At 43.6% G+C, this 71768-nt stretch overlaps 2 protein-coding genes and 1 long non-coding RNA gene across 10 annotated transcripts in view; all 3 read left to right on the top strand.

The window, feature by feature from the left end:
- Positions 1-16469: 16469 nt before the first annotated feature.
- CDCA4 (cell division cycle associated 4) lies at positions 16470-26135 on the top strand. Of its 3 annotated transcripts, none has more exons than XM_038407368.2 (3): positions 16470-16588; positions 20879-20956; positions 23491-26135. In XM_038407368.2, the coding sequence occupies exons 2-3, from the start codon at positions 20918-20920 to the stop codon at positions 24244-24246; spliced, it is 795 nt and encodes a 264-aa protein (XP_038263296.1). In that variant the 5' UTR covers positions 16470-16588; positions 20879-20917; the 3' UTR covers positions 24247-26135. The 3 variants fall into 3 exon arrangements, with proteins under 3 accessions (XP_038263296.1, XP_038263298.1, XP_038263297.1); XM_038407370.2 differs by lacking the exon at positions 16470-16588 and adding an exon at positions 17132-18521; XM_038407369.2 differs by lacking the exon at positions 16470-16588 and adding an exon at positions 18549-19167.
- Positions 26136-39217: 13082 nt separating this feature from the next.
- LOC122460848 lies at positions 39218-55838 on the top strand. The gene is made up of 3 exons (XR_006282410.1): positions 39218-39356; positions 47480-47483; positions 55826-55838. It is a non-coding gene; the product is annotated as an uncharacterized LOC122460848 (long non-coding RNA).
- Positions 55839-59248: 3410 nt separating this feature from the next.
- LOC119857426 (SERTA domain-containing protein 2-like) overlaps positions 59249-71768 on the top strand; it is a 21907-nt gene continuing 9387 nt past the window's right edge. For 2 of the 6 annotated variants that reach the window (XM_043517760.1, XM_043517759.1), the window contains exons 1-2: positions 59249-59428; positions 62565-62688. The gene's annotated coding sequence lies outside the window, so the exon portion shown is untranslated. Of the gene's footprint in view, positions 59429-62564; positions 62689-69919; positions 70555-70647; positions 70832-71768 lie in introns of those variants that run through there. The other 4 variants (XM_038406320.2, XM_043517761.1, XR_006282409.1 and 1 more) reach the window with 3 other exon arrangements.

The following is a 71768-nucleotide window of genomic DNA, read 5'->3' as shown; positions in this document are numbered from 1 at the left end:
GCCAAATCAAGTCATGGGAATTAGGCTTGAGTAAAGATTGACTTTAAAACCTTGTAGGAATCTTTACATGCCTGAGTGATCTGATTGTCTGTCAAAGCCTCTTCCCATCTTCCCCCACTGCAGCAATTAAGGTAGGTTGGGGGCACCTGCTGAGAGTATGGGGCTTTCTGAGCAGAGGACCACAAGCCTGGATGGCTATGACAGCCTGCAGCATCCCAGACCTAGCAAAGTTTCAGGGCACCATCTGTCCTGCATTCCTTCATTTAACTTTGGGTTGATTTTTTTTGCTTTGTGAATACTTCTGGTGGCGGCAGCAGTTTATGCTAATACTACCCACTGCAGGTAGCTTTGTTTACTGCATCATTCGAACATTTGCAAGTAAGCATCCAACATGCTATACTGATAGATGCTCCATGAGCTATTGAAATACGCCAGGTTATTGCCCATTAGCGATGCATAAAATCCTGTCTGTTTCTTTAATCCTTCCTTTCAACTCAAATCTTTCCTTGACAAGAGTTTTGGTGACTGTCAGTCCATAGCCCCTTGGGGAATAGTACATTTACTGCAAGTTAGGAGATATGTTTGCAGCGTTTGCAGCGTTAACAGGAATATCTTCAGAGAAGACTGACACCTAAACAGTACATACAAATAGGCTACCACTAATCTGACTACTGTACAAATCTAAAACAAATATTACTCATAATTACTCAGGTTAATGGACTCCCTGATCTCCTGAGGTTTAATTATGGACGTCATGATATACATATGTGGGGGTGGGGAATAGCCCAGAATAAAAGGGAAGTGAAAGCCAGAGCACCCTCTGTGGGGCAGGGAAGAAGTCTTTGCCAGGTCTGTGGAGAGGTGGATGAAAGTCCTGCAGGTCAATTGGAAGGGGAGATTTACCGAACCCTATTGCAAAAGAAGACAAGGCTTTGGGAGACCATCTCCAGTACTTCTCGGAACTCCACATACCACATGGGGCTTTGTAAATGCACTTTTCCTTATGACTCAGCCAGGGGGCTTCCCAAGAGCTAACAGAATTATTATGTCAGTGTTTCTCTAGTCAAAGAATCACATTGCCTGACTAGAAATTTCAGTCTCACATGAGGAAGTCAGTAATTGTAATAAGGTTTTGGGCTTTGTGCTGCCATGTTATTCAATGTCAGATTTAAAAAAATTATTAAAACTAATGTTAAAAAAATATATATAGTACACAGGTTAAGAAAAGAGTGTCTGTACATCTGGGTATAGTGCTTAGATTATCCACAATACAAAGTTTGTTTTAAAAAGTCATAAGATACATATCATGCATAATCAGCAATAACCCAAATTAAGGTGAATACATTTAACAATACAGTTTAGATATTAGAATCCAAATACTCAGGTACATCACTCATGAAAAGTTATACAGAGAGTTGGTTGTAGAAAGCAAATATAGGAATGAGTGTAGATTGTCCTTCAGTAATTGAGCATTTAGGGTAGATTGTCCATTTGGAAAATACAATCCATGACGAAAGTATTTCAGATACTTTCCCCGCTGCGCTTCTCATCAGCACTCCAGGTCATCCCTCCTGGTATTGCCGATGTCTGGGGATGTGTTTTATGGAGATATCCCTCCACCACCTGATGGCATCCGACACCATGAGTTGCTGCATCAGCCAAGTGTAGTGCTAGAACTGGATTCCCTCCTTTACAGAATAGCCTCTAATTTATTTTTCTTCAAGGTGAAAAACTGTTTTTTTATCAAATATCCACAGCATAAAGGGAATCAAATCTTATCACATCCATCTCGTGTGTGAGGACATATAAAGCAATTACAGACAACTTGACTTGAGGTTGAAACAAAATTCTGGATCCAGACACCCCTGAAGTCAGTGGAAGATTGGATCTGAATCTGAACCTTGTGGCTGGTGTCTAGAATCAGGATCATAGAAATGTAGGGCTGGAAGTGCCCTCAAGAGGTCATCTAGTCCAGCCCCCTGTGCTGAGGCATGATCAAGTACACCTAGAGCATTCATGTACCGGGTCATCCCTGGGCCTTTTCTTTTCCTTACATTGGTTCAGGGTCCTCTCCTGAAGATGCCTGGATGGCTACCTTGGTCTGGCGGAGCTGGAAAGTCTTGCCAAGAAATTGAAAGAACATATTTTTTTGTCCATGGAAAGAAAGAAAAGAATCCTCGCTCTACAGTGATCCCCACCCCTCAAACCTCCGGACTTTGGGAAAATTCCTGTCTGGATTCAAACATTCTGACTCAGGTTTGCCTCTCTATTGTAATTGACGATGCTGTAAAATGATCAGTAGTTATAACAGATAACCTTAACTTCTCTACGCCCCAGCATTAAGCATCCAGTTCACTAACAGTGATGTAGCCCCTCCCCCGTTCACTCGCCCAGTATAAGGTTGTTCAAAATAGGGAAGCCTGTTTTGCGACTTTTTACACACCTTTGAGAAACTGGGCCTGAGGCTCCTTTGTGTGCTCTGCGTTGTGTGTCAGTATGTGTTCACCTGAGACCAGACCCAGGGCTGTCCTTAGGCATAGGCGGTTGTGTAGGGTACCCGAAAATTTGGGGCACCCCTGGGTCTTAGTGTCCACCCCTCCGCCTCTTCCTATCCCTGTTCTGACCCTTCTTGCAGGCTCCCACCACAGCTGGCTGCTACAGGTTGGTGAGTCTTCCCCCTGAGGATAATGACAAGTTTCAGAGTACCAGCTGTGTTAGTCTGTATTCGCAAAAAGAAAAGGAGTACTTGTGGCACCTTAGAGACTAACAAATTTATTAGAGCATAAGCTTTCGTGAGCTACAGCTCACTTCATCGGATGCATTTGGTCAAATGCATCCGATGAAGTGAGCTGTAGCTCACGAAAGCTTATGCTCTAATAAATTTGTTAGTCTCTAAGGTGCCACAAGTACTCCTTTTCTTTTTCCTCCTGAGGGGATCTAGTACTTAAAAGTGAAAAAGCCTTCCAGCCTGCTAGACCTATTAGCACAACACTGAAACTGTTAAAGAGCCATTCAAATGGTAATGAAACCATTTCACAGGCATTTGCCAACCCCCAGGTATATACTGTCAGTTTCTGGATTTACTGACAAAAATAGTTGTGCATTACTGTAATATTTACTCAGAACATGTTAGTCTACGGGACCTTAGTTTAAAATTTGCTTTAAAAATATTTCATCAGTGTGTTGCTGAAGATTATGAAATCACATCTCTAAAAAATCTTTGCATAGATTTTTAGATGCACAAGCTGTGTATTCATCTTCAGCCTTAAATGCTTGGCTCTTCATCCATATAGTTTTTTTTAAATATATCCTTCAAAAGACCACCCTTATCTAAAATACACATGTGAGCCCCGGCTGCCGTCAGGCAGAGGGGCACCAGTTTAATAATACTGCATAGGGCCCCATAAATCCTAAGGACGGCCCTGACCAGACCCACTCAGATACCAGGAACAGAGCTTTATTCCGCAAAGAACATAGAACAGGATTTCAGTCCAGCAGCCTCCTCTCTGCTTGCCAGCTACATGTTCCCGGCTCACTCAGTCAGTGCTGAGACCTCCTGCTGGGGCAGGGTCAGAGGTACATCCTGGCAGTAACCAGGAAGTTCTCCCAACATGCCACAGTTTGTAGTCCACAACTTGTAGTTCCCAGTTGAATTGTTGAAGCACAAGGGATCTTGGGCTACGCAGAGATAACATTATATACAAGGAATGCATCATTCATATTATTTTCATTGTTGCTTCTTTTTAATTATTATGACATAATATTATGGCCTGTGTCAAACAGACGATGGACACAGTAGAGGCTGTGGAGAGTGACAGCACTGCCTCCATCCAGACCCCCCCCATACTGTGGTATGCCTATGTAAGGGGACTGTTGCCCCCTTACTAACATTCAGTGGGGGTGTTTTAATTGCTAGATCCCAGTAATAAAAGGGGGGAAGGGCGATGGGGAATCAGGACCCTGAGACTGACAGCCCCCAGGAACAATGGGGAGAGGCCAATGCTCCAGGTCAGCCTGAATGACAGGGCGGGCAGGCTAATCAGGGAGTCAGGAGGCCAGGGAGGTCCCGTCCTCCGTGTGAGCTGGATTTGCCTGGGTCAGACAGAGTAGGGCTGAGCTAAGGCGAAAGCAGGGGCCTGAGCTAAGCTGGGGAGCAGAGATGGGCCAGATCCAGAGAGAGCAGACCCTGTCCTGGGAGCAGAGCTGCAGCCCCAAAGCCAGAGGCCCAACCCAGAGAGAGCAGACTTGTCCTGGGAGCAGAGCTGCAGCAACCAGAGCCAGAGGAGCCAGAAAAGCAGCCCAGGAAGCAAGTCAGTGCTGGGAGCAGAGTCACAGAAGCAGCCTGCCGAGCAGACCTGTCTTGGGAGCAGAGCTGCAGCAACCAGAGGCAGAGGGGCCAAAGAAACAGCCCAGGGAGCTGGAGGCAGAGCAGCAGCAGCAGTGCAGAGACAGAGTGGTGCAGCTGGGTGCGGTGAGCAGCTGGGGAGAGCGAGGGGGACCCTGGGCAGCAGGCCCAGCACAGGGAGACGCCTCGGCCAAGGGGCTCTGCAGGCCAAGCTTGGATCGTAACCCCGACAGGGCGGGGGCAACACTGGGAAGAAGGGTCCTACCACTTAGAGCCTGAGAGCGTGTGGCCACCACCAGAGCAAGCGTCCAACCCACAGCATCCCTGCAGCACAGCCAGGGCTGGAGAAGAAGGCCTGGGACTGACAAGGAACAGACTGAACTGCCCTGACGTTCCAGAGACACTGTTTGTGGTGATCCCTGCCACAGAGCGGGTTGATGTGTTTCCTTTAACCTATCCCATTTTTCCTTATTCTTTTTAAAATTAATTGTTGATTAAATAACTTTAACTTGTATGTACTGGTCAGTGGGTCAGAGAAGTGCCCAGTGCAGAGAGAGTACCCCAGAGTGGGGACACCTTGCCCCTGTCCTAAGTGACTACAGCACAGTTGGGGGTCGAGCCCCCCAGGAATCCTGGGCCCAGCCTTGTTGGGGTTACAAGGACTCTGCCGGACAGAAGAGTGGAAGGGCAGTCCTCAAGGGCAGGGAGGCCGCTGGGTAAAGGAAGCGGGAGCGAGGACTCAGATCCTTTAGCTAGCCCACTTCACTGGGGTAGTGCAGAAGCCAGGAAAGTTCCCCACAAGAGCGGGACTAATCCCCCGCTTACACCTACAAAGGGAACCCATAAGATCCCCTGGGCGATGTGGAAGTGTATCCTCAGGGAGTTTCCTCTCAGTTCCATGTACCTGTGGTCTCTTTAGCCAGTGTAAGTCAAGCACTGGTCTCTAAACTTTAAATGATTATTATTAACCTGGTACAAGAAAGTATAACTGTTTTGATATACAAAGCAAAAAGGCCTGGCCTTAAAGTGTTTTGAAATTGTCTAGCTGGCAGCTTTATTGTCAATTTGGCTTCCATATGTAGATAAGGGAAAAGAAACGTAAACAAAAAGATCTGATTGATACTGCATTTTAATGCATGGAAAGTCATGTTTCAATAACAGTGAACAAGGCCACACGAGGGCACCAAACCCTAATCTATTTCATCTCACTTCTAGGACATGCTGGACCTTTCAGCAGAGGGAAAAAAATGAGCATCTCTCTTCATTTTTCTTTGTCTATCACAAATTCTCAGGCTGCACGATGCTAAGGTTTAAAAAAATGAGAGCAAGGAAATATAAAAGGCGAATCTAATCTATGCTGTGACAAGAATTTTAAGTCATAGGTCTATGGGGAAAAATAAATCACAAATTTAAAAAATTAAAAATAGGGATCTGTATTTGTTTTTAAGAATTAAACCTTTAAAGGCTAGAGACCTGGGTTCAAGAAAGGGGACAATTTCAGCACCTCCAACTGGCTGGGATTGAAAATGTAATGATGCTCTGAATGTGAAGGTATCTGCTGAGCCATATGTAAGGTGGGATTGTGATATTTATCAATCTAAGGCAGTGGTTCTCAATCTGTCCCAAAGGATGAGTCCATTGTACAACAAGAAAATTTTGAGACTTCCTTTTTATCTAACAGTAAAGAAAGGGAGAGTGGGTGCAACCTGCCTGGATCTCTTTCTGACTCCCTCTGGGTTGCAAACCCATGATGTAAAGCATTTGTGTGGAGCCAATCACCTTGGTATCTCAACACTAAACAACTATTGAAATAGCAATCCAAAGAAAGAATCCAGGTACACTGGCATCATTGTCTATTGCAGGGTTACCAACTCTTTTATCGCAAGTCTTGTAATATTTGGAGTTTTTCTTAAACCTCAAGGTGCTGAAATTAAGGGATTGCATGAGAATCTCAGAGGTTAAAGTACATATCTAGCCCTTGTGGTTGCATAGAAACCTTGGAAACTTGAGCCAAGTGCACTCTACAGGCTCAGAAACCAAAAGGCAAAGAAAAATAACAATGTATTATTTTGGAAAAAGAGTCACAATTTTTAGCCATGCTCATGATTTTGGGGCCTGATTTCTGCTTTTTAACTCTTGGGATTTGTGAGACTGCACTAACTCGGCCACCACATCGCTCATTTGTATTGTGCCTTTCATAGAAAACTCTTCCGCATATGATTCTACACCACTGGAAATACTGATTTTTGAAAGCAGAACAGTGCTCTGGAATCACTGTCTTACTAAAACATTGTGAAACCAAAAGCTGGAGAACAGCAACGTGCAGCACCAAAGCCGGTGTCTCAGAATGACTGCATGATAAGAGAATTACTTTGTTAACCTTTCCTCTCCAGATTGTATTTGTTTCAGTCTGTTTTGTTCCTAGGGGATTTGCCCTTCCCAAAAGACAACAGAGTAGGCTGACAAAAAAGATGCAAAATATAATCACATCAACATTCATTTCTAAACTGACAAACTCTTTTGAAGACAATATAGTACCTATGTTACTGCAAAGTCAGGAGCACTGACAAGCTACCTGTGTTTTATGAGCTAGTCCGTGCTATTTAATAGTGGATTTTTAGTTGCTATGGCAACTGTCATATCCTATGATATTTATGCTGTGATATGGTGGAACACTTTTTTTAAGCAACACAGGGATGCACAGCATACAAGTGTCAAGTATTTAAAAATACATGTTTAAAAAAAATACCAGTTATGAAGTGAACAGGTATGTTGTTAGAAGTTCTTTCTAACGTGATGCTTTGCAACAACAGAACAAGTCCTCCCCTTACAGTAATAAACCAAACTACAGTGATTATCCAGGAGAGTGCTCTGGGATGTTAAAAGAAAGCCCTAAACAATCTGCAGCATTTTTATATGGTTTCTTTGCTGACTAGTACTATGTAATGCACACACCATCACCAATAACTACCTTGTGGACTAGTTTCATCACACAGCTTGCAGGTGTATGTAATGACCTCATCAGAGTTGTTAGCAGAGACTGAATCTTCTGAACAAAAAACACAAGCCTCTCCCACTGGAGTTAAAGGAGAAACTCTGTTACCTGACAACAATAAGAGCTTCTAATCACTAGAGGGGGACATGACACAGGTAGCCAGCATGTGACGTGCCATTGTAGCTAAATTTCTGAAAACTCACACTGCTGCTTCTGGATGAACACCCTAAGAGGAAATAGGCTTCTTGATATCTTCTTGGTAGGGCAAGCTCTTTCTTGAAAAGCAGACTGACCATATCTAGCCAGAGATCAAGACTTGTATGCCCTACTTTCAGTAAACGAAGTAGCAAAAAGATCAATGTTGAAGTGGAAGCACCTCAAAGAGTTACTGGAAGAGGAGAGCACTGATACCATAGACCAGAAAATGTTGTTAGAAAGACTAATGGGGTTAGAAGAAGGGAGAGTATGGAGCTAATAGATTTAGGATGGGGGAGAAAGGAGGAACAATATTTTACCCAAGGAATGTAGCTTATATGTGAGACAGAACATTTCTACTGGAGCATGTTAACAACATATCAGTGTCCATCTGGCCCACTTTCATCCAGCGCAGGCCCTTTTCTGTTGTCTCCTCATTGGCTGGAATGCAGCTGGAGCCTTATTCCAGCTCCATCTCTTTTTGAACCCTTTAATAGGTGGAGTATGCAGCCTTCCAAAGCTTATAGCCGTCATGTGCCCAGCTGAACTACTGCAATAACAGGGCCTACATCCTAGGCAATGGTCATATTTAACTAGTCTTTCTTCTGGTTCTGGATTCTTTAGCTTGATCCCTGCCCTAGGAAGGTGAGAGTCTGCAGAAGTTCTTCTGAATTGTTTTACCATATTAACAAAGACTACTGGCTATTTTTAAGGCAATCCAGCCTAGCTATATGAGGTTTAAAGAACACAACATACTTCCTACCAGACACCCTCCTGGTCTGCTGCTGTGCCAAATTAAACAAAGGACGCATGATCAGCTTCCCTTGATGCAAAACAAACCCTAAATGCATTAGTCAAGCTCTGTAACTGACAGATCAATGACTGGACTAAATGGGCTACTAGTCTGATCTGAAGCAGTAACTGCTAACCCCCACATTCACAGGTAAGACTAAGTACAGCTGCAGAGTACAGTAGTTTGATGGGGAGTTCTTTAATACAGTTGTAGGCAGGGGTTGTTTGATCAGTCAAGCAGTGGTATTGTCTAAAACCATTAGTTTCTTCAAAACTTAACCTTTCTTGTTTTTTTAAGTTGGTTTCTAGCCCCTATGGGTCCAAACAAAACGTGTTAGTATTGCAACACCCATATTTTCATGTTCTCTGTGTATATCTATCTTCCTACTGTATTTTCCACTGCATGCCTCCGATGAAGTGGGTTTTAGCCCACGAAAGCTTATGCCCAAATAAATTTGTTAGTCTCTAAGGTGCCACAAGGACTCCTCGGTTTTATTTTTCTTTTGCTCAATGGGGTAGTAATTCTGTCTCATCTAAGCCCCTAGTCTGCAAACACTTAAGAAGGTGCATAACTTTGTTCACAGCAGTCCGATTGACTTAAGTTTGTGTGTAACTGTAGCGACATGAGTAAAGCTACTAAGTGTTTACAGGCCTGGGACTCATGACAGTAAATGAAGTGTCAGCATTACCTATTTCAGTGTTTCATGTCAGCAGAAACTTTTTGCTGGTGTGGGGGGTGCCACGATTCAGGGCAAGTGTGCACCTGTATTGCTCCCTCAGGCTCCAGGTTCCTCACTATCACCTCTCAGATGGAGACCTGGCTCACTCTCTCCCCTGAGCAGGATTTTTCCAAGCTGCACGGTTTCCTGCCTGCTCTGTGTTATTCCCAGCAACCCAGACTACCTTAACAGGCCAGCGTCTGTGCTTTGCTCTCTCTTTAGAAGCTATAAACTGTGTAATTGCCCACAGTTATAAGTTACCACGCAGCTCCTTCTAAGCACATTTATTCTTAAAGTGAAATAATTACAAAGAAAACATATAAAAATGATAAAATTTCCCATATGCATGCTACAAACCTATGAGAGCTCACCCATCAGTCTTATGGGGCCTCAGTAGGCCAAGTCCCTCCAAACTTCCCCAGGAAGAATTTGGGACCCTCCTTGGACAGAAGGTTTAAACTCCAGTTTAAACTGTCCTTTCTTTCAGAGGGGTAGCCATGTTAGACTGTAACTACAAAAACAATGAGTAGTCCAGGAGCACCTTAAAGACTAATAGATTTATTTGGGCATAAGCTTTTGTGGGTAAAAAACCCCACTTCTTTTTACCCATGAAAGCTTATGCCCAAATAAATCTGTTAGTTTTTAAGGTGCCACCGGACTCCACTTTATTTTTGTCCTTTCTTTGTTAGTCTCTGGAGAATCCAGTTTGAACCAGTATATATGGGTCTTTCCAGGTGGTGGTACCTCTCTGGAGGTGTTACAACCTGAGTGAATTTTTCTAATCAACCCCCCACTGTTAGTAGTTCCTGGAGGACTGTTGTCACCCTGCAACAAACAACTGCATACAATCCCTGACCCACAATTATACATAAACTTAATACAGTAAAATCTCCCAAAGTGCAGGAAATTGCCATATCTGTCACAGTCAGAACTTAAGCTCAAAAATTTTTGTTTATATTCATTATTATTTGTATTGCAGTAGCAGTCAGGGGTTCCAGTATGGATCAGGGACCCATTGTGCAAAGCTAATATTTCTCAATCTTTTCAGGTGGGCAATTCCTTATTTAAAGTCAAAATTTTTCACGATCCTCTTACAGCTACTGTAAAGAGTAAAAAGGTATCAGTGATAACAAAGCTAACTTATATAATTTCTTTGTGAGTGTGTTTTCAGAGACTGACAAAGAATTCTTGACCTTGAAGGATAAGGGTGGGCAAGGAGAGGGGGAAAGAGATTTTTTTGATTTACATTGTAATAAAATTTTCAATGCCTCTCAACCCCCTCCTCAACTGACTTTTGTGACACCCCTTCTCAGCGTCATAACTAGGGTGACCATATTTCCCAAAGGGAAAACGGGACACCATGCTGGCTTGGCCTGAGCCCTCTCCCTCTCCCCCAGTGCGAGACAGGGGTTGCTGGAACCTTCCCTTCCCCCCCTCCCAGTGGCTGGGGTCTCTAGAACCCTGTCTGCCCCCCTGCAAGGGGCTGACATCACTGCTTGCCCCCTTATATTCCTCCATACACTACACTTTTTTGACAAAAGTGGGCATTTGTCCCGTTTGCTCTTGCCAACTGATCAAGTCAGCAAGAGCAAACAGGACAAATGCCCACTTTTGCCAAAAAAAGTTGGGATGGCCAGGACAGGGCTTAAAAAAGCAGCTGTCTCAGCCAAAATGGGATATACCATCACCCTAGTCACCCTAGTTGAGAAACATTGCTAAGAGATGTACAAACACCTAGTACAATGGAAGACGGTGCCCAAAGGAAACACTTTAAGGAGTTTGCTCTCCTGAAAATGACTGCGGTCTAAGGATCTCACCCTGTAAGCACATGGGTGTGTGACTAACTTAACTCATAGGAGTATTTTCATTAGTTGCTCATGTGTGTAAGCAGGAGCAGGATCAGATCTGATGCCAGGCTGATGGGAAGTTAATTTCTGTTTTATTAGTAAAAAGAAAAGGAGGACTTGTGGCACCTTAGAGACTAACAAATTTATTTGAGCGTAAGCTTTCGTTTATTAGTATTTGTATTGCAGTAGCACTGAGGTGTTCCAGTCACAGATCAGGACTCTGTCACCCTCATCGCTGTACAAACTCAACATCTAGTTAGTTTAAAAAAGAGAAGAACTACTTCAGGCCCAGGCGCTGAGTTTCCTAGTCATTTTGGTGGTTTTACAAACAGTTTCCTATGTTTAAACTGGTTTTTCCTCCCATGTTGCTGTGTGAAAGTCCCACCAACACCGGACTGGCTGAGTGACAACACTGTAGGCAGGTGATCCAGTTCCCAGCTTTAGCCCATAATGCTCAGCCCAGCATGGGCTCACACAGTTGGGTAGGGAGGTGGCGGGCAGGCTGTAGCTTTCAGCAGCGCTCGTTAGCATCTGTGTCCCCGGCAGGTCACGGAACCCAGCACAGGCTAGCACAGAGCAAGGAGGTGGGGCTGCTGCTCCCAGCAGAGCCAGCTCACATGGTGGCGAGAATAAGGGCTAACACTGGACGGAGGTGCTGCAGCCTGCTGGAACCTGGAAGTTGGAGAAGTCGCTCTTAGCCCAGCCTGTCGCTCATTCAAGTCGGGGAAGAGATATAACAGCTCCTAGCTCTGCTAGTCCCCGCCCAAAAGTTCACAGAACAGCTCCGTGTGACTCAAAAGCTTGTCTCGTCAATACAAGTTGGTCCAATAAAAGCTATTACCTCACCCACCTTGTCTCTCTAATAACCTGTGACACACACCTACAACTAAAGTACATACATAAAGGAAGAGAGGGATCCAGTCCCTCCTGCAACTAAGGCAGGTGGGAGAAGGTGAAAATCCTCAGCCCAGCCAGGTAGCAAGCAGGGGACTGGCTACAGGAGGCTGGCCAAGCTGAACGTGTCCAGCCTTGCACTGTGGGGGCCCAGTTAAGCTAGCCCCCCTGCCGTTAGGCAGGGGAAGGGCTTAATTCAGTGCTGGATTCTTCCTTCTCAGGACACATGACTCAATTCCTCCTCCCTCACCCTTCAGCTTTGTGTTGCCTGTCAAGATAGCTACAGAGGGGCACATGGTGTCCCAGGACAGAGCTGCAGAATGCTCCTCACAGGCTACTAGCCATTTCTGATTTGCTGGCAACATAAAGTCCTATGTCCTATCTGTTCATTGAAGATAAATGATTTTTAAGCATTCCCTCTTATGCTGGAGTAGAAAGTGTTTTGATTTCAGTTTCCTCTATCAAGCTGTGGCAGACATTTCTCTTTGTTTTTTCATGGTGCTTTGTTTCCCCTTAGTCTTTGCCTCTGACTTCTAGTCATAGATTCTGCTTTTGCTAAGGGTTGTCTTAGCTGTGAATATTTCACTGTGCTGAGGGAGCCTGCTAATGTGAAAGTTCTGTATAGGAAACTAGCAGTCTAGCTTTTTGTATAAAAGTTCTTTATTGGTTCTTCTTATTAGTTCTTTCCAATATAAGAGAGTATGGTTCAGTGTGGTGGATGGGTGGGTGGAAAGGGTAGGTGACACAGCCTTTATTGCTTTATTTTTATCTTTTTGATGCTTTGTTCTCTAGTAAATGTCTTGGGTTACATTGTTTTGTATCGGTTTATCCAGATCATACCATTGTGATTTTCTAGGTTTTATTTCTCATGTATAAAGGAAACACAAGGATTGTTTATTTTTTTTCCTAAAAATATAAGTCTTGTCATGCTTTGACTAGAGATCTGCCATGGGAGCTTCCTCAGACCTTAACAGAAGAGATAGAAGGTTGAATCTATCACAGTTTTTTTCCCTGGCCTTATGTCAGTTTTCATTGACAAAATCAGAGTTTTAAACAGTAAAACTCCTTCACTGCTCAGTCTCCTGTTATATCAGAATCTAACTAGGTCCCTCATTTTGCTGGAGAACTTTTTGAAAGTTTGGAGATGTTGAGACCTGATATTTCTAACTTAAACGAAAAAATAATGTTGAGAGGAAAATCTTTAGTCCTTTTATATACATGTTTATGCCCTTTGTTTATCACTTTTTTTCTTTGCATTTTACTTTACCATCTTGGTCCTGCAAAGAACCACACCTACTGAACCCTGTAACCCTGCTCTATGCTAGCACAAGGGTAGCCCTTTCAGGGCTTACTGCAGGACGAGGGCCTAAATTCTTTGCAACTAGGCCAGAAGGATTTGGTTTCTGTCTGTCTGAATGTGTGGCAGTTTTTCCTCCATGATATCACTTTCTTTTCTTTTAACATTTTGACTGGGAATTCTGCACCATGCTGTGGTAAGAGCAGGGCAGATTAGACCCAAGAATAAAAAAGACATTACAATTTTTGGCCTAACTCTGTTCCCTAACTCTGTTCTGGCTAATTTTACTCTGTGCATGCCATTATTACTTGTTTTCAACTTTCCCTACACCTAATCTCCAAGTTCTATTTTATTTCTTGCTCCTTCTAGTCCGTCCTACTCCTCCTCTCCGTTTTCAGAATTTAATTTTCTGTCCTACATTCTCCTCCTCACATCTTCCCTCAAGGCTGCAGATCCTCTTTCTACCAGCTGAGGGCCAGAAACAGCAGAGAAGCTTTCAGCTGTGCGCTAGACCTGACTTGCCCTTCCTTTCTGATTAATTGAGAGCCAACCATGGGTAGGAAGCTGGGGAAAGTTTACAGCAGCTAAGCGTTAGGAACAAAGTGTTTGCAGAGGACAACAACATCAAGACTGAATCAGTATCGCCAACTCCAAGTGTTCAAAAATGAGATTTTAAAAATAATATATTTGGGTTCTTTTTATTTGCCTCTTGAGAGTTTTGCATTTTCAAGACTGTCTCCACAACTGTGAGAGGTTTCAGAGTAGCAGCCGTGTTAGTCTGTATTCGCAAAAAGAAAAGGAGTACTTGTGGCACCTTAGAGACTAAGAAATTTATTTGAGCATAAGCCTTCGTGAGCTACAGCTCACTTCATTGGATCCATTCAGTGGATATATCTGATGAAGTGAGCTGTAGCTCACGAAAGCTTATACTCAAATAAATTTGTTAGTCTCTCAGGTGCCACAACTACTCCTTTTCTTTTCACAACTATGAGAGTTGCAAGCTTAATTTAAAAAAATTTAAAGCTGATATTTTCACATAATCACCTGAGTCTAGGAGCTGAGGCTTTAAGAAAAACACCACATATTGCATGACTCTGCTCAAATCCTGAGATATGGTGGCACTATGAGATTAGTAGATTGGCTAGAGAAAAATAATTCGGTGTGTGAAAATGTTTGAGTCTTGAAGGTAACATTAAGAGAAGAATGAAAACCATGTGCAGTCAGGATAGGGATTTGAGATATGTTCAGCTTAGAAAGGAGATGACTAAATGGGAAGATGAGAAAGGTCTATAAAATCATTAATCGTATGGAGCAAGAATAGGGAAGTGTTATTTGCCCCTTCACATACCACAAGACCTCAGGGTCACCTGATAAAATTGATAGGTAGCAGGTTCAAAACAAACATAAGGAAGTACTTCTTCACACAACACACAGTCAACTTGTGAAACTCATTGCCAACGGATGTTGTGAAGGCCTCAAATGGGCTCAAAAAAGAATTAGATAAGTTCCTGGAGGATAGGTCCATTAATGACTCTTAGCCAAGATCATCAGGGCTGCAGCCTCATGCTCTGGGTGTCCCTAAACCAGTGTTTTTCAAACCATGGGTCGTGACTGACAACTGAGTCGCGGCATGTAAGGCGTTGGGTCGCCTTGCTCTGGTCAGCACCGCCGACCGGGACGTTAAAAGTCCTGTCAGCAGTGCTGCCCAGCTAAGGCAGGCTAGTGCCTACTTTTTCTGACACCACGCTATACCCCGGAAGCGACCAGCAGTGAATCCGGCTTCTAGGAGCGGGGGCCACAGGGTTCTGTGCACTGCTTGAGCACCAGCTCTGCATTCCCATCGGCTGGCAACTGGCCAAGAGGAACGGTGGCGGAAAGCGGTGCCTGCGAGTGAGAGTCGCGCTGAGCCATTTGTGTGCCTCCACCTAGGAGCCAGATCTGCTGCTGGCTGCTTCCGGGGTGCAGCACGGTCTATGGTGCACTCCGGAAGTGCTGACCCCAAAGCCCTCAGCCCCAGTCCAGAGCCCTGACCTTCTCCTGCACCAGCCCAGAGGCCCCTCCCACACCCTGAACCCCTTATCCCCAGCCCCCCCTGCATCGCTCACCCCCGCACCCCAAACCTCTGCCCTAGCCCTGAGCCTCTCCCACACCCGAAACCCCTCATCCCCAGCTCCACTAGGTCGCAGGCATCAACAATTTTCTTCAACTGGGTCCCCAGAAAAAAAGTTTGAAAACCACTGCCCTAAGCCAAAAGAAAAGGAGTACTTGTGGCACCTTAGGGACTAACAAATTTATTTGAGCATAAGCTTTCGTGAGCTACAGCTCACTTCATTGGATGCATTTGGCCACCAAATAAATTTGTTAAAATGCATCCGATGAAGTGAGCTGTAGCTCACGAAAGCTTATGCTCAAATAAATTTGTTAGTCTCTAAGGTGCCACAAGTACTCCTTTTCTTTTGCGAATACAGACTAACACGGCTGCTACTCTGAAACCTGCCCTAAGCCACCAGCTGCTAGAAGCTGAGACTGGACGACAGCGGAAGGCTCACTCAATAATTGCCCTGCTCTGTTCATTCCCTCTGAAGCACCTGGCAGGGGCCACTGGCAGAAGAACAGGATACTGAGCTAGCCTGACCATTGTCTGACCCAGTGCAACTGTCTTGTATGTTCCCTTGCGGTTCCGGCCATAGGTGCTGGAGGTGTTGCTGTGTCACAGAAGGGCCAGGCAAGGAATTTGTGAGTTGGCCAGACGCGCTAGGTTTCACGCTGTGAGCGGAGGAGCCCCCAGCAAGGGGGAAAGCACTAAGCAGAGGGCACACCGTGCCTTTTGTCCCATCCTCTCATTACTACAGGATGCAAGCAAAAGGGCGGGTGCCCTGGTGAGATGGGGGCTCCTCTGCCACCACCTCCTGGTGGGCACGTGGAAGGAAGGATGGATGGATGGATGGATGGATGGATGGATCACAGGGCTGCTCTCAGCCAGGCCCCACTTCTGCTGGCATTGGAATCAATGGCCACGAGCCCAGGCAAGTCAATGAGGCAGAACCAGACGCAGGCCCGCCTAGCCCATTGGCAGCTATTTGAACACTAGACTCCACCTCGTCCTTTCCCTCAGCCAGTTACAGCTAAGGGGCGGGTCTGGGCTCCATGGTAACCCCTCAGCCAATCGCACGTTAGGGGGAGGGTGGGGCTGAGCGCCATAGTAACCCTCACCCAATGGAAGGCTGGACCCCATGAGGGCGGGGCTACACGGTCAGGAGACAGCCAATGACGGTCAGCAGTTGGCCGTGGGCGGGGCTTCATGGTGGAGGCGTTCCCCAATGGCAGGCCTGGTAGGGGAGGGGCGGGCGGCCGTTTCTTTGTGGGCTTTGACAATAAGATGGCGGGTGGGGGGAAGGCGGGGCTGGCCCGTGTGCTTGGTCCCGCCCCCTCTCTCAGGCGCGGAGCGGTCGGTGAGGCGGGAGCCGGGCTCGGGTTGGGGGAGGAGCGGGCGGCGACGAGGCGGTGAGTAGGCTCGGGCTGAGCGCCCTGCGGGCCCGGGATTAGCCGCCGCCGGGGCTTGTCGTTGCCGCGCGGGCAGAGGCTGGGGCGCCGGGTCTGGAGGCGGAGAAGAGCCCGGGGTGGAGGTGGATTCAAAATGGCGGCGGATCTCCCCTCCCCGGGGTCCCAGGGCAGAGCGGGGCGACGAGCAGCAGCACCAGCTGCCGCCGCCCAGGGTCTCTTCGGAGCGGGGTGGGCCGCTTTGCGGCGGGGAAGGCGCCCCCCCGAGTACTCCACAGCCTCCGCTCACTGCTCCCTTTCGCCCCCCATTCTCCCTGCCCCTCCCCCCCCCGCGCGTGCTGCCCCGCAGGTCCCGCGCACTCGCCCTCCCCCACCTTCACCCTGGCCAGCGGCTCCCCACACCCCCCCCCCGCCCCCCAGTCCCTAATCCCCGCCGCAGCACTTTGCTCCTCCCCCACCTCCTTCCTCCAGGGCGGTGCTTCCCCCCCACCCCCACATCCTCTGCCATCATCGCCACCACAGACCGCCTCTGTAGTTCTGGGAGAGGGACTCCTGCTGCCCCGAGGGGCCGGCTCTTAGGGGAGTGGGCCACTGCCCTGCCTCCCCCCGGGGGGACCTCTGTAACCCCGGGGGGATGCCCCCCCCAGCTATACACACCTCTGCACTTTTCCTGCCCTATCACCACCACAGGCACCTTTTTACTCTTTCCACTACAGTGAGCTGCAGCTCACGAAAGCTTATGCTCCAATAAATTTGTTAGTCTCTAAGGTGCCACAAGTACTCCTTTTCTTTTTGCGAATACAGACTAACACGGCTGCTACTCTGAAACTACATCATCTGTACGTTAGGTGGAAGACTAGACTATCCTTTTGTCCCATCCTCTCGTTATCATTCTGTACATCCCTGTATTCCCACATCCATCACACACAACTCTGTATGGCTAGGGGATGGGTGACCTGGCACTGTCCCCACCCTGGTCCTAAGGGCTGCCTTTTCTTGCAACCACACGCTCTACTTGGGTATTGTGTCTCAGAAATGGGGTTTGTGCAGTCTTTATAACTTAGCAAAATCTGGACCTAAATTCAGTGGTAAGGTCCCTGTTTCTACAGCTAACTGGAAACTCTGTGCCAGATTCAAGTAAACTTAAAATTTAACTATTTTAATGAATTAAATACATTAATAATACTGTTCTTTGAACTACTTCTTTTTATATTCAATCCAATGTATTTTATGCTATTCTTCAAATTTTCAGATGTCCGTATGCTGCAGATTTTTGTTTTGACATATCTGTATTATAGGCGCTGTCGAAGATTAACCACAAAATCGAGGGGCTTTTGGCATACAGGAAAACAGAACAGTTTGGGCCCACATGTAGTAGAGTGCTAGGGAAAGGATGTAACTCTTCTTCCCCTTTTTAGGCAAGGTTAAAGTTTACTTGAAATTGTTGGGGGGTGGGGAACTTGAACTTCTAGCTTCCAAACAGACACCTCTTGACTTCATCTGTCACTGTGTCCAACAGCAGTGGACCAAGCACACTTGTTGAATTGCTCTGATATAGTGATCAGCAGAGAAACAAGTGTTTACAATTAAATTTATTAGCCCTGTCTTCACTGTACAGTTAGGTCAACATAAGGCAGCTTATGTCTACCTATGTCAATATACACACTACAGCCTTGCTCCCACTGATGTAAGTGTACTACCACACTGAATATAACTCCCCCTCCACGAGAGGCATAGGGGTTGTGTCCATGTAGTTAGATGACCTATAGACACTGCATTACCTATAACAGTCATTGGCTGTTGGTCTCCACTCCAAACTGGGCTGCCTAAGGTCCCACCCCGCACCGTCCCGGGTCCTTGCTCCCGGCTCAGAGCCTGGCTTCCCCAGCTCTCAGCCCCCCACGCTGCCCCTCCTCAGTCAGTGGAAGCACTCCAGGTGAGGAGAGACGCCACGGACAGAAGGAGTGTGGTAGTATAAGTTGACCTAACTTAGGTTGATTTAAGATTGTAATGTAGATATGTACTTAGTTTTTACAGTTAACACCCTTTTGCGATGAATGGCCAGTTCATAACTACTATGGATTCTGTGCAGGAAAAACAGCAAGATGTGTATTTTATATTTGCATGCTTTTTAAAAAAAAACAAAAAAAACAGAAGGGCTAAAAACTAGGTTTTTAAATTAAATTTTAGATTCTGGGGCACAGTTGTGTGTATTGGTGGAATTTGCAGTAGGCTTTGCTACCATATAACTATGAAAAATAGGACTCATCTAAGAGGATGCAAAGAGAATCTATTTGTTTTGTGAGCAAAGATTTTTTGCTCCTGGGAACGATGTAAAATCACATGCAACAGGTCGTGTATAATTTTCTTGTGTTGGGTACATGTTCCTTTCCCAGTATGTATTACTGAAGTTCCAGTTTGACTGGGCTGAAACCATCTCTATAGTATCAATTTGTCCTTTAGTTTCTGGACCTGATAATGAATCCTCCCCGCCATCCTTTTATCGAAGGCTCATGTTCTCTTCAGCAGGCATTCCCATTTCATTCAGTTGTTTTGGCAGGTGATGGTGACTGTCTTCTGAAGTAAGACTTTATTTTCTAGAATCCTCAAATATCTAAATAGTAGTAGAAAACACTCTTATCTTGGTTACTTATTCTCAGATCTGCAGCATCTTTTAATGTTGCTTGATCTTTACTAGAATGTCTTGATTTTATTTTAAGAGGGTTCAGTCAGATTCAGGATGCAGATGGCTACTATATAGTCCAGATGCATTCTGTAACAGATTGCCCTTAGGGTGTACAACTGGTAAAAAGTAGAATTTATTGGGAAAATACTTCCCCTCCCCTCCCCTTCTTATTTAACTGAGCTGGGGTCACTGAATTCTTATCTATGACAGATGTTTCTAGAAGAAAATTTGGGTTATTTTTGTACTTTACCCTTGAAGCTTTCAGAATTTCAAATGAATTAGCTATTTTTTTTTCCTGATCTGGTAACTCTAGAACAAAGGACGTTCATAGTCAATATGTTAAGAGGTCTATCAAACTTCATTTAGCCCCAAATTTGTTTTGAAAGTCTACTTGCTTTTATGAACAAAACACATTTTTCCTACGCTATTTGCTAGCTAATCTATCAGCTTGCAAGGCAAATTTTAGTCACAAAGTTCTCATGGCTGCTGCTGTAGGAAAACTCACCTCCTTGATTTCGCAGCTTACCACTTACATTTGCTTTATATAATCTTTATGTAGGATGGGAGAAGAGTGACAAAATCAGCAATATAGTGTACCCCGATTATTCAAGTAGCATGAGGCAGGCAGCTGTTACGTGGATAATTGGGAGCTCAGTTAATAGAGAGGGTAGGAGACATGCAGAGGCCGGCTCCTTGCAGTCCTGGCCGAGGGTTTCTGCTCTGTCCCGCTTGCTCCCATGACAGTGGGGCTGCAGAAGGCTTCCTGCGCTGCCACGACCAGTGACACCTAATCCTTGCACATGTGGGGCAGAGCAGAAATCCCTGGCCAAGACTTTGCTCTGCCCTGCCAAGAATTCAACCTTCCTTGCGCCTATAAGGATCAAGTGTCACTGGCCCGGTGACTGTGCAGGAAGTTCTGAAGCTCTGCTGTCACAACCCTGCTCTTTCACACTCCTGTGACAGCAGGGCTGCAAAGGGCTCCCTGCACTGCTGCAGGACCATTCAGCAGCTCGGAGCTTGTTGTCCTTTTCCTTCTTGCAGCCCTGGCTGGGGGTCTCCAGTAACCAAACCTCTGCCTTATCTCCCTACATCAGATACAGCAGGGACAAGGAAGGGATTTGGTCAATATGGAGGTTTGGATAATAGGGTTTCAGGTAAAGGGGAGTATACTGTATGTTTTTCCTTTTGTTTTACAGAGATTTGTCTTTTCTCCCCCTTATGTAATTTTAATATATATTTCAATACCCCCAAGTGACCACTAAATAGTTTGTTTACTATTTCAATAGCTGAGAAAAAGGAAGAAGAATGGTGCAGTGGTTAGGGTATTAGACTAGGACTTCCTGGGTTTAAGTCCTTACTTTCATACAGACTTCCTGTATGACTTGGGCAAATCACTCAGCCTCTGTGATCAAAATCTGTACAATGGGGATAATAGCATTGCCCTGCCTCACAGGTGTGTTATGAGGATCAGTTCATTAAAGTTTGTGAAGTGCTCAGATAATCAAGTAATGGAGACTATAGGTACCTGTATAATAGCAAACAAAGGATGAAATTTTGCTGTGTACCTCCTGTAACTGACTGACTTCCTGTCTCCTGCTGCCTGGTAGGAGCTATAACACTTGCTGTATGGAATCTTGTTCTATAGCATGGGAGAAGAGGAAGGACTCCACCAAACGCAGTTACTGGTATGTAACTTTTTTAAACCAGCTATATTTTGTACAGTCTCAGAAACTGGGCAACAAGATTCTATAGTTATGATAGGTTTCAGAGTAGCAGCTGTGTTAGTCTGTATCCACAAAAAGAACAGGAGTACTTGTGGCACCTTAGAGACTAACAAATTTATTAAAGGATAAGCTTTTGTGGGCTACAGCCCACTTCATTGGATGCATAGAATGGAACATATAGTAAGAAGATGTACATACATACAGAGAAGGTGGAAGTTGCCATACAAACTGTAAGAGGCTAATTAATTAAGATGAGCTATTATCAGTAGGAGAAAAAAACTCTTTTGTAGCTGTAATCAATTTAGACAGTTGACAAGAAGGTGTGAGGATAGATTCAAAGTATCCTTTGTTAGTCTCTAAAGTGCCACAGATTGTTAGTCTCTAAGGTGCCACAAGTACTCCTGTTCTTTTTATAGTTATAATGTGGGTTATCAATTTGCAAATGAATCAATGCAATAGAAACTAGTGGGACATTTTGGCAAAATCTGTTTTTTTGTTTTTTGTTTTGTTTTTTAAATTGAAGGATTTCTCATTTAGTTTCATCTCTGCTTGGTGTTCTTCCTATATTTTAATTCCCCCACAAAAAGCAGTAAGGTAGAGTTAAGGTTGCAGATGCTCAATATTGTTGTTGCTCCACATTTTTTTCCATTCAGTGAGTTTAGTTTTCAAATATCAAATGTTTGAAAAACAGTTTATTGGTCAGTTAGGGTCCTATATATCCCTTACAATAACATTACAGGTTTCAGAGTAGCAGCCGTGTTAGTCTGTATTCGCAAAAAGAAAAGGAGTACTTGTGGCACCTTAGAGACTAACAAATTTATTAGAGCATAAGCTTTCGTGAGCTACAGCTCGCTTCATCGGATGCATTTGGCGGCCAAATGCATCCGATGAAGTGAGCTGTAGCTCACGAAAGCTTATGCTCTAATAAATTTGTTAGTCTCTAAGGTGCCACAAGTACTCCTTTTCTTTTTGTGAATAACATTACAGTTAAACTAAAAAACGTAGCAAACCAGGAAATGCAGAATTAAGGTGACATTAACCACACAAGCTTGGGGTGAATAGCCCCGATGTGCACTGCTTTCTAGAATTTTCCAGTATCCCACAAACAAGGCATACTTACCCCAAGAGTGTGTATGTGTCCAAATGGACACTTGATTTCTGAGAACCACAATTTACCAGGGCAAGTATCTTTATTCTGTGTGGAATTTTAAAGTGAGGTGCCTACAGAACCATAGTATCAGCGGTGTAATATATTAATGATCTAAAAAAGGGGTGAACACTTGGGTGACATACTCTTTTTTAGTGAACATTGTATTGTAAGGAATTTTAGAAGCCCTTAAAACTAGAACAGAATGGCAAATTAAAGTCAATGTAAATACAGTCTAACATGTTGAAAGGAACAATTAACCCAAAATCCAACACATGACAAGGTAAACTAACCACTCAGGAAAAAGACATGGAGGAGAGCTTATAGAAAAACATCTGCTCGGTGCACAATAGCAATCAGAAACCTAAAATGAGAGATTAGGGTGTATTGAGAGAAGTAGAGAAGAATACCTCCCCCATGACATTTTCAGTTAGTACACTTTCAATTTGAATAATTTGTTTAGGTTTCGTTACCCCTTCCAAAAAAGGGGGAGGGGGGGAAATGTCTGACATAAACCATACTGGGTCAGACCAGTGGTTCATCTAGCTCAGTATCCTGTCTCTGAAAGTGGCCAGTGCCAGATGTTTCGGAGGATATGAAAAGAACAGGTTAACTTTGAGTGATCCATCTGGTGTCACAGTCAGTTTTTTGGCAGTCAGAGGTTTAGGGACACCCAGAGGATGGGGTTGTGTCCCTGATGGTCTTGACTTATAGCCATCGATGGACCTATCCTCCATGAGCTTTAGTTCTTTTTTTGACCCTAGACATGCTAAGACTTCTATATGAGAAGAGATTAAGAAGGGATACTATAAAGGTTTATTGAATAGTAAATTATGTAGTGAACATCATGTGTGCACTTTGCTTACCCTGACTGTTACATTAGAATCAGGGGACTCCCATTGAAATTCAAGGCTAATTTAATTTTTTTTTTTCTTTTAAGCACCTAACAAAATACCTTGTGGCACTCACTACTCTAAGATGTGGTCAATATCAGTAAAATTCAGAGAACATGTGTATGCTTACCAGACCAGTAGCTGCAGTTAGACTAGATAGCTAACACTCACATTTCAGAAGATAAATCCATCACTGACTGGCTGCCTGTAGTTTGAAACAGACTTTCCCATGTAGGTATGTTGCTGTAAAATTGTCCATTGTGGTTTACACATCCCTCTGAAGCATCTTGTACCAGATACGTCATTGCTAACACCTGGTATGACAGTTCTTGTGTTAAGTGATTTTTAATTGTTTCTTAAATGAAAGATTCTAAAGTTTTTGCAGTAGTTTCTGCAGTGTCTAACTTGTTAGGTCACTGGATTGTGCTAAAGAGTCTCTCATTTTTTCTCAACAGGACACAATGTTTGTGCGAGGATTGAAGAGAAAATGTTTTGATGGTGAAGAAGATATTGAAGGAACTCTGGCTGGTTTTAAGGCTATCCCTTCATATAATCTTCAACGACAGTCACTTTTAGATATGTCTTTGGTCAAACTTCAATTATGCCACATGCTTGTTGAGCCTAATCTTTGTCGTTCGGTACTTATAGCCAATACGGTGCGGCAAATCCAAGAGGAAATGACTCAGGATGGGACTTGGCAGATGATAAATACACAGAGTGCAGGTCAGACTTCTCTAGACCGTCTAGTTTCAACAGATATCCTTTGCCGTTCATCCAAGGAACAAGCTGAAGGAAAGCTTGTTCCAGTTTATAGTACCTTCACTAAAGACTGTGAGGGTACCCAGTCACAAGATAATTCAGAAATTATGTCAACAGTTACATCACCACAAGCTCCAAGAAACCTGCAAAGTAACATGTGGGAAATGGAGAATCCACAAGAAAATAGAGGAAACTTTCAAAAATCATTAGATCAAATATTTGAGACGTTGGAGAATAAAAGTCCTAATACAGTTGAAGATCTGTTTTCAGAAGTTGACAATTCTTACTATGACCTTGATACAGTATTAACAGGAATGATGAGCAACACAAAAATGGGACACTGTGATGTGCTCGAAACATTTCCTTCTCAGACAACCGCAAATTCTAACTCTAACTGTAAATCTGATCTTAATGAGCTGGATCATATTGTGGAGATCCTTGTTGAATCTTGAAACTGTCTTCTGCACATTTAACAAAGATCCTTCAAGGAAACAGAGGACTTGTGGAAACAATTTTTTCAGATAGTTTATTCTATCGAAACTGCACATGTATTTTATTAAAAAAAAATATATAAAGCACTTCATATTGCAAAATGTTAATTTTTGAAGTTAACATGCAATTTGTAGTGTCATTCTGTTTTGTCCATTTAACTGTGTAAATACATACTGTAAATGGTTTTAAGTTGGGGCCCAAGGCTTTCAGAATTGGGCTTTTTTGCCAACCTTTCCTAGCCTTTGAAGGGGGTGTCTCTTCAGTGAGAGGGTTTCTCTCACTATCTTTTGTTTTCCTTCTCCCTTTTCCCCCACTAAGAGGCAGCAGTTAAGAGAGAGACTGGGTTCTCCTTTACCTCCTGATTCTGGATCAACACTTCATTCCTACTACAACTTAATTCCTTCCCTATCAACTTCCACTATCAACTTCCACAACTTCCCAGTTACCGCAGGGCTTTTGAAGAGCAATATGCAATAGTTCCCATTATCATAGTTTTTATGTCTGTTTTTGCTAAAATTTTCTGTTTAAATATAGTTTTAAAGTGTTTATCAATGTTTAGATTTTTTCCAGCTATTTTCCTAAAATATATTTTTTACTATAAATGTCCTATCAGCTGCTAATTTAGCAACTTTTAATCATAAATATTTGCAGTTGATGTATTTTTGAAAGACTTACAAGAAGGGATTTGTTTTTTACCATGAGCTACCTTATGTAGTTCAGTAAAGTGTGTGTAAATGTAAATATACGTTTTATACATTTCATTAAAATGTAAGTGCTGTTTTCATGATTCTGTTTTATAGAGTAGTACTTTACTAAACTAAGAATTGTACAGTTATGCTTTTTATACAACTTGAGCATCATTAGAGGAAAAGCTCTGATACAGCTAGATGCAATTACAGTTCAAACCACATTTTTGTTAATTTCAGACCTAAATTATATAGGTTTTTATTTATGTATATTTATATGTAAATGTCATCAAGTGAATTGTTTATCACTGAAGTCTACCATCAAATAGTTGTTTATATAACTGTCTTGCGTTAATTACTACAAAAAGTATTACTAGAGGCCTTTAAATCTCTAATGATGTGTTCTGATGTCTTGTCTAAATTAGTATGTCCCACCCTTACCTAGACTTTCTTGTCAACTTATTTTTGATTAACAGAAGTTAATATAATGTGGTTAGCATTTCCTTTCTTTAAGGACTTACACACTCGTTTTAGAGTGTGTGTAATCCATCTTGTCCCTAGGGGCACTTTTGGGGAGGGGATGGACCAAATGTGGCATACATTTTTTTTGCTATAAAATGAGCAATTTTTACCTTGGTAAACTGGTGCTAGAAAGAAATCCAAAGTACATTATAGGAAACTAAGGGAAAAGAGATGTTTTCCTGGAACCTTTTGGTATTGGCTGTGTTGGGGGAAGAGATCGCAGATACACCAGTGAAAATTGAACTATCAAGGGACTGAGTATAACATGGAAAAAATAAACATTTTTGTGTTTAGCAAACTTTTTTGTCTTCCACAGGTGATCTGACGTATTTCATGATTCTCAAATCCCTTAACTAGAGATTTTAAGTACATTCCAGTTCCTCACTTCCATGAAACTTATTTCTAAATATAAATGCTTCTGTTTCTAGCTGAATGCGTCTTTAACGTAGAATTTTAATAATTTAAGTGCTTTTGAAAATGGCTGGTTGAAAAAGCAGTATTGTATAGCTAAGTTTTCCCACCACAGTAGATGGGTGAATATTTTTAACTCCAGTTTGTGTCAGACCACACCATATGTGTGTGAGCTTTCAGTGAACTTGAAAATGTTTTTTGTATTAAACTTGGACATGGGGTGATCTTTATGTTCTCAGTAGTAAAACATTGCTTTCATAATTCCAAACGGACAGTGAGTTTGTATTAAAGAACTAGCTGAATGAAGCACTGCATGAAAACTTGCAAGTTAAATTGGTACGACTTAGCTGGATTGAAAAGGTACTATAGAGGGCTCAAATATTTAAGAATTTTTAGATTAGAAAATATTTGCATCACACACAAATTAGGTGACACAGCAGGTAATCCTTATTAAACTGGATATAAGTGCTGTAACCTTCCTCTTTATTTATAGACAATTATTTGACTACAATAAACAAAACCTAGGTTTTATGTTGCAATTAGTGTGCACCACAGCGTGGATGGTGATGACTCCTTCCTAAATCTAATGATGCCCATGGAAATTTGCTTAAGTTGCCTGTTTTCTGTATGGACCCGAAGGGTGAGTGAGTTAGGGTTAAACATCTGAGGCATCTCTCCCTAGATACTCAAAAGGCATACAGAGGCACGTTAGTGTAGCTGTAACCCAACTACCTTTTGTGACTTTGAAAATCTCCCCCAGGATTATTTGATATTTAAACATTCGTAATTGATTTTTCTGTCTTCAGCAGGTGGAAGTTGCTGATGTTTTTCCTTGAAGAGTTAGCTTTTTCAAGAATGCTTATATGTTAAATTACAGATGCAGGGAAGATGTATGTATTCAGCATTCTGTATAATGACTGAGCTAGGATGTGTCTACAGTTGTGTATGGGACTTGTCAAATATGTAAGTGCACAAATGTTAAATGCAGCATAGCTGTACTAAGCATCTTAACAAGCATGTTCTATGAACTGAAAGAATAAATTTTTCTATTATGCAATTATACATAGCTGTTAGTCTTTCCAACTAAGCTAAGCATTCTCTGCCCATTAAACTATCTGCTTTGGCTAAGCTATGTATTTATAGAATTGGCCTGTCAAAAGATATATGCATCTTATTTCACTTGACTCCTAAAATTAACTTGTTGGTTTTGAATATGTAATGTTGCATGCCTGTTACCCTAAACTGAGGCCCAGATTTTTAAATGTATTTAGGCATTGCTGCGCCTTGGATTTAGGCTCCTAAGTGCCTAAATCCCTTTTGAAAATGAGTGACTCCTAAATCAGTTAGGCATTGCAATGCTGAGCATAGTAATGCTTAAATACCTTTAACAATCTGGTCCTGAGTACTTAGCAGGAACTTGAAAAGAATACATGCTTATGAAGAGATTTGCTAGATTATGTTTTGGTCACACCTTGAAGCTCCATTTCTAGACTTTCCCAGAAGTTTCCAGCCAATGTTAACACAAGGGTTGTTTCATTGCTACTGGTATTTTGTTTGAGCTGAGACTAGTCCACTCTTCCCATGCCTCCAACTTGTTTCTGTTGTAATTCTGTTAACTCTATTTATTCTCTAGTCCATTTAGTCATTTATGTGCTTGTTCCAAGATAATTGGTTTTGTAGTGCATTTGCAAATGATATATGTGAGATACACTGATGGTATTTTTATCTTCTGGACAAATTACAAACTCCCTCAGACTTTCACCATAACTTCAACAACCCTCACTTGTCAATTAAACTCCCTGGAACATTCCCCCACTAGCATCAACTTCCCAGACACTACAATCGGCTTCAGCAATGGAACCCTTCAGGCACCTAAGAAACCCACAGATCAGCACACTTACCTTTATAGATCCAGTAACCTTCCCAAATGTACCAAGAAATGTTAGCTACACCCAGGCACTCAGATACCCCAGAATATGCTCTGAGGAGACAGTCTGGGATCTACGCTTAACACACTTAAAACCACCTTCACCAAACAAGGACGCTCCACTAGAGAAAAAAGAAAAGGAGTACTTGTGGCACCTTAGAAACTAACAAATTTATCTGAGCTTTCGTGAGCTACAGCTTACTTCATCAGATGCATTCAGTGGAAAATACAGTGGAGAGACATGTATACACAGAATGTGAAACAAGGGGTGTTACCATACATGCTGTAACCAGAGTGATCACTTAAGGTGAGCTGTTACCAGCAGGGGGGGAACCTATTGTAGTGATAATCAAGGGGGCCGTTTCCAGCAGTTGACAAGAAAGTCTGAGGAACGGTGGGGGGGGGATAAACATGGGGAAATAGTTTTACTTTGTGTAAAAGTCTGCTTTGTGTCCATTTAGTAGCTCACATTATGGAACAGGCCATCTAAATACTCCAAGAGAACCTGCTTCAATACAGAACTAATCCCCCCTCCCTCCCCCCGACCACAAATGTCTAGTTGTCACCTACCACCTCACACTGGAATCCATATTAGGTATCCTCAAACAACTACCACCCATACTTGAAATAAATCTTTCCTGAACCCCCCTTCTGTCCTTCACACAACCCCCAAGCTCATCAACATCAGAAGCAAGCTCCCCACAGACCAGGACCCACCAACTCAAAGCAGCACTTGACCCTGCCAGAAAAAACAGACACAAAACCTGCAGCCATCTCCATTGCTAAAATGGTCAACGCTCCCCACAATGCATCTTTCAAGATCCATGGGTCTTACACAGATCAGAGGTGGTGTACTTTATTTAATACATAGTTACTGGGGTATTTATTGTATGTGAAACCAGACAATCACTATGGTCTCAAATGAACTCAGGAAAATAAGACAAAAACACCATCTCACCTGTGGGTGAACACTTCACAAAGCGATCATTCTATATCTGACCTGTCTGTTCTTATCCTCAAAGGAAACCCGCATGATATTTTCAAAAGATGAGCCAGGGAGCTTAAGTTCATAACTGTGGTAGACACTAAAAATCATGGTCTTTATTAAGACACTGGATTTGGGTCTTATTACCTTACTCTGTAACCCATTACTCCCCCCCACACACAGTTATAGGAGAAAAAGGTGGTGTTAAGGGGCTACTTCACATTGAATGGTCCCTTAGACTATGTGCTAATTACTTTTGCTAAACTATTTGTTCAATCTTGTATTCAGCTGTGATTCCCAGACCTGAAGAAGAGCTCTGTATAAGCTCAAAAGTGTATTTTTGGCTATGTCTACTCTACGCACCTTTTAGAGACACAGCTGTGCCACTACAGCTATGCTGCTAAAAGGCACGCAGTGTAGCCGCTGTTTGTGGACAGGAGAGAGCTCTCCCACCAACAAAGCACTGTTCACATGGGCAGTTTTTGCCAGCAAAACTTTTGTCGTTCGGGGGGGTGTTTGTGTGGTGGTTCTCCCCCACTCCCCAAATGACACAAGTTTTGCCTAAGAAAGTCCAGTGCAGGAAAAGCCTCACCAACAAAAGTTGGTCTAATAAAAGATATTCTCACCCCACCTTCTCTTTAATATCCTGGGACCAAAATGGCTAGAACAACACTGTCATCAGGAGTGTCTGAGTACTAGCATGTGTGACTGTGATAGGCTCTACTTTGCACAGAAATAGAACAGAGTTGGCTATCAACATTTCTAGCATTTTGCTGAGGAGATTTGAATCTAGCTGTACAAACTAAGAAAGCTGCTTTAGATCATTTAAGGTTTCTGTAAGATTCACTGGTGCCTCTGGCAGACTTGTTTTCTTTTGATGAATCCTATGACTGTCTTTCCTCTACAAATTGGACATCATGGCTCAGGTGTTTGTAATGTGACAATCTTACAGTTGGTCCAAATGCTAAGGCTCAGCTCACCACTCTGTTTCACAGAGGACATGAAAATTTTAAAGCAAATAGCCAACGCTAAATCTGCTCTTCTTTTTCAGATAAACTGAAATTTCTAACCCTGTCTATGGTTTTGTCCTCCATCCTCCTTCCTTTGTGTCATTTAGGAATCCAGAATATTTGGAGCTCTTGTAGTTTCAGGCATTCAGCAAGGGCAAAAGCATAAGAATCCAGACTGATGAGATGAACAGCAACTTATATCAAGAAGAGGGAAATTGGGAGGTAAGGAAAGAACTGAGTGTTGCTGGTCTGGGCTGAAAAACATCTTTTCAGATACCTCAGATGTAGTGACAGCGTAACTCAGCTATGGTTTTCATCCTTCAGCAGGCAGGTTAGTACTTCATGTGGTAGTCTCCAAATTCAATGGGAATTGTCTCTTTTTTCAAGCCAGTCTGTATGCTGTTCCAAAGCCACAAGTATCTGGAATGGTTTAGCAAATGTAGGTCAAGGTCAACTTGCTGTAACATGTTCTCCATGTTACAAACTATTCTCAAAATTTACACTAGTACTACAGACTTAGGTTTTTTCAGGTCACAGTTGAAACACCACATCTCATATGATTTGATTTAACTAATTTTAATTCTGAAATTAGACAATTCCTCTGTATTCCCTGATACTAAACGTACAAAAACTACAAAAAATATGAAGCCAGAGATGGCTTGAAACAAAAGATCTATTTATATTCAGACACCAAGTGTAAGGCACAAATAAAAATATTTTTAAAAGCAGCCCTGTTTACACTAGAAACATAAATATCCATCCAAAAGCTGTACAAAAAATGTATTGGCCCATGGACAAAAATTACTCTCATTGATAATGGGCAGTTAAAAGTATTTTCATCAAAAAATTCAAACAAGTAGAATTTCAGAAGGCTGATACAGTATATGAAAACATGATATTAAAGAGTCTTACGTTTGTGTTTTAGTATATCTCCATAAAAGGAGAAATAAACTTATTCTTTACTACTTCCATATAAACCAAACTAGGGTAACCTGGTTCATTCAGCTCTAATTCTTTTCACAGACCTTCCAGCAGATTCTTATTTAAAAAGGATATCCCTTTTTTGGCATCACCTGCAGGACTGACACATGCTAAACTTCTTATTTCCAGGAAGTTCTGAGTTCAAGATCGCGAAACAAAATCCCACCATGATTTTTTTGTTTGAGTTACAAGAAACACAGTTTACAAGTTCTGGTGTCTCTTGTTGGTCTTAAGCAAGAAGAAATCAGTTGCACCCAATCTTTCTTTTATGTTACCAACTCTGATGCCCATTCTTGGAATGCCCATGGCTTGCAGGCTACTGCTATCTTACTAATGTAAGGCTCCTCTCAGAACTTACTTGGACAAAACTCCCATCAACCTCAGAAGAAGCTTTGTTCAAGTAAGACAGGCAGAATAGTGATCCTTGTTTTTGGAAGCATTCTTGTACTGCTCCAGGAGAACTCCAGATGTTTGCATGCAGTTTGTGTAAATGTTAACATTTGACTAATCTGTCCACTGGAAAATATGAAGCCAGAGATGGCTTCTTATAATATGAAAAATTTCCAGTAAGTTCAAACATCACCTTCCTAGGGAAGAATAATCAAATGCATTAACAGTAGTAGGAGAGCTTGCAGAAATGTAATTAGGAAGAAACTGTATTTCTTATGTCAACTATATTTGAAAGTCCCTTTTGACTGTGTGGGTAGTGGCAGTGTGCATGCATTTAAGAAATAAACTGTCACTTTACAATTAATGGGATATTTTAAATCTAAATTCATTTTGCACTCATTGGTCACAGACAAATTTGGAGGAATTTCCATTTAATAAATCGTGGGGCTGCTGTGAAGCCTCTAAAAGCAGCTTTTTTTGTTCCTTTTTGTTTAAAGGAGTGGCAGGTTCTGGAAAATGGAGCCTTCAAACTTGTTAACATTTAGGCTGTTAGAACAAGGACCAGTATGAGGAGCCCATAAGATGGGAAGACCAATTATCATTATTGTTTTTTTTAAAAAGAGAATTTAGAGTTCACACAGGTCTGACGAGTTTGATGCTGGTATCGAACTGAGCAGTTAAATATATCAAAGATGTTGGCGTACTAAAATAATACTTCCAAAATAGTACTAAAATAGTACTTCCATTGCCATATTTGAACTTATGTGGAAGATGTAGGTAAGAAGATACAGATGTTAATAGTCTAAATAAAAATTTAGGATGGGAATATGTTTCTATAAAAATACTACATGAAATCTTCATACAATGTACTGTACGGTATTGTCCTTGAAACACTTAAATCGTCAATCATAACTCCACTTAACTCGTGGGAAGTAGGGTAAGATCTTGTACTTGAGGCAGAGAATTGTATGGCAAGAGGACCTGGGTTCTGTTCTTAGATCTGCCAGTGACTACTTCTGTGACTCTGGACAAGTCACTTAACCCTCCCTCTGACTTAGTTGTGGGGGTTTTGTTTTTATCATCTGTAGAATGAGGGCTCTTACCTCCCATAGGTGTTGAGGGCAAATTAATTTTTTTAGATTGTTCTTTGAGATTCTCAGATGAAAGAAACTATTGAAGTGCAAACTATTGGTTATTTTCTGTAGTCAGCTGGGTTTTTGTTTTTTAAAAAAGCTAAATTGCAGGGAAACTTTTGTTTAAATATTATAATGTAATCTGCATGCCTTTTTCTCTATCTACCTTACGTCTAAAAGGAAAAGCACTTTTTTATACAGCCATGAATAAAACAGTATTAAATAGAATTTAAATCTATTTTGTATCAGATACTGTATCTATACTACCTTGGATGGTTTTAGGTCTAATTGGTAGTTGCATGGGAGACCTCCAGGGAGTACATAGGTGTTACAGGAAGTAGCATTGATCCAGTAGAAGGCATTCTTTCTACTTATTTTTGAATCAATGCTATCTTAATGCAAAGGCCAATAAAAGCTGCTGGAGGTAGTGTCTTTCAGATGAGATATTAAATTGAGGTCCTGATCACTTTTGGTCATTAAGTTTCCCATGACATTTATTGCAAGGGCAGAAGTGCAGTGAAGATGGTATTCTGTTCAAATTGAACTGGGTGTTGTCAAACAGAAAGACCACATTTAATCCTTGAGTACTTCATGCTTTGTGATCCAAGATAAAATACGGAAAGTTAGAAACTCTCAGAATGTGCTCTCCCTCTTGAGAAAGTATATAGTTTTAAGGGCACTTGTCAAGAAAAATCAACTTTAAATGTGAGCTCAGAAATGTGAGATTTTTACAAAGCTTATACGATTATCCACTAGTTGGAGATGTAGTGAATATTGGTGGTCTGTCTTCAGATATGAGAGAGCTATACATTCAGCTGTTTCAGAGTAGCAGCCGTGTTAGTCTGTATCCGATGAAGTGAGCTGTAGCTCACGAAAGCTTATACTCAAATAAATTTGTTAGTCTCTAAGGTGCCACAAGTCCTCCTTTTCTTTTTGCCGATACAGACTAACATGGCTGCTACTCTGAAACCTGTCATTAGACTACTATGTGTATCAAATTACAGGCCTGCCCTCACTGTTCTTATTGAGGTTTTGGCTGGTAGCAGACACTAGGTAATAACTTATTTGAAATGTTACCCTACCCTTTTTAAGGGTTCTGAGTAAAACTGCCTACAGTGTCCACACTGAGAAACTACCTAGAAGACTAGCTTGTTTTTGGTCATCTAATTTTTACAGTGGTTTAACATTTGGTAAGTTGTTCAATGGGGAAAATGCTATATTAATGCAGAGTTAAGGTTGCTTGGTGGTAGGTCGTCCCCTTGCAGAATGCTGAATTGAGCAAAACTCAAACTTGAAACCAGAAATATACAGCTATGATTACCCATGTAACCTTAATTCTGCTGTCTTTCAGTAATGACTTAACATACCCTGTTAACACATACCTCTACTCTGCAGTCGCTGAAATCATAGAATCATAGAATATCAGGGTTGAAAGGGATCTCAGGAGATCATCTAGTTCAACCCCCTGCTCAAAGCAGGACCAATCCCCAATTAAATCACCAAGCTGATTTTTGCCTCATATCCCTAAATAGCCCCCTCAAGGACTGAGCTCACTACCCTGGGTATAGCAGGACAACGCTCAAACCACTGAGCTATCTCTCCCCACCCCCCATCTACAATCTACAATCTCTTCACCTCCTTTACAACCCATTCCACTCTCAACTACAGGATTCCATCAAACACTATTAAAGGACAAAAAGGCAGGGGAAAATAACTTTGCTCACGCCACCTTTCCTCTTGTTCTCTTGGAGCTGCACTAGCCAATGGGAATTATTTGCATACACTCCGGGTACAGGTTTCAGAGTAGCAGCCGTGTTAGTCTGTATTCGCAAAAAGAAAAGGAATACTTGTGGCACCTTAGAGACTAACAAATTTATTAGAGCATAAGCTTTCGTGAGCTACAGCTCACTTCATTGGATCCATCGCCCTGGTCTAATGCATCCGATGAAGTGAGCTGTAGCTCACGAAAGCTTATGCTCTAATAAATTTGTTAGTCTCTAAGGTGCCACAAGTACTCCTGTTCTTTTTACTCCGGGTACAGTCAATGTATTAGGTGTTCCTGAAATAAGTGGTGGAGGCAGTAGTTGGGCTGGCTTGGTAAAGGTGTGTTTGGGATATGAGGACGTGCGGATTACTTTGAGATGTAACAGAAGCCGGAGCCAGGTTGGGGTAAGAGCCACAGGGGCAGCCGCAGACCCTCCACTTGCCCTGGGAGGTGACATGGGCTGGGGGCTGCTCTCAGGCCCCACAACCCAGGGAGGTGGAAGACCCCAGGCTCCCCGCCTGGATCTGGTTTGGTCGTGGGTGGGGCCTCGGGGAAGGTGAGGGTCAGGGGTGGGGCCACAGAGGGGGCAAGGACTCGTCCCCCCCACACACCACTTTTAGGAAGAATCCATCGCCCTGGTCTAAGCATTTATTATCTGCAGGAATACTCCAGTGTGGTCAGTGACTGGCAGAGGCAATAGTTAGCTGAGCTCGATGGAGGTGTATTTGTGAGATCTCTGGATTGCTTTGAGGTGCGTGACAGAGCTGTAATTGTGATATGAAGAGATCCGTGTGTGAGAAAACAGAAGAGTTGCATGTGTGCCTTCAGGATGCAGTCAGCATCATTTCTATGCAGAATTGCATATGTTACATCAGTTGCAAGGCATAGGCTTTTATTACAAAAGATATTGTCAGCTGTGAGGTGGAATATGAAAGGATTCTAATTAGGGCTGTCAATTTAATCACAGTTAACTCATGCGATTAACTTAAAAAAATTAATCGGGATTAACTGCACTGTTAAACAATAGAATACCAATTGAAATTTATTAAATAGTTTTGGATGTTTTTCTACATTTTCAAACATATTGATTTCTATTAACACAGAATACAAAATGTACGGTGCTCACTTTGTATAATCTTTTATTTCAAATATTTGCACTGTAAAAATGATAAACGAAAGTATTTTTCAATTCATCTCATAAAAGTACTGTAGTGCAATATCTTTATAATGAAAGTTGAACTTACAAATATACAATTATGTACAAAAAAAAACCCAGCATTCAAAAATAAAACAAACTAAAACTTTAGACTTCAAATTGTAACCAGACTTGTTTGTCCTAATTCTAATGCGTTAGTGATGGTTAAGTGAAAGAATAGGTTGAGATGGTATCTTTTGTGTAAATGTACGGGAGTTGTAAAAGGCTGTTAAGTGGTTTCTAAACTGCACACATGTGGGTGGATTCATTTCTGAGAAGTTGCTAAGTGTGTGAGTATATGCCAGGGTCTGGAACCTCCTGAATCTGATACTGCCAAGGGCTAAGGTGAGTGTGTGCACATTGAGACATTGCTCAGATTGGGTAGAGGGAAAGTGGCATGGGCAACCTTTTTGCTTTTTGTCCTGTAATAGTGTTAGATGCGATTCTGTGGGTAAAAGTGAACGGGTTGCAAAAGGAGGTGAAGAGGTTGTACATTTCACTGACTACAGGGTTGACAGAGTAAAGGTATGGGTTACTGGGGCATTGCTGAAAGAAGGTAGAGTTCAGGTTGCCACATTGGTGCATTTACTGGCGTTCAGAAGTTTGAGTGAAGTCAACTGAAGTGTTCTTCTTTGAGTGATTGCTCATGTGTATTCCACAATAGGTGTGCGTGCTTGCCATGTGCACCGGTGCCGGAAGTTTTTCCCCTAGCAGTACCCGTAGGGGGAGAGTGCCCCTAGCAATTCCTGGAGTGGCGCCTGCCTGGTGCAGTATAAGGGGAGCTGCGTGCTCCCCCCACCCTCAGTTCCTTCTTGCTGTCAGTGAAGGTGTGTCGGAACTGCTCTACTCCAGCTTTGCTGTAGCTCGTCCCTAGAACTGTTCGTTCATTCAGTGTTAGTACCTGTAGTTAGTTAGCTATTTAGTTAGTTTAGTCAGTCAGCGAGCCCAGGCCAGGGCATGCGCCGCACCCCAAGGTTTAAGTCGTGCGGCTCTTGTAGGCACCCTATGCCAAGAAGTGACCCGCCCGCAGACTGTTTGTGCTGTTTAGGAGAAACCCATATCAGCGAAAGGTGCAAGATTTGCAAGTCATTTAAGCCTTGGACCAAAAGAGAAAGGCACATTATGCTCCGGGCCATCCTGATGGCATCGGCACTGACCCCAACTCCGGCACGCCGCTCCGAACCGTACCTGGCACCATGGTGTCAGTACGCGGTGATCCTCCGGTGCCATTGAGTAGTCTGCACCGCTCCCCGTTCATGGGGCACACCAAGAGGGCCAGGAAGACTCCCTCTTCGCAGTGGCACTGAGGTAAATCTGGGACAGAGGCTAGACCCATGTCAGGCAGTCCTCGATCCCTACCAGGCCCCAGGCCTCCAACGCACTTTGAGCGGAGTAGCCCGGCCCCTTCGGAAGAGGTGCCTCTGGATGTCCAGATGTCTTCCACGCCCGAAGCCCTCCAGACGGCCCGGGACGTTATGTCCATGCCGGTGCCAAGAGCGCCGCTGATGTCGGCCCCATGCTTCAGAGGCAAGCCACTGCTGGGATCTCTGCAGTCGCCTCCGTCTCGGTCTCGGTCGAGGGACAGTTCCTGATGCCGTTCACCGCCCAGCAACCACTCGAGGCAGAGTCCATGTGGATCGCCCTTGATGCTGACCAGACTGTCTGGCTGGGTTCCATCCAGCTGGGACTCTCAGCACTGCTTGTCCTCAGGAGCGATTATGACAGGACAGCAGCAGGTGCTGCCAACAGCACTCATCTCGGAGCGGGTACCGCAGTCAGTCATGGCATGGTTGTCGACACCGTTGCTGCTCGGACTCCCGCTCCAAGTCTCCGCCAAGACATCGCTGCCCCGGGCGTCGATCGCTGGGGTCTCGCCATCGCAGATCCGCCCGTTGAGGCCGTTCGCAGACCAGCTGATACCGGTACCGGTCCTCCACGTCGAGATCGCGGTCCCGTGGCTGACATCGATTCCTGGCACCACCACTCCTCCCAGTCCAGAGGCAGCAGCAGAAGATCGTACACCAGCCCGGCCTCCGTTCGTAGCTGTCCTCCAATGGCCAGGCCAGCCAAGCCGAACAGCCGGCCCCACCAGTGCCACAGCAGGTGCAGTGGCACCGAGCGTCGTGGCCAGCCCATGTTACCACTGGGCACCGTGGCCTGTGGTGCAGCCCCCGGTGGGGCCTCGCTCAGTGGTCAGAGCTTCGGAAGCACCATCAGCCTCCTTCTCCAGACCCCCAAGGAAGGAGTGGGTGGGACATGCATCCTCTGCACCGTTCCCAGAGTCCGACAAGGTGGTGGACCCTCTGGTGCCGGCTGATGCCCACAGCACCGCACCGGCCTCCTCGCCCCACCCGGAGGAGGCGATTGTGGCCCCGCCGCCCTCTGCCCCACAGGAGAACTTCAGGGCCCATCAAGAACTCTTAAAGAGGGTGGCAGTGAGCCTCCACCTCCAGGCAGAGGAGATGGAGGAGCCCTCAGACTCCCTGTTCAACGTGTTGTCCTCGTCGGCACCGGGTAGGGTGGCCTTGCCTCTCCGTGAAGGGGTGGCTAAAATTTCAAATGCCCTGTGGCAGACACCAGCCTCGTTGGGCCCCTATCTCTATGAAGGCGGAATGCAAGTACTTTGTGCCCACCAAGGGGCATGAATACTTGTATACCCACCTGGCCCCCAACTCCCTGGTGGTCAAGTCAGCCAACCACAGGGAATGGCAGGGTCAACCAGCCCCGACCCCAAAGAATAAAGACTCTCGGAGACTGGACTCTTTTGGAAGGAAAATTCGTCTTCGAGCTTCCAGTTGTGAGTGGCAAATTATCAGGCTCTCTGGGGCCGGTACAAATTCAATCTGTAGGGCTTCCTGCCCAAGTTTGAGGACTCCCTCTAGGAGCGCAATAGAAAGGAGTTCAAGGTGCTAGTGGAGGAGTGGGCAGCAACTGCTAGGGCATCCTTGCAGGCAGCCTCAGATGCTGCAGATACGGCCGCACGATCCATGGCCTCCGTGATGTCCATGAGATGGATGTCATGGCTCCTGCTCTCTGGGCTTTCCAGTGAGGTGCAGTCCTCCATGCAGGATCTCCCGTTTGACGGGAAAGTCCTGTTTGCGGAGGAGACATTTACAAGACTGCACAGCATGAAAGACTCCCGAACAACCCTCCAGATTCTGGGCCTATATGTACCGACTCTGGCAAGACCTCAGTTCAAGCCACAGCAGAGGCCGCTCTCCCGAAGTATGAGGCCACCCACAAGAAACAGCGGGACTATAAGACGCCCTCAGAGACGATCTCGACCGGCCCCCCAGCCTGGCTCCTTTAAGGACAAGCAGGCGGGGAAAAGGCGCTTTTGACGGACTACTCGAGGGCACCGCGATAGTCCTCATCAGGGATCCACCCTCAATGGGATCCACCCTCAATAAAGCTCCACTTCTCCAATCGGTTGTGTGCTTTCCTCCCGGAATGGTAACGGTTAACCTCAGACCAATGGGTCCTCAACACCATCTCCTGGGGTTACACCTTCTAGTTTACTTCCTTGCCGCCCAACCACCCCCTGCCTCCATCCCTATTGGGGGGACCCCTTGCACGAGGCTCTGCTCGAGCAGGAGGTGGGGTGGCTCCTAGGACTAGCAGTGGTAGAGGCAGTGCCTGAGGAGTTCATGGGCAAGGGGTATTACTCCCGATACTTCCTCATCCCGAAGGCCAAGGAGGGCTGTCATAAACCTACAGCTAAGGGTAGCATAAAATCTCTCCTTTACCTATAAAGGGTTAAGAAGCTCAGATAACCTGGTTGGCACCTGACCAAAAGGACCAATAAGGGGAGAAGATACCTTCAACTCTGTGGGGGAAGGTTTTTGTTTTGTGTTTCTTTATGTTCTCTCCAGAGACAAAGAGAGAGACCAAGCAAGTAATCTAGCTCCTACTGAATGATACATCTAAACTTACAGAAATAGTAAATAATAGCAAGGAAATGCATTAGAGTATCTTTTGTTTTAGCTTGTGAATTTTCCTTGTGCTAAGAGGGAGGTTTATCCCTGTTTTTGTAAATTTGAAGCTTTGCCTAGAGGGGAGTCCTCTGTTTAATCTTATTACTCTGTAAAATTACCTTCCATCCTGATTTTACAGAGGTGTTTCTTTTACTTTTTTTTCTTTATTATAAAGTTCTGGGTTTTTTTTAAGAATCTGATTGGTTTTTAGTGTCCTAAAAACCCAAGGGTCTGGTCTGTGCTTACCTGGTTTACCTATTTGGTTGTTAGATTATTCTCAAGCCTCCTCAGGAAAGGGGGTGAAGGGGTTTGGGGGGGATATTTTAGGGAAACAGGAACTCCAAGTGGTCCTTTTCCTGAATCTTTGTCTAACTTGGTGGTAGCAGCAGAACCCATCCAAGGACAAAGAAGGATTTATGCCTTGGGGAAGTTTTTAACCTAAGCTGGTAGAAATAAGTCTAGAGGGTCTTTCATGCAGGTCATCACATCTGTACCTAAGAGTGGGGAGGGAACCCTGACAGGGGGTCAGACCCATCCTGGACCTGCGAGGTCTGAACCAGTACATGGTGAAACTCAAGTTCCGCATGGTTTCCCTGGCTTCCATCATCTCCCTGGATCCAGGAGACTGGTATGCTGCCCTCGATCCGCAGGATGCATACTTCCACATCCACATATTCGAGGGGCACAGGCACTTCCTCTGTTTCGTGGTGGGACAGAATCACTACCAATTCATGGTCCTCCCATTTGATCTGTCCACTGCCCCCAGGGTGTTTATGAAATGCATGATGGTGGTAGCGGCCTACCTCAGACAGCAGGGGGTCCAGATTTTTCCCTATCTGGAAGATTGGCTGGTCAAAAGTACCTCCCGGTCGCACGTGAGGGATGATGTGGCTCTCCTACTGTCCACGTGCACCACCTTGGACCTGTTGGTAAACAACACCAAATCCACGTTAGTCCCGGTTGAGTGCATAGAGTTTATCGGGGCTCTCCTGGACACAGCGTCGGCCACAGCCTCTTTCCAGACAGATTCGAGACCCTGAAAGGTCTCATTGACTCAGTTTCAAAGTTCCCAGTGACAACAGCCAGGGTTTGCCTGCAGCTCTTGGGTCACATGTCAGCGTGCATGTACATGGTGCGTCACACCAGACTCAGGATGAGGCCCCTCCAACTCTGGTTGGCCTCTAAGTTCTTCCAGGCCACGGACAGGATGGACAGGGTCCTCACCATGCCAGACTCTGATCACCTTTTTACGATGGTGGTCCGCCCCCAAGCAACATGCTCCAAGGGGTCCCGTTCAAGGACAGGGCCCCATCGTTGGAGCTGGTGTCTGACGCCTCAGACCTGGGGCGGGCCCATGTGGGGAACTTTCAGACCCAAGGCCTGTGGTCGGCCCAAGACCAGACCCTACATATAAATGTCAAGGAACTCAGGGCGGTGCGGCTAGTGTGTATGGCCTTCCATTCGCACCTGGAGGATCCTCACGGACAACATGGCCTCGATGTTCTATATTAACAGGCATGGCCCGATCTTCTGCCCTCTGCCACGAAGCCCTCAGGCTGTGGGCCAACAATATCCACCTGAGGGCCTTCCACCTACCGGGCGCATGGAACAAGAGAGTGGATCGCTTGAGCAGGGACTTTTCCTCGCAACACGAGTGGTATCTCTACCTGGAAGTTGCCCACCGGGCTCTTCCGAAAGTGGGGAACTCTCCGGGTGGACTTATTCATGACTCGGCAGAACTAGCGATGTTCCCGGTTCTGCTCCGGGGGTGGCCTGGGGAGGGGCGCTATCTCCAATGCCTTTATCCTGTCCTAGTCAGGCCTGCTTCTCTACGCCTCTCCCCCACCCCCAATTCCCTCTAATCAGCAGGATCCTGGAGAAGATAAAGAGGGACAAGGCCCGGGTCATCCTGATTGCCCCAGGGTGGCTCAGGCAACATCGGTATGGGACCCTCATGGGCCAGGCGGTAGCTCCACCATGGCCGTTGACGCTCCGCCCGGACTGCTCTCTCAAGCCTCCTCCTCCATCTCAACCTAGCAGCTATTCACCTCACAGCCTGGCTGCTCAGTGGTTAGGCGGAGAGGAGAGGATGTGCTCAGAACAGGTTCAGCGCGTCTTCCTTGAAAGTAGACAGCCCTCCTCTCACTGCGCTTATTTGGCAAAGTGCCCCGTTTTCTAGATGGGTGGTGGACCACGGTGTCTCTCCCATGACCGCCCCGATCTAGCTTATTCTTGACTACCTCTGTCAGGATTCCCTCCCCACTCTGAACTCTAGGGTACAGATGTGGGGACCCACATGAAAGACCCCCTTATTTCTACCAGCTTAGGTTAAAAACTTCCCCAAGGCACAGATTCTTCCTTGTCCTTAGAATGGTATCGCTGCCACGACCAAGTGATTTAGACAAAGATTTAGGAAAAGGACCATTTGGAGTTCCTGTTTCCCCAAAATATCACCCCAAGCCCCTTCATCCGCTTTCCTGGGGAGGCTTGAGAGTAAACAAGGTAAGCACAGACCAGACCCTTGGGTTTTTAGGACACTAAAAACCCCAATCAGATTCTTAAAAACAGAATTTTTATTATAAAGAAAAAAACTAAAAGAAACACCTCTGTAAAATCAGGATGGAAGGTAATTTTACAGAGTAATAAGATTAAAACAGAGGACTCCCCTCTAGGCAAAGCTTCAAATTTACAAAAAACAGGGATAAACCTCCCTCTTAGCACAAGGAAAATTCACAAGCTAAAACAAAAGATACTCTAATGCATTTCCTTGCTATTTACTATTTCTGTAAGTTTAGATGTATCATTCAGTAGGAGTTAGATTACTTGCTTGGTCCCTCTCTTTGTCTCTGGAGAGAACTCAAAGAAACACAAAACAAAAACCTTCCCCCACAGATTTGAAGGTATCTTCTCCCCTTATTGGTCCTTTTTGTCAGGTGCCAACTAGGTTATCTGAGCTTCTAAACCCTTTACAGGTAAAGGAGGGATTTTATGCCACCCTTAGCTGTACACTTATGACAACCTCTTCCACCTGAGAGCCCAGGGACTGGTGCCTTTGTCAGTCCAGGTGCACCTGGCAGCCATATCGGCCTTCCATCCACCAGTGCAGGGGCATATGGTATTTTCCCATGGTATGACTGGCCGTTTTTTCAAGGGGTTGGACTGTCTTTTCCCATATTCTAAACCCCCGGTCCCACACTGGCACCTGAACCTGGTGTTGGCTTGTCTCATGGGGCCCCGTTTTGAACCATTGGCCGTGTGCTCCTGGTCTCACCGCTCATGGAAGGTGGCCTTCCTGGTTTCAATCACGTCAGTCAGGCAAGTCTCGGAGCTCAGGGCCCTGACCTCTGAGCCGCCATACACAGTTTTTCATAAAGATAAGGGCCATCTTGGCCCACACCCCACTTTCCTCCTGAAGGTGGTCTCCACTTACCTGTAGGTCAGGACATTTTTGTACCTGTCCTCTGCCTCAAGCCCCACACGTCCAGTGAGGAGCGCCATCTCCACACGGTCGATGTGCAACGGGCTTTGGCTTTCTACCTCAAGTGGACCAAGCAGTTTGTTGCCTCGGCCGAGTGTGCGAGGACCAGCCGATTTCCACTCGGCAGCTTTCCAATCGGATCACTTCATGCATCCACTCCTGCTATTGTTGGATCATATTAAAGAAGTTCTGTATTAAAATCACAAATGAGTTTGATTCCCCATAGTTTAAATTCCAGGGTATTACTAATTAAGAGGTCTCTTGGTTTTTGGTACTGTTTCTCTCCCTCTGTGTGAAACTTGCAAGCTGCTAATTAGTTAGTACATTCTAAGACAGAGTCTGTTCTCAAAGCAACTCTTTGTAACAACAACTACTCACACAGAGAGAGACTCAAAGCAATACTCTGTAACAACAGAAACAGCACCCAGAGACTCCCCGCCCCTTTGTTGTATTCATCTCACTTTAACAATTGTGATTAAAAGAGAGAGAGGATGTATGTGGATGGATGCTTGGTATGGATAATAACTGAATGATCAGGGAGGTGCCAGCCTAAGAATCCAGTGTCCATCAGCTGAAGAAGGCATCAAGTGGAAATAACCAGAGGACCCCTGGAGGGCAGATTGGAATCCACCCAACAGCCTCAAGGATAGGAGAACCAAAGAAAAAGATAACATCTGGCAGCATGGAGCCGTCAGGAATGTGCCATCTGCTGATTGATTCAGCAACCACATGATGAAGCAATTCCCATAGACTAGCAAAGGAAAAAATTCCTATAAAAATGGACTCTAGAAAGTGAGAAATTTGGGGTCTGATTCTGCAAACCAACTTTCAGGAGCACCAGATGAGCATCTGACAAGGCCCTGCTCCCTTCTCATGTCCAGGCCACCTGGCCAGTGGCTTGGCATGAGCAACTCTAAGGCTGGTAACTATGATAACAACCTTGCACAACGTGTGTCTGTGTGTGTGTGTGTGAGAATGAATGAATGAATGTGTGAATAAATATGAAATTGAATGGACTGTTATAGCTATAAGTAACTGCTTACTATGATCCTTTCTGTATTCACAATGTGGCATTTTGCCTTTTCCCCTTTAATAAGATCCGGCTGGTTTTTATTTTATTGGTATAATACTATGAGCTGGTGGATGTCCTCCCGCCACCCATTGTGAGGGCACACTTGACTTGGGCACAGGCCTTGTCAGCTGCCTTCGTGGCCCATCCAGGACATTTGTAGGGTTCACACGTTCATCTCGCACTATGTGATAGTCTCCCAGGCCAGGGATGATGCCGGGTTTGGCAGGCCTGTCCTCCGTCCTGAGAACTTGTGAACTCCTCCCACCTCCCACAGATATAGCTTGGAATCACCTATTGTGGAATACACATGAGCAATCACTCGAAGAAGAAAAGACAGTTACCTTTTCCATAACTGGTGTTCTTCGAGATGTGTTGCTCATGTCTATTCCACATACCACCCTCCTTCCCCTCTGTCGGAGTTGTCTGGCAAGAAAGAACTGAGGGTAGGGGGAGCATGCAGCTCCCTTTATACTGCGCCAGGCAGGCGCCACTCCAAGGGTCATGGGGGGCGCTCCCCCCTACGGGTACTGCTAGGGGAAAAACTTCCAGCACCGATGCACATGGCGAACACACATACCTATTGTGGAATAGACATGAGCAACCCATCTTGAAGAACACCAGTTATGGAAAAGGTAACTGTCTTTTCTGCCACAGGGCTCAACATACCACCAAGCAACCTTAACTCTGCATAAATGTAGGTTTATTGCATTGAATTTCCTAGTTTTTTGGAAAAGGAAAAGATATGTTAGTAGTTATTCAGATAGTTCGACATATCATATCTTACCCTTAGCATACAGAGCCAGCCAGCCTCCTCCCCACAGCATCAGCTGGGCTGCATTAGCACCAGCCCTGCTTTGGCACATGTCCCCAGCCATGGTCCTGACCCATTCACTAGGCCTCCATCCTGGCCCTTTCTCCACAATGGTACCCAGCACCCCAGAGTATGAAAGGAACACAACTCCCTAAAGTTGTCACTCCCTGGTACACAAACATTTTATTGCCATTCCTCCCTCCCCACCCATAACCCATCTCACATGCAGAGTCTAGAGCAAAGGAAAGCTATGTTACGGTGGAATAGTCTTCCTGATCATATTTCAGAATGGTTGGAGGGTGGAATTTGTTACAGGGCCAGTGAGTGGAATCAAAGCCTATTTCTGTTCCAAAATACTGTCAATTTTATGTTTGAGAGAAAGATCATTTGACCCTTAGCCAATAGATGTACCCCATCTCTGAGAAACAGTGAAGGTGTCATTGCTTGTAATGACAGGTTTCAGAGTAGCAGCCGTGTTAGTCTGTATTCGCAAAAAGAAAAGGAGTACTTGTGGCACCTTAGAGACTAACAAATTTATTAGAGCATAAGCTTTCGTGAGCTACAGCTCACTTCATCGGATGCATTTGGTGGAAAAAACAGAGGAGAGATTTATATACACACACACAGAGAACATGAAACAATGGGTTTATCATACACACTGTAAGGAGAGTGATCACTTAAGATAAGCCATCACCCACAGCAGGGGGGGGAAAGGAGGAAAACCTTTCATGGTGACAAGCAGGTAGGCTAATTCCAGCAGTTAACAAGAATATCAGAGGAACAGTGGGGGGTGGGGTGGGGGGGAGAAATACCATGGGGAAATAGTTTTACTTTGTGTAATGACTCATCCATTCCCAGTCTCTATTCAAGCCTAAGTTAATTGTATCCAGTTTGCAAATTAATTCCAATTCAGCAGTCTCTCGTTGGAGTCTGTTTTTGAAGCTTTTTTGTTGAAGTATAGCCACTCTTAGGTCTGTGATCGAGTGACCAGAGAGATTGAAGTGTTCTCCAACTGGTTTTTGAATGTTATAATTCTTGACGTCTGATTTGTGTCCATTCATTCTTTTACGTAGAGACTGTCCAGTTTGGCCAATGTACATGGCAGAGGGGCATTGCTGGCACATGATGGCATATATCACATTGGTAGATGCGCAGGTGAACGAGCCTCTGATAGTGTGGCTGATGTGATTAGGCCCTATGATGGTATCCCCTGAATAGATATGTGGACAGAGTTGGCAACGGGCTTTGTTGCAAGGATAGGTTCCTGGGTTAGTGGTTCTGTTGTGTGGTGTGTGGTTGCTGGTGAGTATTTGCTTCAGATTGGGGGGCTGTCTGTAAGCAAGGACTGGTCTATCTCCCAAGATCTGAGAGAGCGATGGCTCGTCCTTCAGGATAGGTTGTAGATCCTTGATGATGCGTTGGAGAGGTTTTAGTTGGGGGCTGAAGGTGATGGCTAGTGGCGTTCTGTTGTTTTCTTTGTTGGGCCTGTCCTGTAGTAGGTGACTTCTGGGTACTCTTCTGGCTCTGTCAATCTGTTTCTTCACTTCAGCAGGTGGGTATTGTAGTTGTAGGAATGCATGATAGAGATCTTGTAGGTGTTTGTCTCTGTCTGAGGGGTTGGAGCAAATGCGGTTATATCGTAGCGCTTGGCTGTAGACAATGGATCGAGTGGTATGATCTGGATGAAAGCTAGAGGCATGTAGGTAGGAATAGCGGTCAGTAGGTTTCCGATATAGGGTGGTGTTTATGTGACCATCGCTTATTAGCACCGTAGTGTCCAGGAAGTGGATCTCTTGTGTGGACTGGTCCAGGCTGAGGTTGATGGTGGGATGGAAATTGTTGAAATCATGGTGGAATTCCTCAAGAGCTTCTTTTCCATGGGTCCAGATGATGAAGATGTCATCAATGTAGCGCAAGTAGAGTAGGGGCATTAGGGGACGAGAGCTGAGGAAGCGTTGTTCTAAGTCAGCCATAAAAATGTTGGCATACTGTGGGGCCATGCGGGTACCCATCGCAGTGCCGCTGATTTGAAGGTATACATTGTCACCAAATGTGAAATAGTTATGGGTCAGGACAAAGTCACAAAGTTCTGCCACCAGGTTAGCCGTGACAGTATCGGGGATACTGTTCCTGACGGCTTGTAGTCCATCTTTGTGTGGAATGTTGGTGTAGAGGGCTTCTACATCCATAGTGGCTAGGATGGTGTTTTTAGGAAGATCACCAATGGACTGTAGTTTCCTCAGGAAATCGGTGGTGTCTCGAAGATAGCTGGGAGTGCTGGTAACGAAGGGCCTGAGGAGGGAGTCTACATAGCCAGACAATCCTGCTGTCAGGGTGCCAATGCCTGAGATGATGGGGCGTCCAGGATTTCCAGGTTTATGGATCTTGGGTAGCAGATAGAATACCCCAGGTCGGGGCTCCAGGGGTGTGTCTGTGCGGATTTGTTCTTGTGCTTTTTCAGGGAGTTTCTTGAGCAAATGCTGTAGTTTCTTTTGGTAACTCTCAGTGGGATCAGAGGGTAATGGCTTGCAGAAAGTGGTGTTGGAGAGCTGCCTAGTAGCCTCTTGTTCATACTCCGACCTATTCATGATGACGACAGCACCTCCTTTGTCAGCCTTTTTGATTATGATGTCAGAGTTGTTTCTGAGGCTGTGGATGGCACTGTGTTCTGCATGGCTGAGGTTATGGGGTAAGCGATGCTGCTTTTCCACAATTTCAGCTCGTGCACGTCGGCGGAAGCAGTCTGTGTAGAAATCCAGGCTGCTGTTTCGACCTTCAGGAGGAGTCCACCCAGAATCCTTCTTTTTGTAGTGTTGGCAGGAAGGTCTCTGTGGGTTAATATGTTGGTCAGAGGTGTGTTGGAAATATTCCTTGAGTCTGAGACGTCGAAAATAGGATTCTAGGTCACCACAGAACTGTATCATGTTCGTGGGGGTGGAGGGGCAAAAGGAGAGGCCCCGAGATAGGACAGATTCTTCCGCTGGGCTAAGAGTATAGTTGGATAGATTAACAATATTGCTGGGTGGGTTACGGGAACCATTGTTGTGGCCCCTTGTGGCATATAGTAGTTTAGATAGCTTAGTGTCCTTTTTCTTTTGTAGAGAATCAAAGTGTGTTTTGTAAATGGCTTGTCTAGTTTTTGTAAAGTCCAGCCACGAGGAAGTTTGTGTGGAAGGTTGGTTCTTTATGAGAGTATCCAGTTTTGAGAGCTCATTCTTAATCTTTCCCTGTTTGCTGTAGAGGATGTTAATCAGGTGGTTCCGCAGTTTCCTTGAGAGTGTGTGGCACAAGCTGTCAGCATAGTCTGTGTGGTATGTAGATTGTAATGGATTTTTTACCTTCAGTCCTTTCGGTATGATGTCCATCTGTTTGCATTTGGAGAGGAAGATGATGTCTGTCTGTATCTGTGCGAGTTTTTTCATGAAGTTGACAGATTTCCACTCTATACGGCTAAATTCAGTGCCTTGCATAATGACAGGTTTCAGAGTAGCAGCCGTGTTAGTCTGTATTCGCAAAAAGAAAAGGAGTACTTGTGGCACCTCTCCAACCTCTCCAACGCATCATCAAGGATCTACAACCTATCCTGAAGGACGAGCCATCGCTCTCTCAGATCTTGGGAGATAGACCAGTCCTTGCTTACAGACAGCCCCCCAATCTGAAGCAAATACTCACCAGCAACCACACACCACACAACAGAACCACTAACCCAGGAACCTATCCTTGCAACAAAGCCCGTTGCCAACTCTGTCCACATATCTATTCAGGGGATACCATCATAGGGCCTAATCACATCAGCCACACTATCAGAGGCTCGTTCACCTGTGCATCTACCAATGTGATATATGCCATCATGTGCCAGCAATGCCCCTCTGCCATGTACATTGGCCAAACTGGACAGTCTCTACGTAAAAGAATGAATGGACACAAATCAGACGTCAAGAATTATAACATTCAAAAACCAGTTGGAGAACACTTCAATCTCTCTGGTCACTCGATCACAGACCTAAGAGTGGCTATACTTCAACAAAAAAGCTTCAAAAACAGACTCCAACGAGAGACTGCTGAATTGGAATTAATTTGCAAACTGGATACAATTAACTTAGGCTTGAATAGAGACTGGGAATGGATGAGTCATTACACAAAGTAAAACTATTTCCCATGGTATTTCTCCCCCCCACCCCCCACTGTTCCTCTGATATTCTTGTTAACTGCTGGAATTAGCCTACCTGCTTGTCACCATGAAAGGTTTCCTCCTTTCCCCCCCCTGCTGTGGGTGATGGCTTATCTTAAGTGATCACTCTCCTTACAGTGTGTATGATAAACCCATTGTTTCATGTTCTCTGTGTGTGTGTATATAAATCTCTCCTCTGTTTTTTCCACCAAATGCATCCGATGAAGTGAGCTGTAGCTCACGAAAGCTATTGCTTGTAATCTTTCTATAAGTATAGTATTACATAATACACGTTTTCTGCTCAGCCATGAACAGAACAATATCCTGACTAATGTTCTCCTAGTGCTTATTAATCATAGGCATCGACACCGTGGGTGCTCCGGGGCTGGAGCACTCACAAGGAAAAATTAGTGGGTGCTCTGCACCCACTGGCAGCCAAGCTCCCTCCCACCCTACCTCCTCTTCCTCCTTCCCCCCTTCCCGCAGCGGGTAGCATCCCTGCTCCTCCGCCTACCTCCCAGCGTTCCCCACCTGGCCACTGCCAAACAGCTGTTTGGAGGTGTTTTAGCACGCTTCTGGAGGGGAAGGAGTAGGAATGTGGTATGCTCAGGGGAGGCAGGGAAGAGGCAGGGCCGGAGTGGGGATTTGGGCAAGGAGTTGGAATAGGGGCAGGGAGGGGGCAGAGTTCGGTGGGGACTTTGGGGAAGGGGTTGGAATGGGGGCAAGGCAGGGGTGGGAAGAGGCAGGGCCTCATGGAAGGGGTGGAGTGGAGGTAGGGTTGGGGGCAGAGGCAGGGTTGAGCACCCAGGGGAAAGCAGGGAAGTCAGCACCTATGTTATTAATAGTTTTTCAAATTGCTGCTGTACCAGTTATTCAGATGCTCAGCCAAATCAGAGAAGACTATCACAGGTCTTGGACACACATCTCTGATGTGATCCAAATCTGCTTCTATACATTGTAGGAGATGTACCCCAGGAATAAGTGTGATGCTTTCTGGGTGTACCCAGGGTTGTGTGGCTCCTCACTGCCATCTGCCTTTAGACTGTGCCAGCTAGGGGTCAGCTTCCCAACTCCATCAGTCATGACCAACACAAGCACTCCTCTATAGGCCTTGCAGACACCACTGTTACTCCAAGTTAGGATGAGCACAGGTCCAACCCTTGTCCTCTGAGCATCTCCCTAATAGTATCCAGCACCTGGTTCAGTGAATGCTCACAGTATTCAGAATTACTACTTCCAAAGCAACAGTACACCCCAGCTTATCAGTTCTACCTCAGAGCAGCGCTCCGCTTACTCATAGGACTTAGATAAGCTGACCGTGAAATCAAGTATAAGTTTATTTAACAAGCCCTAGAGATTCAAGAATTTTTGGAAGCAAATGGCTACATATAAAATAAAATCATAAGCATTCTAGAGCCAAGACTTTACAAGATATGAGAGTATTTTGTTGAACACTGATCACCCAAAATCCATGTAGCATTTTACAGCAAGTCTGGCTATTATTATTTGGTATATGCAATCTGGTCTGGCCAAGCCACAGCGTTCTTATCAACAATGTTCAAGGCACAAAGACCTCCAGGAAATTGAGTCATTTTGCAGTCCTAAACTGTGTGTGTCATGGTTTGTGGCTGCCCACATTGACCTATGGACCGTCTCTAAAATGCCACGGAAATTCTGCTGCAGCACAAATTCCATGTCCAGTACGAAACTGGTTAAGAAGGTTCCATTGCCTTCATGGTAAATCAAACCTGGGTTGACATTGAGTGGGATCCGAGAGAGAATTATTTGTCGTTTTCTTGACAGACCATGAAGCTCTACTGTAAATCCCTCACCCGGTAAACTTATCTGCAGCGGGTGCCATGAGGGCAGATGACCATGTGGTGGATTAAACAAGTCTTTAGTTAATGGTAGATGTGGCATATCACACAATTTCGTCACAAGGTTTGCTACGTTTTACTCCATGCGAACAGTAGGTGGAGCAATATTGCAGGTGTAGAACTGATCAATGAAATTGTTTTTAATTGTTCACTTTATTAATATAACTTCATAAGCAAAGTTCTATGAATGAAACAACATTCATTCATAAAACCGATTACCCCAATAACTGGCTAATTGAGTTTCACTTTCAATCCAATTGCTGCTTAAATCGTTGAAACTTGCACTGTTTCAACATTTTAACTTCTGCTCCTGTTTGTCATTTATTATACTTATCTATATTGGAACTTCTGTTCCCTGTTTGCCATTCCTTACACTTGTCCATATTGTAACTCAAACTCCATTTTAACTTGTCCCAAACTCCATTTTAAAATGTTCACTCCATTTTGTAAAAGCTTGCTGCAACTTTCATTTTTACAAAACCCTGCTGTAATCTTATTAGTTTAGTTTAGATGTGTGAACGAGGTATGGGTGGATGATGGAATCAACCTCCAGCCCCAGCTTGTCCTGATGAAATAAAGTGTAAACACCAATAGCTGAAGATGCAGACAACAGCCCTGACAAAGCAAGAAGAGTCCACCCTAAAAAGAAAAGAACAAAAGTACAACTGAAGAAACATCAAAGCCAAGTCCTGGGCTGAAAGTCATGTCTGCAATTGTTGGATGATCAATCACACTGAACCCAGAGGCAGCGTGACACAGCAAGACCTATAGACTCTGGATTCAAACTAAAGCCTATAAAAAAGGATGGGTGAGATGGAAGACTTTGGAGGGTAACATTCTGCTGCCAAAATGGAAGGGCATCAGTGGATGCCCAACAGAGACCCAGCCCCTCCTTGTGCCCGGCTTTCCTGGCCAGTTAGCCATCACAAGCTACAAACCCAAGCCACGAACTCAAGCTACATTCAGAACTGGTAACTGTAAAGCAGATGCAGAACATTTGTGTGTGTGTGTGTGTGTAAACATAGGTATTAGATATTAGTTATTGGTCTTAAATCAAATTGTGTTATTATAATAAACATAACATCTTGTCTTGTACCCTGAAATGATCCTGTGCAGTTTTATTTGTATAACACAGGGAACCAGTAACCATGGAAGACAAAAAGAAAAGGAGTACTTGTGGCACCTTAGAGACTAACAAATTCTCTAAGGTGCCACAAGTACTCCTTTTCTTTTTGCGAATACAGACTAACACGGCTGCTACTCTGAAACATGGAAGACAAGTAGATTTAAGTGTGCCTGAGATAAGATGTATGATGGAATTAAGTTGATCATCCTTGTGTGAGACCAGTTAGTCCATACTGGACTGCAGTACTCCACTGCTGAGTAACAAAGTGCCAAGTATGAAATGCGTAATGTTTGGGCACTGGAACTCCGTGTCATTCTGGCCAGTTTTTCGAGCAGGTTGTTGAACGTTTTGATCTTAGTTGCTGTCTTAAAGATGGTCACAATATATGTGAGTTCTGTCTCGCTATGACCCTCCTCAATGTCAGTTTGCCTCCTCTATGATGGACCCAGTATATCTCCTCTGTCCCCACATCCACTCCACCCACCCACAATGTCCTCTGTCTCTGGCTGTTCCACATCGGCTATAACAAAAATTTTGGTTAGACTGGCTACTGACTATTCTGCTATGTTCACAAGTAAATCTCCCCATAAACTATCTTGTATTGTGTCATAAATATAAAGGGAAGGGTAATCACCTTTCTGTATACATTGCTATAAAATCCCTCCTGGCCAGAGGCAAAATCCTTTCACCTGTAAAGAGTTAAGAAGCTAAGGTAACCTCGCTGACACCTGGCCCAAAATGACCAATGAGGGGACAAGATACTTTCAAATCTGGAGGGGAGGAAAGGGCTGTGTCATACCTTTGCTGGGAACAGATCAAGGATGCAACCCCTCCAACTCCTGTAAAGTTAGTAAGTAATCTAGCTAGAAAATGCATTAGGTTTTCTTTGTTTTGGCTTGTAAATTCGCTGTGCTGGAGGGAAGGTGTATTCCTGTTTTTGTGGTTTTTTTAACTTTTTAACTTTTTTTTGCCTAGAGGGATTCTCTATGTTTTAAATCTGATTACCCTGTAAAGTATTTACCATCCTGATTTTACAGAGGTGATTCTTTTACCTTTTCTTTAAATAAAATTCTTCTTTTATGAACCTGATTGATTTTTCATTGTTCTTAAGATCCAAGGGTTTGGGTCTGTGTTCACCTGTACCAACTGGTGAAGATATTGTTATCAAACCTTCCCCAGGAAAGGGGGTGTAGGGCTTGGGGGAATATTTTGGGGGAATAGGACTCCAAGTGGTCCTTTCCCTGTTCTTTGTCTAAATCACTTGGTGGTGGCAGCATACTGTTCAAGGACAAGGCAAAGTTTGTACCTTGGGGAAGTTTTTACCTAAAGCTGGTAAAAATAAGCTTAGGGGGTCTTTCATGCGGGTCCCCACATCTGTACCCTAGAGTTCAGAGTGGGGAAGGAACCCTGACATATTGTAAGAAATAACTTCTAGCAAGCAACATGCATTATTAAATTATATAGGTGTATGAAGGTTCAGCTTACAAACAACAGTGGTGGAGTGTTCATTGGGGCAATGGCATTGGCACATTCCCTCAAACTACCCAGGAAAGCATAAAGTGGATGAATAGAAACCCCCTCATATGTTTTCTTTATTGATGCATGTGTGATGTAATCTTTCCAGACTGCACATTTGTGCAAGTAAAGAAATGAATATGTTCTTAATTTCTCAATTTGGGTCCTTCAAAGATTTAGTAGGTGCCATGCACTACATTGGATAAAACTCAACAGATTGAGACCATTTTAACTTACATCATATCAAAAGTTTGAGCTGTAACTGCACACACAAAAAACACCTGCAAACGTTTTTGAAAATGGCTATTTGGCGGTGGGGACTTATATCGCTGCAACCCATAGCCAAATGACCCTAAATTTGGATCACTAACCTTACCCTGAACCCTCCCGAAGCACACCAAATTTCAGAGGAATCCAACTAAGCATGTCAATTTTAGGGGACTTAGGTCAACATTTAAAGAGAAGTCATGACACCACCTTAACTATAATGATGCCATCACATCACTGTCATTGAAATATTTTTGTGAAGCAATTACCTTAGTCTCAGTCAGACTACCATACATCCTTCACCACCCCATAATAAAAAAAAATCACTTCCACATCTACTAGGAAAAAATGCTTCATATATAACTTTACCTATCCTAATGGATTGATGTCTATGGATTTTTTTTTTTGTTGGTTTGCGTGTGTGGTAAAATTGACATTTACGGACATTTACCAATGATCTAAACCTTCCAAGCCTACCTAACAGTAAGGTTCCAGACCTGTTTTTTCAGGGATAGTCCCTAGCATGTGGTAGAGATGTATCCAGGTAATGCTTCTAGTTATCCTTGAGACAAGGTGAGTGAGGTAGTATCTTTTATTGGACCAATTTCTAGTGGTGAGAGAGACAAGCTTTCAACCTGACACAGAGCTCTTCTTCGGGACTGGGAAACTAACTCAAAAGGTCACTGCTAAATACAAGATTTGAACAGATTGTTTAGCGTAAGTAGTTAGCACATATTTCAAGGTGAAATGGACTGTTAACGTCCCTCCAGTCATAGAGGAAAGGAAGGGGGAGGAGGACAGCTGGGGGGGTTGATAGTGAGTTACAAAGTACACCGGACCCGTGCTAGAACGTGGGATTCGGGATCCAGGCGCGGTACCGCGTTAACGCATGGACCGCGTTAGCATGGATCCCACATTAAATATTTAAATTTGGGATCCATTGCCGCGACCGCGCTATATGCGAATCCGTGCCCAGCGATGCGCACTCTAGCTAGGGTCCGCTGTATTGTAATCCATAAATCCAGTGTTTTAAGACCACAATTTTTACTGTCTAGCAAAGTTATGAACTTAAGATCCCAGGTTCACCTTTTGAAAGTGTTGTACAGGTTTCCCTTGAGGATGAGAACTGACAGGTCAGATATAGAGTGATCGCTTTGTGAAAAGTATTCACCACAGGTGAGATGGTGTTTTTGTCTTTTATCATTTTCCTGTGTGAGCTCATTCAAAAGCATAGTGATTGTCTGGTTTCACCCACACAGTTGTTGTTGGGGCATTTAGTGCACTGGATGAGGTCCACTACATGTTGTGATAGGCATGTGTAGGACCCATGGATCTTGAAAGGAGTGTTGGGGTGAGGGGTGGGGGGGGGCACGGAATGTTGGTCATTGTAGTAGTGGAGATATGTCTGCAAGTTTTGCATCTGTTGTTCTGGCAGGGTCTGGTGCCGCTTTAAGTTGATGTGTCCTGATCTGTGGGGATTATGCTTCTGATTATGAGCATGGAGAGTTGGGGGCTTGTTTTGAAGGCCAGAGGTGGGGGTTCAAGACAGATTTCTCTCAGGATGGAGTCCCCATTCAGTATGGGTTGTAGTTTGATACCCTGTATGGGTTCCAGCATGGCATGGTAGGTGACAACTGTCTTGTTCGGGCTGCCATCTATTCATCTTAGAACTAGTTTCTTCTATGTAACTTCACTTGTGTGGTGAGGGGGAAGCTGTATGGATGGGAAATGCAGCTACTTCCCCTCAAAGCTGCCACCAGTCCCTCCGCATAAACTCAATACAGCAGATGGACTGTGGGGGAGGGGGAGTCACTGAACAGCTGTTCTAAGTGGTATGTGCCTCTCCAATACTGCCCAAGGAGTGAGTCGAAAAAGATTCATTAATGTTGCTTGCAGCAGCATTTGCTCCCCTTCTGTGTTCTGTGACCCCCAGCAGTGAGGTCAGAGCACAGCTATGGTCCAGGAGGAGCCAGAGGCAGCATGTTGAGGGGAGAGAGGAAGCTGAAAGGAACCTGGAGGGACAGTTCTTCTGCCTCTAGCAAGGGATTTTACCTGGTTTGGTCATGGTTTGCTGTGCCTCTTTGGTCTCTGCCCTTCTTTCAGGCCACAGCCCCGGCCCCTCACCTCACTGTTGCCCATCCAGAGATGCATCAGGGGTAACAATCTGCTGGAGCAAAGGGTCCTGCAAACCGTCTATTGTCAGAGAAATCCCAGTTTGCTTACAAACTTATCTATTTAAAAAGTTTAAATGTTTTTTAAAAGATTTCTTTAGCATTGTATTTTGGAGCTGAATCAGTTCCCGGGGCTTATATCTTAAATGTGAACAGCGTTGCTTAGCTGTAATTTGTAAGGTAAAGTCATAGTATTGGTTAAAAGAACTCCAAATCGATCTTTCAAAACTGCACATGCAAGTATTTCTATTTGCTTTGCACAAACGTTTGTGCCAATATGCCTTGATTACGCAAATGTTCATGGAAAACAAATATAAAAGACGTGTGAGCATGTCCAAAGAAAACTCATTTTAAAAAATCAAGTGAATGTGAACGGCTTTTGTAATATTTGCCCAACTCTAGCTTCATCCCAGAAGAATGTGGGTGTCTTACTCCACTGCACTTACAGAAAAAGGAAGACTACTAATGGCTGTTTACGCTTGCTATTCATTGAATCAGTGATCATGCTTAGTCATGGCTTGCTGCCCTAATTCTGTTCTTTTCGGATTTGGGAAGAGATGGTGTTGTTGGGGAGAGAGTACCAGTCAAAGGCTGTGTTTTAGGTAAGGTCAAAAGTTGGCATGTGTTTCAGTAGTTGTAACACTAACACCAGTGAACAGATTTTAGTATAGCAGTTGAGGAGCTTTGGGTGTTGTTCAGGCAGAATATCACAGCAGCCTTTGTACTTCTGCTCATTAGCCTGTACAAAAAACGCCTTAACTCGCTACCAACTACTTACAATATGAATAGGGCTGTCAATTAATCACAGTTAACTCATGAGATTAACTCAAAAAAATTAATTGCGATTAGAAAAATTAATCATGATTAATGGCACTTATAACAATAGAATACCAATTGAAATTTATGAAATATTTTTGGATGGTTTTCTAAATTTTCAATATTGATTTCAGTTACAACACAGAATATAAAGTGCACAGTGCTCACTTAATATTATTATTTTTTATTACAAATATATGCACTGTAAAAAAGATAAAGAAATAGTATTTTACAATTCACCTCATACAAGTACTGAAATGCAGTCTCTTTATCATGAAAATGTAACTTACAAATGCAGAATTGTTTTGGTTATGTAACTGCACTCAAAAACAAAACCGTGTAAAACTTTAGAGCCTACAAGTCCACTCAGTCCTACTTCTTATTCTGACAATCGTGAAGACAAAACAGTTTTGTTTGCATTGAGAGGAAATACTGCTGCCTGCTTCTTATTTATAATATCACCTGAAAGTGAGAACAGGTGTTCTCATGGCACTTTTGTAGCCGGCATGGCAAGGTATTTACATGCCAGATATGCTAAATATTCATATGCCCCTTCCATGCTTCAGCCACCATTTGAGAGGACATGCTTCCATTCTGATGATGCTCATTAAAAAAACAATGTGTCAATTAAATTTGTGATTGTACTCCTTGGGGGGAGAATTGTATGTCTCCTGCTCTGTTTTACCTGCATTCTGCATATATTTCATGTTATAGCAGTCTCGGATGATGATCCAGCACATTTGTTTTAAGAACACTTTTACTGCAGATTTGACACAACGCAAAGAAGGTACCAATGTGAGTTTTCTAAAAATAGCTACAACACTCAACCCAAGGTTTAAGAATCTGAAATGCTGTCCAAAATCTGAGAGGGACGAGGTGTGGAGCATGCTTTCAGAAGTCTTAAAAGAGCAACACTCTGATGCAGAAACTACAGAACCCAAACCACCAAAAAAGAAAATCAACTTTCTGCTGATGGCATCTGACTCAGATGATGAAAATGAACATGCATCAGTCTGCACTGCTTTAGGTTGTTATCAAGCAGAACCCATCATCAGCATGGACGCATGTCTTCTGTAATGGTGGTGTTCTCACTTTCAGGTGACATAAACAAGAAGCGGGCAGCACTATCTCCTGCACATTGTAACCAGCCTTGTTTGCCTGAGTGATTGGCTGACCAAGAAGTAGGACTGAGTGGACCTGTAGGCTCTAAAGTTTTACATTGTTTTATTTTTCAATGCAGGTTTTTTTTGTACATAGTTCTACATTTGTAAGTTCAACTTTCATGATAAAGAAATTGCACTACTGTACTTAGGTGAACTGAAAAATGCAATTTTTGTTTTATAGTGCAAATATAAAATGAGCACTGTACACTTTGTATTCTGTGTTGTAACTGAAATTGATATATTTGAAAATGTAGTAAATGTAATCCAAAAATATTCAACATACATGGTATTCTATTGTTGTTTAACAGCGTGATTAATCACGATTAATTTTTTTAATTGTGCGATTACTCGTGATTGATTTTTTTAATCGCGTGACTGCCCTATACATGAATAATAACTTTTCAAACATATCTTCTTGGAAGCCCTGTATTTGTATCTACCCTAGGTTTGTAGCAGCAATAATTTTTCATATTATGACTTTTTAGTGTTTTCAGTTTGCCTTTAACAAGAGCGAGCATTCATAAAATTGTGGAGCTCTTTTCAGAGGCACAAGGCTTTTTATTGTGACAGACGTGCAGCACCAAAAGTCAGTGGAAGGAATGTCCCTTAAATTAGGTCTTATACGGCTGTATTAATGCGGTGCTATTAAGTGTTAAAAAGGTGCTTGGTGCTGAAAGAGACGCGGGGGGCTATAGGTCTAAACTGCACATGGGATCTATGGAAAGGATTTTGCATTTCCTTTGCATTTCCTTTACCAGCGAGGGGTCCAAAAGCCACCCTTCAGGGGCTGCCTATAAATTGTTAGTAGGAAGAGGTGGGTGGGTCCTTTTGCCTGTTTGTTTCAGTGTTACAAGCGATGGGCGGATCTTGAGGCTCACCAACCAATCGGCTGCCTAATGTACGGGCAGCAGATCCTGACGGGGAAACGGACGGGGCACCCCCAAAGCATGGGGATCACTTACACTCCGCCTGAAATCAGAGGCGCAACAGCCTGCGTGGAGCAGCCGGGGGCTAGCAGCGAGCAGCAGCTGGAGGGTAGAAGTTCTGCTCAGCCCCGTCTCGCGGCCCCCTGCTACGCGCAAGGCCACCCAGCTGCAGCGGGGGCTCAGCCGGGCGCTAGAGCCGCGGCACCCCGCTGCCTGGGGACTGCGGGCGGCACAGCCCAGCGCGCCCCCTGCGCGAGAGCAGCCGCCTCACGCCAGGAGAGTGGCGAGGGAGACCCCTCCCTCCAGGAGCGGGCGGGGCTCGCGCTCCGGCAGAACTGCGGCTGCGCCCCTTCCAATTGGCCCAAAGCGGGGGAGGGTAGCCGCCCCGCCCCGCCCCCTCTGGCTCCGGCGGCTTTGTGATTGGTCGCTGCGGTTGGGTCGGCAGAGCCCATCCCCCCAAAGCTAGCCGGCCAGTGAGAAAATGGTTGCTGGGCTGGCTTGAAGAGCCGCTGGCCAATGGGAGCAAGGGCCAGCTGCCGGCGGGCGAGGCGCGCGCAGCTTCCCCCTTTCCCCCCCCCCCCCGGGCTGGCCGCGGTGCTGCGTGCGGAGGGGAGGAGCTGAGGTGGCCGCGGCCCGGCGGGGGTGGCGCTCGCCTCCTCCTGGAAGGCGTCCGAGTCCCAGCCCCGCTGAGGGAGCCCGCCCGCCCGCCCGCCCGGGGAGGGCAGAGGAGCCTGCGAAGGAGCGGGCGGCGCCGCTCGCTCTTCTCCCAGGTGAGGGACCGGCTGGAGCGGGGCGACTGAGCAAAGGCCGTGCGGGGGGGAGAGGGGCTTGGAGGGAGGGAGTGGCTGGCTGGGGGGCGGGGGAAGGACCTGGTGGAGGGCCACGGGGGGACCTGATCGATGGGCGGGGGGGCCGAGTCCTGGCTGGGGGGACCTGGGTGGATGGCTGGGAGGTGGGGGGGGGGACCTGGCTGGCTGGCTGGCTGGGAGGGATCTGCGGGGCTGGGTGACTGGCTAGCTGCTTGCAGGGACTCAGGATGGTGGGAACCGGGCTGGCTGCGGGGAGGACCTTTGGGGGGGGGGACGACACCTGGCGGGCGATATTCAGTCGGGGCTGGGCTGAAGCGCTCAGATCAGTTATAATTAGCCTGGCTGGAATCCCTGGAAAACTTGGGAGGAGAGGAACTTTTCACAGTTCAGGAAGCCCAAGGTTATCTTTGGTTTTATTGCTGCTCGTTGCTGCTGGGGGTGGCACAGGCAGCCCGATTTCAGGAAGTACCCAACTTGTCTCCTTTCACGAAGGCCAGATGGTGGCAGGCTCCCCTGGGCTTTATTCTAAATGGTGCATTTGCAATAGTAGCTGTAGGGATGGTGGCAGGGAAGAGACTCTTCCTTGGTCCCTGTGTGTCTGTGCTCGATCATTTGTAATTATTTAGCCTTCTGAAAAATGCTAATTGCAGCCGCTGCATAACTGCTTGTACCTTTATTGTATGTCTTCTCGTGTCTATTTTATAAGCTCCCAAGTTTGCCTCAGTTTCCAGCAAATGGCTCATACTTGCTTCTCATCCTAGTCTCTTGAATATTGCAAATTTGCTGCGCTAACAAGCATGAGCAATAATTTCTGCTCAAGATAGGGCTGGAACTTATTGAGAGAGGCTGCAGCAATTTAGAATTGAGGTGCCTTCACAGAGCTATATGAGAAGCTTGTGTGGTGGCTTTTTCTTTTATATCCGATTCAGCCAAGTGTTAGATCTCTCAATTCTGTGGGCACTAAATTGAGTTCATCTGAGTTGAAATAATATAAAAAAATAGACACTACAGTGTTTTTAAGTTAAAAGTGCACCACAAACAAATTGGTACTGAAAGAATGAACATAGAATTGGAGAGGGACAGTGGGAAGAGGAATATATTTTTATAGTCTATAAAACTGGTAACTCTTTACAGAATAAGCAATTAGGTTCCCAGCATATGCTAAAAATGAATGCTTTCTAGTATATAGGCCACTTGTGTTTGTAGTCTTTAGTATTTTGTACTGTCTCTCATTGCATACCAGTGTGAAATGAACTAAATGGTAAACTGGTAGCTTGGACCATGAAAATGAGTTGTAGTTAAGGAAAAGATCTTTTTTCCAATTAGCTAATCCTCTTTAAGGTCTGTATGTAAAGACATTAAGATCAATACATCTTGAATTCCAACAGTCTTTCCAACCAGAGATCAAATTTTAAAGGACGTTACATATTTTTCACTTTTGTTAAAAATCACTGTTGCATTATGAAAACTTTTTATTAATCTCAAGTTTGAAACTAAAACCCTTTCTGACGTGTGTACACTTACTTGTGTTTCCAGAGTGAAAGACTAACACACTTATTTGAACATAAGCTTTGGATGCATTCCCCATGTGCTTCACAAATTAGATTTTAAAAAGTAGATCAACTTTCAGGCCTATCAATCATGTTAGTGCTTTTTTTAAAACAAAAAACAGTCATGCCTTTTAATGTTAAATGTCTACCCAATATTAAAAACAACTCTAGTTTTTAAGCAACCAATTTTAATTGCTTATCAAGAATGGCGCAGATCTTCAAGAAGCCAATTTCTGAGAGTAGTAGGGAGTTGGGTCAAATTGGCAGTCTCAAACCGAAGGTATCTTCCTGCTGGATTATTACTTCTATTTTTACCAGCTGGTCCTGTGTGGTGAAATTTTGAGGTGGAAAAGCAAACCCATACATTTTACAGCGCGCTCTGTTGCCAGATGCTAATAAAGTAAGGTGTTCTCTGTTAGTAGAATATTAGAACTAATGACTATGTTAAATGTACTTATAGATAACAAAAATATTGGTTTATGAATAATTAAGTATGATTGTTGAAATGAAGATTTTAAACTGAAAAGCTAGTTCTTGATTACAAAGGAATATGTTTTCAATTAGATATAGTGCTGAATTTTCTAAATAGACAGACTTCTGTGGCTAGGTCCAAGTTTGAAGAAACATTACAGCCACAGGCTGAAAAAGCACCCAGGATTCCAGGGGGGCAAATAGCTGAAGTCAGTGGAGTTATGACAGCTTTCATCAGCTGAGGATCTGCTCCCAAGAATAAATTAGACTATCAGAGCACCCATTTTGTGAACCTCAGTGGAGGTTGAACAATCCCTTTTACTATACCCTCAAGCCTTCACCTAGTCCACTAGCATCACTTGAACTTCAGCCACCAAGTTGCAGTTTCTGTTGTGCACTGACAAACAGTGCGCACTGTGCTCTCTGGGTATGATGAAAATGATACTATGTTGTATGTTTGCAGATTTATGGCTCAGGTCAGTTCATTGTATTCCCTAGTGGCCTCATATATACTGAAGATGAGGAAATTTGGGTAATTACTGTGAAAAATATTTTCATTAAACTAAAACCTAATAAAATCCAAATCTGGATGCCTAATGCCATCTCTCAGTAGATATCAATCAGTGTTGAAAATGTATATTATCCAGAAAGACTTACTTAAAACTTGGTCTGCCTGTTGTCTTTATGACAATCCTCTGAAAGAGAGCAGTTTGTTGTTGCAACATGTTGGATGAGATGATGCAAAATTAATATAGCTGAAACTGGTACTTGGTGGTCAGTTTTCTTTGTGTCATGTTTAATTATGGAAGGTAATTACCATTTAACATGATCTGCTGACAAAATATAAATTAAATTTTAAAGTATGAGCCCAAGGCATCGATGAACTTAGTTTTGACTCTTGTATCAATTCAGGTTTTTCAGTTGTTTTATAGTTGTCCAGTTAGCACTGACTATCTAAAATGTCAGTTTAAGAAAGTTGTCTTAAATTTCATGCCAATTTGTCTTAGTATATTCAGACTTTTTTTTTGTAAAGCAATGTCATAGTAATGGAACATTTTTATAATTCTGTCCTAAAGTTGCATCATTCTGCTGAAGCGGATGACTTGGGCTGTTATCACAGTTGTATAGTTCAACACCATTTTGGATGAATGTGCTTTAAACAAAATCTAGAATCTTCCTACCTTTCTAACTCTTGTAAAGGTAATGTGTTTTTCTGTGAAATCTTATTTTTACCTGCACAAGTTTCTATTATGCTTGTAGCTACACTCTTAATATCCAGCTTCTAAATAACTTTTTGTGGTAAAATCAACAGTCCAAAATGATAGTGGGCTTCTTTACACTTAGCGGATAGGGTAAAATCTTCAGATTATTTGCTTTGAATTGCATGTTTGTGAGGTTTCTGTTCAGTTAAACATTATAGTGTTGCAATAAATTGTTTGTTTGCATAAGACCCCATTTTTCTGGGTTTTAATAACTAGGGCCCAAATCCTGTAGTGAGCTCCATGGTGCATGCTTATTGGCTTGAGCTGCAGGAATTGGGGGTCTTATGGGGTATGTCTACAGTGCAAAAAAAAAAAAAAAAATAAACTGTCTAGGACTACAGACTCCAGCTCACGCTAGAGCAGTGGCTCTCAAACTTTTCAGGAATCTGATTTGTCTTTCGTACTCCCAGGTTTCACCTTACTTAAAAACTACTTGCTTAGAAAATCAGACATAAGAATACAAAAGTGTCACAGCACACTGTTACTGAAAAATTACTTACTTTCTCATTTTTACCATGTAAAACAAATCGATTGGAATATAAATATTGTACTTACATGGCAGTGGATAGTATATAGAGCAGTGTGAAAGTCATTGTATGAAATTTTAGTTTGTATTGACTTCGCTAGTGTTTTTGTGTAGCCTGTTGGAAAACTAGGCAAATATGTAGGTGAGTTGATGTACCCCCTGGAAACCTTTCCATACCCCTGCTTGAGAATCACTGCCCTAGAGCAGTAAAAATAGCAATGTAGATGTTCCTCCTTGGGCTCAGAAACTCACCCCTCTTGCTTAATTTCAGAGCCCAAGCTCCAGCATGACTGCAAACACGTACACTGCTATTTTTAGCTATGTAATATGAGCCCAAGTCTGTAGACCCAGGTTCTGAAGTTGGTTGCTGTGGGGTTTGGGGGTGGTTCATGGGGTTTGTGTTTGGTACTGTGGACATACCTATGTTATGTTGTTACTATGCTCTCTTGTGAGGCAGTATTTCTGATATATGCTGCTCTACCATGAGATCTTGGGTGTGTTTAAAAGAATGAATCCCAGTTTGGCCCAATCAAATGTTTTAATGCACTTCAGTGAATTATGTGAAATATTGAAATGTTTCTCCTCATACATAAGGCCATACACTCTCTCTCCCTCCCTCCCCCCCCCCCAGCCCCCCACCCCCGCGATCAGTTGCATTTATTTATTTTGGTAGTGGAAACTTCTGATTCTCTGCCAAATCCACATACTAGCATTTCATCATTCTGAATAATATGAATTCTCTTGACAATGGATTTTCATCTGGATCACTGAAACTTGTATGCAGTTTCTGTCTATGGCGTTACATGTGTGATCACATGCAATAGTTTTGCATCTTCAGTAGATAAGTGACTTAAAGAAGGAACAGGTTTTTTCCAACTGTGTTTTTCCAACTGTTTTTTTATCAAGTAAGAAAAGCTGGTAATAGGCATTACATAGAGTCTGATGATCTTTTAATTAGTTTGTCAATGCAGCTGTATTTTGCTTTGGTGAAACCACAGTTAAAAAGTTCAAATTTAATTAAACTTTTGCTGCAGTTTCTAGATTTGGTAACTTTTGATCATGTTTGGTTCAGCTGAACTGTTCTGTTATGCCTTAGCTTAAATGACAACCCTCCCCTTCTTCCCGTTGAAACCCTTCATCCAAAATCTCAGCTGAAATGTAGCTGTTGTAACACTTTATATACTAAGGTGATATACTTGCAGGGTTCACATCTGAAAGTGGAATCATACGCACAAATGACACAAGTTTGGGGACAACATTTTTTAAAGATATGGTTGTCAGTTTTGTTCTGTTTTTTTTTTTTTTTTTTTTTAAGCCATGCTACCTCATTACACTCTCTCCTGCAAGTGACTCTAGTAATAGATGTTAGATGCCAAGAGGAGTACTTGTTTGTTGCTATAAGCAGTCCCAGAGACATAACACCATGCTGTTTTAGCCGGTAAAACTACAAATCCTGACAGAGCTGCTTCTTTCCCAGAATGAAATACCGAAACTAATAAGGAGCAGCAAGTGAACAGCTGTTCATTTTCTGTACACAGAAAACTGATTAGCGTTTCTTTATGAAGAATGATTTGTGAATGAGGTTCTTTTTAAGTGTAGAAAGTCCCTTAGCATAATTTTTATTACTATACTTTTCCTCTTTTCACCTCTTATTTTTAGATGAAGGTAAAACTTTTCACTAGAGTAGCACCTTCTATCCAAAGGACCGTAGTACTTTAAAAATATTAGTTTAGCTTTCAGAGTAGCAGCCGTGTTAGTCTGTATTCGCAAAAAGAAAAGGAGTACTTGTGGCACCTTAGAGACTAACAAATTTATTAGAGCATAAGCTTTCGTGAGTTACAGCTCACTTCATCGGATGCATTTGGTGGAAAAAACAGAGGAGAGATTTATATACACACACACGCACAGAGAACATGACACTCCTGTGAAAGTCTGAATTATCCTGTGTCTACAGATAGTGAAACTAATGCAGAGAAGTTATGAAATAGAGCTGAGGATTCCAAACTCCCAGTCCTGTGCTTTACCAAGGCTGTTGTTTCTCTGTTTATTTCATTTAGTGCTCTTTAGACTCTTGCATCTATATTAAAAACATTGTTTGGCAGGATGATTGTCCTCATTTGTAGTTTTATGAAAATCTTGACAGTCTCTTGTCGTTGTGTTCAGATAAGTCCCTCTATTACTATTAAAAGTTATGTGAAGCATCTGTCAGTATTTGGGGACCAAAAATATGTCCTGCTCTAAAATCACTTCACATTATCTGTTCCCCTTTTTGAGGAACTATTTCCTTTTGGATTATAGCTCCAGTAAATAACTTCACCGCACAAGAGCTTAGATTTTTGGAAGTAACAAAGATTCAAGGAAGTATGTGTCGATATTCCTCTTTAAACCATTTCAGACATGCATACCTCCTATTTCATCTCATACCGTTTGGCTAAAATAAAAAGCAAAATGCTTTTAAGTAAGTCTCATTCTATCCATAAGGCTAGAGTCATAACTTATCATTTAGTACAATATGTTTAATCCTTCTTGTCTCACCTCATAAAATGACCCAGCCCCGTTGTTAATAGAAACCTGAGTTGAACGGTAAAATCCTCAGGAACCTTGGCTACCAGGGCACCAGTTGTGATTATCCAATCACACCTTGCTGTGTTATGTAAGCTATTTTGGGTTGTCAGTGTAAATCCATTCCTAATGTTCAACCTGGTCACTTCTGTTTTGTCCTTTGATCTCTGCTCCATTAACAACACTAGCTTCTCTACCTCTTTGCTGCTCTTGTCTCTCTTTTGCAGTGTGGGGGGAGGAGGGGGAAAGCCATTGCAGGAATACTCAACCTCCAGTTTTCAGGACCTTACCGTGCTAGATGCTGAGATAGAATGTGGGTAGATATGCTCCCTTACCCTTGGATGTTTACAGTCTAAGACTGGGTGCAACGAGTACATTAGTTAATGCATTAAAGATTGTCATGCTCAGATACTACAGTGATGGGAGCCAGATAAGTACCACATATCGATAGGTAAGTGGCAAATAGTAGGCAGGAAGGAGAAAAGATGAGGATAACAAGTTCACACAGTTACATATACTAGCTGTATGCACAATTTGATGGTTCTGAATTATAACTATTTCTAAAAGTCACCTACAACTAACTTCCTTTCTAGATGGCCACTGTTAATTTGCTGACTTACAGTAAGCACCCCTATGTCTCTGTCTCCATATCTCCTCCTATGTTGTTCCTAGTGCTCGGAACACCACTCTTTCAGAATCTATTCAAGCCCTTAACCCTCACCTAATTCAAATTATTGCTAAAATCTCACTTCTCTAATATTGCCTATGTTAAATGAGTGTTTACAAAAAAGAAAGGTACCACCAAGATGTATGAGAACTAAACTGGGTCATTGTGTAAAATCTCCATAACCTGTGCCCTTTCTTGCCCTATCATCTTGTCTATCAAGTCCATCACTTATGTTGTAAGTTTGGGGCAGTGAGACTTGTCTTTTAGGTGTTTTATCTTAAGTGCCTCATACAGTCATATGGGCACTCTAAAATCTGAAATTTTGAAAGCATGTCAGTCAAATTATATGCGGTATCTGAATGAGTCAACAACATGAGTGAAGTTTTGGAATAGCCTTCCAAGGGAAGCAGTGGGGGCAAAAGATCTATCTGGTTTTAAGATTCTACTTGATAAGTTTATGGAGGAGATGGTATGATGGGATAATGGGATTTTGGTAAGTAATTGATCTTTAAATATTCAGGGTAAATAGGCCAAATCCCCAGAGATGGGATATTAGATGGATGGGATCTGAGTTACCCAGGAAAGAATTTTCCGTAGTATCTGGCTGGTGAATCTTGCCCATATGCTCAGGGTTTAGCTGATTGCCATATTTGGGGTCGGGAAGGAATTTTCCTCCAGGGCAGATTGGAGAGGCCCTGGAGGTTTTTCACCTTCCTCTGTAGCATGGGGCATGGTTGACTTGAGGGAGGCTTCTCTGCTCCTTGTAGTCTTTAAACCATGATTTAAGGACTTCAATAGCTCAGACATAGGTGAGGTTTTTCATAGGAGTGGGTGGGTGAGATTCTGTGGCCTGCACTGTGCAGGAGGTCAGACTAGATGATCAGAATGGTCCCTTCTGACCTTGGTATCTATGAATCTATGATGCAGTTGTGAATAAAGCTAATATAATTCTGGGGTGTATTAGCAGGTGTTTGTATGTAAAACCTGGAAGTAATTGTTCTACTATGCTCGCCGCTGCTGAAGCCTCAGTTGGAGTACTGTATCCAATTCTGGGCACCAAGAAAAATGTGTACAGATTGGAGAGAGTCCAGAGGAAAGCAACAAAAACGATAAAAGGCTTAGAAACCTTACCTATGAGAAAAGGTTAAAAAAAAAAAAAGAGAGAGAAATTGGCATGTTGCGTCTTGAGGGGGGAAAAAAGACTGAGGGGAGGATCTGATCAGTATTCAAATATATTAGGGGCCGTTACAAAGGAGACTGTGATCAGGTGTTCTCCATATCTACTGAAGGTAGGCCAAGAAGTAAGGGACTTAATCTGCAGCAAGGGAAGTTTAGGTTAGATATTAAGAAAAACTTCCCAAATGTAAGAGTAGTTAAACTCTGGATTAGGCTTCCAAGACAGCTTGTGCAATCCCCGTCACTAGAAGCTTTTAAGAAGGGATTGGATGAACATCGGTGAGGGAGGGTCTAAGTTTACTTGGATCCTGCGTCAGCATGGTGGGCTGGACTTGATGACTTTTCAGGGTCCCTTTCAGCTCTACGTTTCTGATTTTGACTTTCTTGGTATAGATTCAATAGATCGGTATATATTCTACTTTATTAAGACTTGGAAATAAGAAGGGCAAACATGAATATTGTGGCTGTTCCCACAAGGTAGTATACCCGACTTAAGCCTGGTCTACATTAGAGTTAGGTTGACATAAGCTGTCTTTCGTCAACCTAATTGTGTAAACGTCTACGCTGCAATGTTCCGCCCACCGATTTAACTCACCCGCTACACTGACCTAATAACTCCACCTCCATGAGAGGGGTAGCGTTTAGGTTGATGTAGTTAGGTCGACACAGTGTCTGTGTAGACACTGTGTTGCTTACATCGCCTATTGCTGCCTTTGACCTGTTGCTGTTGGCCTGGGGCGTTGGGGCTCTGGTTGTCAGTGCCCCACAAGGCCCCACTAAAGTCGGTGCAAGTGTGGTGAGGACACACCTGGTGAGGTGAGGTTCTGGTGAGGAGACACACCTCCGACAGAAGGAGTGTGGTGTGGACACAAAGACCTGATTTAATTACTGTGGTGGTGTACATGGACCTAATTTAAGTAGACATAATTTTGTAGCATAGATATGCCCTTAAACAGGCATAAGTACAGTAAAGATGATTGTAAAAGTAACCCCTCACCTGTGCAGAAAGAAAAGCACCAGGAGATCCAACAAGGCCAAGTCAGATTCTAAAGTCAGAAGGACCCATTGTGATCAGCCAGTCTGACCGCCTGCATTATGCAGGCCAAATGCTTCCTTTGAGATCGTGTTCGTCAGCATGAACTGTAACAGCAAATAAATACCAGTTAGCCCCAGTGCTGGGTGGTATTCATGAGAAGGAAAAGTGTGCACATGTATACAATCATAGATTCTATAAATTCACTTTCTTGGATGCTTTCTCTTGTTAGAACTCATGTGGTGCAACTTTCAAAGTTTAACAATGTTGCATACATCTAGTAGGATGTTTTATGAAAGGTGGAGAAAGAGGAAACAAGGAAGTGGGCTTGCCCAAGCAGAAGTAATGGGAGAGTCTAACTCAATCGTTCATTGCTTTCCTTCTGTTCACTAAAAGAAAAGGAGTACTTGTGGCACCTTAGAGACTAACAAATTTATTAGAGCATAAGCTTTCGTGAGCTACAGCTCACTTCATCGGATGCATTTGGTGGAAAAGACTGTTTTTTCCACCAAATGCATCCGATGAAGCGAGCTGTAGCTCACGAAAGCTTATGCTCTAATAAATTTGTTAGTCTCTAAGGTGCCACAAGTACTCCTTTTCTTTTTGCGAATACAGACTAACACGGCTGCTACTCTGAAACTTCTGTTCACTGTTTTCCTCCTGTGGCTGTTTCCAGCTGCACTTCCTCACCACATGTCAGCAGCAGCTGCTCTGCAGCATCAGTCCCTGTGACAGATGGAGCTGGTGTCTTCCTCTAAAATTGTAGCACTTGTATAATCTGCCACAGGCTTCTCAAGTTTAACATTTGAGAGCCTGGAGTGTTTCTTTTGTATCGCTGCATGCTCTAACCAGGCTTCCCATTTGGCATTCTTTACTGATGGTTGATCAGTGACATGCCTCTGTCTCCTCCAACTTCTTTCATACTTGAGTACAGTTTAGAATTGTGGCCCATGGTTGCTTTCTCCCAACCCAAAGGGGCAAAATTCCTATGGAGCTACCATGGGGCTTAAGTGAGAAGCATGCTGCTCAGCCAGCACCTACTCCAGACTGGATCTGTGGATGTGAGCTCCTCTCTGCTTATTGACAGGTTTCAGAGTAGCAGCCGTGTTAGTCTGTATTCGAAAAAGAAAAGGAGTACTTGTGGCACCTTAGAGACAAATAAACTTGTTAATCTCTAAGGTGCCACAAGTACTCCTTTTCTCTCTGCTTATTGACATGGATGGGAGTGTTTGGCCCTCTTAACAGTGAAAAGGAATCTGCTTTTGACTTATTAATGTGCAAGAAGTAATTAGGCTTTCAAAACTCTTAATGTAAGCTTTCCATGATAAATGACCTATAACTCAATAGGTTCACATTGTATGCTAACTTTGGTTAAGTAGTTGTGAGGACAGTACCCGAAATACGTAAGTGGAGAATTCCCTATTTTTAATTGTTCTGTGTGTGTGATGACCAGGGTCTCCAATGGAGACCCTAAATTATTTTCTAAAACATGTTCTAGTTTTTATAGATTACACTTTCCTTAAACTTAGATAACTTGTCCTTTCATTTCTAACTGGATAAGTACAAATCTCAGGTTTATGTTGACATAGGCTTTAGTCTGTGCTCACTTTGTATATTTACAGTACAATTTTGAAATCAATGTACACACAATCATTTTGCTAGGGCCCTATTTTTGAGTATTGAGTAGCGTCCTGGAATTAGGCTAAAGCAAGAAGGATACACTTCATAGTAGTTTCCAGAAGCTCCTCCTACAATTCTAGCATGTCCAGTTTGTGCTTCTCTGTTGACCAGGTTGTACAGTTCTGTCAGCTGTTTGAAAGGACTGACAACTGGAGAGCAGGTTTCAGAGTAGCAGCCGTGTTAGTCTGTATTCGCAAAAAGAAAAGGAGTACTTGTGGCACCTTAGAGACTAACAAATTTATTAGAGCATAAGTAACACAGGATTATCTGGGTATGGAATTGATAGAGGTTGTTTTTTCGTCTGTACCAAAAATTATAGTGGGAAGTGGATTACAAAATAAACAACGTGGTCATAGTTCCATGCTGTGTAATAGAGCAGTACTTTAAAAAAAAAAAAAAAAAAAAAAACCTGGAAAAAATTACAGTTCTCTTAAAAGGTAAATTACCCATAGAAACCTGGAGCAGCTGTTAAAAAATATACTCTTGTGACAATTTGACAAATTATTTCATACTAGAAAGTAAAGCAAAAGGCCTGATAAAATGTGGCTTATTTGGTAAGAGGCTTCATGTCTTTTTTTAGGTCAACATTAGAGTGTATTTGACACAGAATTGAAGTGTAAAATGACAGTAGTATCATGATTACTAGTGGAAATGTTAGCTGCAGAGTTATAGCAAGCTGCTTTGGTTTTATTCTTTAAAATTTCTATAGTTATAAAATTATCTAGCTTCTAAAAACAGACTTGCAGCATTCATGCAGTAAGGCAGACAGCCACATTAAACAGGCACAGTTAAGGCTGTTGCAAATAAGACTAGATATTCTAAAAGTCTCATCCCTTCTATGGATTTAGAAATAGATTTGGTTAAAAACAAATTTGCTTTGCTCTCCGGCTTCTTCATGTACTAGAAGAGTTTTAAGTCTAATGCTTAGAAAGCTACAGTGACTCTAACTGTATTCTTAAACATTTCTAGAACAGCTAGTAAGTATTAAGGGGAGGTAGAACTTATTTTGTTTAGCTATTGTGGGGGGAGGTAAGGGAGGGCATTAATGCATGTGTGTGTTGGAGTTTTTAGTGTGATAGGCACAGTGTGTGAAATGAAAACTTAAAACAAACTATATAAAACTGTTTAATGCAACTTTAAGCATTTTTAATGCCCATGTCTCTGAAAATTTCAGCGCGATGAGCTGGAATTTAGCAGAGTGTCTCCTACTAAAATGAATAGGTTTGCGTTAACCTAAACACCATGCACCTCTCATAGAGAGAATGCAGGGATTAGCATTTACCTATTAGTGAAATTGGTTAGACGTATAAAGGTTCCTGGATTGACAATGAAGCCCAAATATATATTGCAGAAAAATTACATTAAAATAACTTG

The sequence above is a fragment of the Dermochelys coriacea genome, chromosome 6, assembly GCF_009764565.3.
Source record: "Dermochelys coriacea isolate rDerCor1 chromosome 6, rDerCor1.pri.v4, whole genome shotgun sequence".
Taxonomy (NCBI): domain Eukaryota; kingdom Metazoa; phylum Chordata; order Testudines; family Dermochelyidae; genus Dermochelys; species Dermochelys coriacea.
This window is presented reverse-complemented; position numbering and strand designations above follow the sequence as displayed.

Coding starts and splice junctions, on each gene's coding strand:
- CDCA4 (XM_038407368.2), top strand. CDS start 20,918: ATGGGAGAAGAGGAAGGACTCCACCAAACGCAGTTACTG. Junction 20,957..23,490: donor TCCACCAAACGCAGTTACTG/GTATGTAACTTT, acceptor TTTTCTCAACAG/GACACAATGTTTGTGCGAGG.